The sequence below is a fragment of the Dipteris shenzhenensis genome, chromosome 7, assembly GCF_047967505.1.
Source record: "Dipteris shenzhenensis isolate YYH24624 ecotype China chromosome 7, Dip_SZ_1.0, whole genome shotgun sequence".
In the NCBI taxonomy this organism is placed as follows: Eukaryota; Viridiplantae; Streptophyta; class Polypodiopsida; order Gleicheniales; family Dipteridaceae; genus Dipteris; species Dipteris shenzhenensis.
The window spans coordinates 20,454,251-20,526,339 of NC_141602.1; the positions used below are offsets into that span (position 1 = coordinate 20,454,251).

General features: G+C 43.2%; 2 protein-coding genes across 3 annotated transcripts in view; both read right to left on the reverse strand.

The window, feature by feature from the left end:
* Positions 1-3,439: 3,439 nt before the first annotated feature.
* On the reverse strand, positions 3,440-45,554 carry LOC147900073 (ABSCISIC ACID-INSENSITIVE 5-like protein 2). 2 transcript variants are annotated; one of them, XM_087377450.1, is made up of 4 exons: positions 44,265-45,550; positions 44,054-44,125; positions 9,498-9,527; positions 3,440-4,322 (listed from the first exon to the last, which is right to left on the reverse strand). In XM_087377450.1, the coding sequence occupies exons 1-4, from the start codon at positions 45,189-45,191 to the stop codon at positions 4,239-4,241; spliced, it is 1,113 nt and encodes a 370-aa protein (XP_087233576.1). In that variant the 5' UTR covers positions 45,192-45,550; the 3' UTR covers positions 3,440-4,238. The 2 variants fall into 2 exon arrangements, with proteins under 2 accessions (XP_087233576.1, XP_087233577.1); XM_087377451.1 differs by lacking the exon at positions 9,498-9,527 and having other exon boundaries at positions 44,265-45,554.
* Positions 45,555-70,550: 24,996 nt separating this feature from the next.
* Positions 70,551-72,089, reverse strand: part of LOC147900074 (uncharacterized) — an 8,965-nt gene continuing 7,426 nt past the window's right edge. The window contains exons 7-8 of the mRNA XM_087377129.1: positions 71,198-71,528; positions 70,551-71,074 (exon numbers count right to left, since the gene is read on the reverse strand). Of these exons, the coding sequence (XP_087233255.1) occupies positions 70,922-71,074; positions 71,198-71,528 (484 nt within the window). The 3' untranslated portion in view covers positions 70,551-70,921. The remainder of the gene's footprint in view (positions 71,075-71,197; positions 71,529-72,089) is intronic.

Here is a 72,089-nt window from a genome sequence, read left to right on the forward strand (position 1 = left end):
AAGGATGGACAAGTTGGAGAAGGAATTGGAAGAATTGGAAATTAGAGCAAAACAACAAGATATTCAGACTCAACACCAACTCCTTATAAAAAAGGAGATCAGATGCCAAGAACATATTAGATTAAGGGAGGCTAAAGTCTATTTCAGGGACTAGTAGGCTAGAGGGATTGATAGGCCTACAGGGGAAAATTTTAAGCTGATAAGGAAAAAACAATCTCCAGAAGAAATCCCCCTTCTCCAGAAGGAAGAATCTTCTTATGTTAATTCTTCTAAAGAGAAGATGGAGATTATCCTTCAACATTGTCAAAGAATGCTTGGCACCACTGACATCATAGCTGAGAAAGTTGTGGAAGCATGTCTCAGGTGTCGGCAAAAGCAAGACAAAAAGTGGTTTCAAATCTAGACAAACTTCAACTTGACATTGATCTCTCTCTTTAGGAGCTCAAGAAGTTGTCTTTGCTATTGAAGATGGTAAAACCTCGGAAGAAGATGGCTTACTCATAGAGTTTAATAAGCTTTTTTGGGATATTGTTGGTGCATGCCTATTGAAGCTTTGGCAGGAGAGTATGGTATTGGGAATGCTTCTAGATCATTTAAATGGGCCGGTTACCAAACCTATTCCCGATTGGAGGATAATTCTGAACTCAAAAATTGGAGACCCCTGACAATGCTTAACTTGGTAGTTACAAAAATTTTGCCAAGGCTTTGGCCTTAAGACTAAGGAATCAAATGGATAAATGGATCCTACAAGAGCAAAAGGCTTTTATTAAGGGTAGTCGATAATAAACCTACAAGAGGGGTGTACACATGCAGAGGAGACAAAACAAGACATATGCTTCATTAAAATAGACTTTGACAAGGCTTATGACAGACTAAGTTTAGACTTTATAATTCAATCCCTACAAGATCTGGGACTAGGGGAGAAATTTTTACTTCTTTTGTAGCATTGCTACTTTCAAATGCCTCTGCCAATACTTGTGTAAATGGAAACATGACTCAACCTTTTTATTGAAAAGATCAATTAGACAAGGCTACCCCTTGGCCCCTTTACTGCTTGCAATTGCTACAGATGCTCTAGGATGGCTGAACCAGAACCAAGTTGATAATGATGCCCTCAAAGGGAGTGAGTTGCCTTCAAGAAAACACTTGGTAAATCAGCAATTTGCGGATGACACAAACCTTACTATCAGAAACACTTCCCAAAACATTAAGATCGCTATGCTCTGCCTAGATATCTTATGTATCTAGCTTCAAGCTCTAAAATAAACCATGCAAAAACTGGATATGTAGCCTTGTCGAGAAAAGACCAAGAACAGCTAAGGCAATTTGGATGCGGAACTCTGATGCGAAATAGTTCCGCATGGACAAATGTTTAGACTACTGGGAATATCCATGGGCTTCAATGTTAGCATGAAAAAAAGATGGAATTGGTTTCGTAATAGATTGAAAGGTAAACTGGATAGATGGAGAGGTTTTCAGGCCAACTTAGCTGAAAGAAGGGTTGTACTTAATCAATGCATTTATCCTATTTCTGTTTTCTACTTTTCTTGCTGGTGTCCCTCTAAAACAAGGCTAAAAATTTTTATTAGGATTCGCATGTCCTTTTTATGGGGTGGCAATGACACCAAAAGGAGAATCTCAAAGGTCAGGTGGTCCCTTTGTACAAGGCCAAAAGAGGAAGGAGGGTTGGGGGTGGTCAACATTCAACAAGCAGCCTTTAAACTTGTAGCCACTTGGATTATAAAAACTCTTATTCAGCCCAACATGGACTGGGCCAACTTATTGCTAAGAAACTTCAAATATGAGAGCTATCAAATGGAAGGATTACTATCAACAGTCTGTAACCCTTACCTTGCCAGTCCAAGGGCAACCAGTTGTGAAAATCTCTGTGGCATGCCTTTGAACAGATGAAAGTCCAAATTATTTTTTCTAGGAAAGGCTCTTTTATACGACTAGATTCCATTTGGGTATCTGTGCTCTTCAAAAATCACTCCTTGAATGGCATAGACCTACTGAGAGCTTAGCAATTATGTAAGAAAGGAATTCAAAATTGGGAGCAATTGTGGGTCAAAAAAGATTTCAGATGAAAATCCTAACTCAAGATAAGGATTATCAAATCAGGATCAGGCCTTGGTCAAAACCAGAATACAGCTATGGAACAATGACATAACATGGAAAGGAGGAAGTGTCCTAATATATACTAGGGAGTTCAGCTGGGTGGGCCACACCCATCTTTGTCCAATTCCAACACCATCAGATGGTATAGAAGAAAGTCATAACCTTAAATGGCAAATGGAAGCTTTTTGGCAACAGCTGTAAATATAAAAGTAGGTTCTTGTTGATTTGGGACAAGAGAATACTTCAAAAAATATCCACCTTATTATGGCTTATCATGCACAAGTATATGTGCACTAACAGTAGAAGTGAAAGAATAGGCAAAGGCAATGGCACATGCAAGAGATGCCCTGATTACAAAGAAGATGTCTCTAGAACCTACAATCCCAAATCATCCCGACCCTCTTTCCGGTTAAAGAGGAACCCCTTGCGGACTTAGCCTACTAATAATCTTTCTGTTCATCAGAATTTCCTAATTATCTACATAGTTATGCTGGTTACTCCGAGACTTCAAATCTTCTCTTTGGAGAGAGTTTTGTATGACGAACATTATTGTACAAATCTTATGATTATAATATAAAATCACACTTTTTCTACCCAAAGAAAACAAACAATAATTACTTGGGGGTGATTATATGGGACAAGAATTCCAATAGGTAGCTTTATTTATTGGCTAACATTATCAAGTGATGTGTACAATATCACCTGGTGCAATAAACACATGCAAATTCACCTCTACCTAAGATTCATTTTCAACTATGATTGTCTCCATAGATCATCGACAAGAATGGAGATTGAACAAGCTTTAATAAACCCTCATTCTATCCTTTTGAGACAATTCCTCATGCCAAAACATTGTCTTCAAAGAATAGCCAAGAGAGGAAGAAAACAAATTATTGCATTCAGCCTCGTGCTCCCAAACTCTAATGCCACCTTACTACATTTCATTTAATCTCAATGGGAAGTCGTGTATTAAGAACCTATCATTACTATAAATGTGAACTAAGTCACATGTAATTACATTTGAAGGATAGCAATTTTGAGTACTATCGATTTACTATCCTTCATCGTCAATACCCAGAAGCAACAAGGCAGACATGCTCTCCTGTTTGCGAGAAATTCACAACCATCAATAACCATAGTGTGCATCCTCTAATCTTTGGGAACCTTTGTGAAGCTCTGCCAAACTCTAGTCTAGCTTTCTATGGAGATTACAGAACTTAAAACATCCAGCTTCATTCTAGCTTAAGCTTCAAGCTGAAGCCAAAAATCAATAAAACCTGAATGCAAACGATCAAGAATTATATTTGAAACAAAACCTCATAATAATGCCTGGAGTTTGAAACGGTGCTTTGTAACAATGCCTGGCACAACAGATTTCACCCACACACAACAGACCACTTAATGTCTTCCTCAATTCAGAATTGGACATGAAGAGGTATACCCTCCAAAACATAGCCCCTGATGTTCAGAAATACTTGAACATGAGACCTGAAATCCTTTGGAATTTGTTTAAATTCCAGCTAGCTTTTAAATCCTTTGGAAATTGTTTAAATTCCAGCTTTTTAAGTGTGCACCAATTCTAGACAGTAATGAAGATAATACACATAATAATACATGTTCACGACTCTGCATCCCTTAAGGTAAACCATGGTTGGGAGCAAGCTCACATAGAGATGTAGTATGTACATATAGCAATGCAGCTTTTAGTTCGCTGCTATTGCTTGCTCACACAACTTTGCTGCTTGCTACTGAATCTAAATCCCATTGCAGCTACAACATAATCTCAAAAAGACATTTATATGTCACATTTTGATGGAGTAATCTATGACACTTACGAGGCATGTAGCATCACCTATCTTCTGCAATACATGGAGCAGTAACTGTGATCAATAGGAGGAAGAGAATCTTCAATGCCAATAAATGGAGTTGTAAGTGTGATAAATAGGAGGAAGAGAATCAATCTAACTTTGGAGCTACCACATAAACAATGCACACCCTTCACATCTCTATTCTAGGACGATGCTTAAATTGGCATGCCTAGCCTTGAAGATTGACCATTGCATAGTTCTTAAATTTCAATCAGAACTAGTACATTCCTACGTACAATATTGTAATGCCCTTCACCAGAAAGTGGTCATGGTTCTGCGAAGGACACGAACTGGCCTATTTGGCTGGCTTGTTACAGGCATAAGGGTCTCCATAAGCTGCAAGTTCAAACATGAATAAAAGTTAATAAATCTGGCGTTCCAAGTTGGAGCATAAATTAGTCCCAAATGTGCCTCAAAAGAGAATCAATCAGATTTCTGTGTACTAAAAAAAGGTGAATTTCATTCATGTGGCCTGCCCGAGATGGTGCGCACGAATTGAAGCTAGGCGAGAGAAGAAGAGGAGGAGAGAGAGAGAAAGGGGGAGAAAAAGAACGGGTGCAAATAGCAAGAAATAGAGAGTGGAACTTTAGCCTAATCATAACCAGGAGAGGCGTGGAATATCTGAATTTTTAAGAAGTCCCTAAAAACTAATTTCTTTTCTCCAAGCAGGGCCATGGTTCCTTAGGCTTCCATGTAACACATGGCAGGCCAAAAAATCAGTGTTACATCTAGATTGGTCCATCATTGCTCGTGTTTCAGATGGATATTTTTTAAAAAAAGTCACCATTTGAGAAATATAAGCATTAAGGTGGAATATAGGAAACAAGTAAAGGAACAATTAGACTAGCTCTTACACGCATGCTTCATTTATGCCATTGACAAAAGTCATTGGCTATGTCCTGTTGTGATAGTTCTAAAAAGAACAGTAAGCTCCATGTCTGTGTAGACTACATGAAGCTTACTACACAGCAGCGCAGATTGCCTTTCTGAACTGCCCCTCACAAGAAAGCAAGGAGTCTCTCTCAAGTTAACGGGTGCATCATTGTTCAAGGAAGATGTGGTCGACCGAGAGCATGCAGCATTTTTCAGTATCTATCCACTACCACATTCCCGAGGAAATTCCCCATGACAATGCAGAAAGCTGTCACTTATAGGTCTAAGTATTCTCTCATCGCTAGGGGTAGATTGCGTCCTTGAAGATATGTGGCGGCACATGAGCAACCCCTAGTCCCTGAGGAGGCTTACCAAGGACTGGCTTGAGCAAATTTCTGAGCCAACTTAACAGCTCATAAGGTTGTGCAAGCAGGGCCACGGTGAGAAACCTTATTCCAAGACTTATGCCACAACCCCTCCCAAGCAACCACATGCCCCTACAGCCAAGCAGGGCCCCTACAGCCAAGCAGGCCATGGTAGGCCTTTCAAAGATGGAGAATTCAATTTCATGTAACCGTTCATCCAAGCTACCTAGCTGGCATCGTACAGATACTTTCTTGTAACAACCATAATAGGATGAGGCTAAGGCCGTACAAGCTAACTTGTCTCATAGCACAGCCCAGTTTATTTCGAGCACATCGTATGCCGATTTGGTTGCCGACTTGAGTTTGTCAATGACCAAGGCAATCACTAGCTGAATCGAGTGTTCTCAGTCTTGACACGGAAGTCCATGGCGATCACAAGAGGCCACCACATTCTACCAGAGGAGCAAACGTTAGGTCAAGTCAACCAAAAGAATACCTGTTGGACAGACTTCAACCACAAGCGTCACGCCACGTTATGGGAAGGTCGAGATCATCTGGGTCAATCCAAGGCAATTCGCCACCAACTTGATCAAATGCAGCTTGATGAGGTCCGAGCTTGAGAGGCCAAGTATTCTAACACAGACGAAAGGCGTTGCATGACTGTCACATAATCCCACATTCAGAGAAGTCTCCAGTCACGGGACACAGCACCCTCTGAAGACCTTCCTCCAAGCACCTCGACTTACACCTACCATTGATAAGAATAAGGCCCCGACGCAATCAATAAAGAAGACATGCCCAACAAGCAAGCAGACCTAGCCCGCTAAAGAGCATACCATGAACAAGTCATTGTTTGGAGACAAGGCTCTCCAGCAAGAGCTCGAGAATCCTGACAATCAAGAAGAGCAATGCATAGAGCTCCCCACGATCTTCACACCCTTTTTAAAGTGAACACTCTCTCTCTCTCTCTCTCTATATATATATATATATATATATGCAGGCGTACACACACACATGAATTCAGGAACACACCCAAACTCATCCTTTGAAAACACAACACACTGTGATTTCAATTTCATGACAATCACTCACAAGGAAACTCCATCGTGCATAGCATGCAACTAGGACATTCCTACTGACATCATTAGCGCCCAGCCATGGGTGTAGACCATAGTATAAACATATGCTCTCACACATACATATTCAGAGACTAAAATATGCATTTAAACAAAGATCTTTGTTTTAAGTTTCTATCAGAACTTTGGAGGTGAAGGGCAGAACTAGATGATGTCTAATTCCAAAATGTAAAGGTCTAAACATTATATTTATGTCACTCCCACTTAATGCGAATGTCTTTCCTCTATGGAGCTTGTCTGGGTTTCCCAAAAAGCTCTCAAGAAGGTCTAAACATTATATTTATGTCACTCCCGCTTAATGTGAATGTCCTTCCTCCAGCTTCTTTGCTTCAGTCTCTGCAGCATGCTCATTCCTTTGGAGACCTTCCTCAAGCCCAGTCGGAAGTTTTTAATTATTGTTTTTAGTTGTGAGTAGTAGTTGTCCCACTCTTGGACAGCTATGAATCTAAATGCTGTCTTAATGCAAAATTTGTTCTACCAAAAAAAAAAAAAGAATGTTCTTCCTCTGTGGAGCTTGTCTGGGTTTCTCAAAAAGCCCTCTGTGGGCTAGTGCATGCCTTCCATCATATCTGCCCTCTTCTAAATCCAGAGCTATTCCTACAATCTACGCAATCTCTTGCAACCATTGTGGCTTCTGATACAGCTTATATGGCTATGTCTAGTTGTCCATGTGGCTGCCTACAAGTTGCCCACAGTGCAGCTACTCTAGCACTTTCATGTGCCCATGGCACCACTTTCACTCATGAATCTGCACAGCTGTCAAGCCTTGATGCTCTTTTGATGTGGGGACTCACAAATGGGGTGAAGGTGTGGGTGCGGGTGTGGGGGTGTGTGTGTGCGCGTGTGCACGTGTGTGTGTGTGTGTTCAATACCCCATGCGTGAGTCCCTATGTGACTAGAAAACCCAGCTACAAAGAGAAAACCGGAATGGGTGGGGCTAGAAGCGGACATGCACACCCAAGACAACTACCCATGAAAAATATAGATATATAATGTGATATCATTGTGACAGTCCTCAATATGTTGTCTGAGGGACCAGAACCACTCGGCGGTTGAGACAAGAGGGTCTCAACAGACAGTGGCTTCCACGGAGGCCAGCATCGCTAAGACATAAAACCCATGATGGAGCAGCTGCTGATCGTCGACCTACATGGTCCTTTGTGGCCGCCTTGAAGTAACTTTCTGTCGGACAATTGTCACTATCACTTCAGTCAGCTGAGTCCCTGAGCCAACAAACATAGAGGGAATATCTCCAAGCCTTATGTGTGGGTCATAACCCGTATGTGTATTGCCCGTGTTTCTCTATAGGACTCCTTATTACAGAGCATCCAGGCCATTGTTCTATGATTACCCTCCCACACAGAGAACGTCTGATTAGAAAGGTATTGTAAATCTGGCCTTTGTTCTAACTCTATCTCAAATAAATCATTAACCTCCCTACACATTGGAGACCAAGAATCACTCTTTGCTGGGGTAACCCCCGTCTCCTCTCCACTCCCCGTGCATATCGAAACAATGAATGCACCATTCACTCGTACTGAAACGCACTCTTAAGTGCAGCAACATCACTCCTTACACCCCTCACTCTAGCATAGTTCATGAGTCTGCACAGGGGGTTTCTAGAACACCCAGCTGAACTAAGGAGTCTACACTTGGAAATGATATCTCCCCCACTAACAAGATCCAAACGAATATCCTCCCCCCCCAGTCAATCTAATCTCCTCCACCCTCAATATCATGTACATCTATAGTATCCTCTGTGTTCCTAGGAATATCCCCACCCAAATCCCCCTCTCCCTCCCCAGTGTTAGTCTTAACACGCTCGCAGGTTTGTTGTGTCACCCTCTTCGGGTCTGGGTCTCAGCTGCATCGTCTCCCTGAGGACTGCTGGTCCATGCCATCTGACTGAAAAAATCAGTAATCACCTTTTGGCTAGACTCCGACTGGGCCTCACAGTCCCATCTACTCTCTATGTCGTACAGCCTCGTGAAGGGCAATCGCTCCTGTCTCTGATCTCGTCTCTCTGTCAAACAAGTGTGACTATCACGCCAGTCCGCTGGGTCCCTGAGCCAAGCGAACATAGAGGGAAGATCTCCAGGCCTCATGCCTCAGGCGACGCGCTCGCAAGCATGTCGTGTCACCATCTCTGGGCCTCAGCTGTGTCGTCTCTGACGACTTCTGGTCCATGCCATCTGACTGAAAAAAATCAGTAATCACCTTTTGGCTAGACTCTGACTGGGCCTCACGATCCCATTTATGTCTCTAGAGCAGCTGGTCTCTGCGCCGTACGGCATCATCGCTCCCATCTCTGAGCCAGATAGGCTCCAGTCTTGAGTATCCCCAGCACCCAGCAGTGGTGGACGAGGGCTTCCTCCCTCCTCAGGCTAGCAGCAAGCAGCCTATAGCTTCTTCATTGAGAATCAATCCCAGCATCCTCCTTCAACGTCATCACGGAGGTTGAGTAGATAGTCTTCACCATCTTCATTGAGGATTAGGTCCAGTGATATCAAGCCCTAAAGGCTCAGATGAATTCTTTGTGCACTTAGAGATTTGCAAAGGCCATAAGCATTAAAGTAGAATCGTACTTATGTCTTCTGCTGTGAACAGTGGTTTATGTGTATGTATTCAACGTAGTAGATCTGATGCATGCACATAGAGTTTCCCTAGCTGGTATGCCAGTTAGTCTTCACAGTTCCGCTTTCAATCAGTTAAGAGAAGATCTTGTCTGTTACACACAACAGACTCCCCCCTAAAGGAACTAATCATATGAAAAGAAAAGAACAGGTGGAAACATGGAAAAGGATTAATTGTATTTGTTCCCAGCAAGAACTTCATCAAAAAGTCTGATAGGACGCAGTATTCTTGCAAGCTTTTTCACAGTGCTGTCCACAAAAGCCTGAAAATCAACAAGGATTTGTTACGCTAGCAAAGGCCAGGATCCAGAATACAAGCTTGAATAGTGCTGAGCATTTGACTGTTTCTCTGATTTGCATCCTTTCCACTTCATATCTCGCCTCTTTAAACATAAGAAATCTCTCAAATACTAAAAGAGCAAGAACAAAAGAGAAGACCATAAAAGTACATGGTCTCCCCACCCCTGCCTCATGGGAAAAAAAAACCAAGTTTGTTATCCTTACCCATATTCTCCTTTTCTCTGTTGCTTCAATCTGCAACATTACATTCAGTTGCCATTAGTGCTCCGATGTTAAAAACACATTTTCAAGACTGATCATCAATTCAACTTAAAATAGATGAAAGTGGAAATAATGCATTTACAAGTACATTTGAAATCCTGGTGTAAATCATCAATAATTGACCACAAGTTCTTTATACTTGTCCCCAATTTAAAATATATTCAAAAACTTCCTTTCTTACTATTGGCTTTTAAAAAGGGAATGACAAAAAATGCTCTATGTATGTTCAAGGCAAGGCAAATGAAGGTAGCAGGAATATAACATCAAGATAGCTGCCCCATAAGTGGGTCAGCTCTATGACAGTCCCTCTAGGACTGTTCTTCTTTAAGGAGTGGAGCCAATCAATCCCAGGTTTTCTGCCCACATGGAAGCCTCATCTGCTGCCCACATGGCATGCTATGATAGCGCCAACATGACAGCCTTGATGCTGCCCATGTGACTTCTCTTGTCTTCTCACATGGCATGTGCTCTTCTGCCCATGTGGCAGTCCTCTCTTTTGCTGACCTATGCAAGTGTCACTCCCCCATCTCCTCCCCATGTGGGAGCTCACAGGTGGGCAGTTGACCCATTATCCCAACTCTTGGAGCAAAATCCTATTTTCCTCAGCTCACATCTGGTTTTCTTCATACCGTGTATCATGTTTTCACAATTAGTGACATGGAGACAACACACAATGTGCCGCGGTTCTTGATAATGCTTTGCTTCAAGAGGCTTTCAAAGGAATATCATCCCACTTTGTCTTCCATCGGAGCTTGTTTCGGTACTGTGCTGCAGTCCCCACCTACAGCAGTGTCGATCCTTGCAAAGCATGAGGTTTCACGGCTCAGGGTGATCACGGAGTTCCTGGAGTCCCACCCAAGGAGATCCTTCTTGAGACCTTGGAGGGGGGTGAGTTTAGACAGACATTTGAGGTCTTAGGCCTCCTAGGCAATGCATGTGAAGAACCAAACTTGCAAATGGGTTCAATGTATGCATAATTTCTACGCTGATTGGGCCCTCCAATTGGGGAAGAGTGCCCTCGTGAGAGTGCTTTTTTTTGTTGTTGGACCTATATGCAAGATGAAAGAAGGTGAGAGAGAGATTGCGGATGCATGCAAGAATCATTGGCCAATGCTACATAGTTTAGTGTTACCATTTAAACCGCTTGATCAATCTAAATACAAACATATACCCCACCATCAAATTGGCGCCTAATATGATAATGTTCTAATGACTATTAACGAACTAAATAATCATTTCTCTTGTCATGACACTCCCTCCTGCTTGTATGAGCTAAAGTCCTCTTCTGGATTATCTCTTGTCTCTTTCTCTTACGTACGCTTTCTCTTTTTACTTTTGCATTTGCATCGCCTCTTTATAATGTGCGAGTATATGTGGAGAATCTGTAAAGAACTCTTCTTCCCATTGTGTATCGCTCGCTGGCTGGTTTTTTAACTTGAGCAAATATATATATCTCTTATTTCCATGGGTACTCTTCTCTTGATGGTACACAATGGTACACAATTTGTTCTGGAGTAAGAACTTCAATCCTATCTTCAAGTACAGGTTCCTCTTGATGCTGAATATCCAAAAATGTAGAAGTATCGCCATGGTATCTCTTCAAATTGCTCACACGAAAGATATTCTTCATGTGTCAGTGGGCTGGTAATCTCAAATTTTATACTTCCCTCACTGACTTGATTCTTGCTTTATCAATCTTCAATAAGACCCGATCATCCTCATCATAATAAACTTCTTTTCTCTTCTTATTGACTGCCTTGGACTGTTGAACCTAGGCCTTCCGTATTGTTCTTTTACCTGCTCAATAACCTATGACATATCCTCAGCAAACTGGCCAGCAGTAAAAATTCACTCCCCCAAATGTGTTATTGAAGCAGGTAAAGATTGGCCATACATGATTTCTTGGTGGAAGTATGAACAATGTTACATAAAGCAACTCTAGTATGGGTAATAATTATGGCCATCTTCTAGGTTCGTAATGAACGTAAGCTGAAAGTAAGGTGATTATAGTTTTGATAGGCATTTTCACTCGGACCATCTCCTTAAGCATGGAAGGCTGTAGTTGAATCTTTTTGCAATAGATCCTCAATTTGTTTTTCTACCTCCTTTATTTATATCCTATCCATCCTAAAAAGGGCTCTACATGGAGGAGAAGCTCCTAGCTCCAAGTCTATGGCATAAGCATCTTCTCTCTCCATAGGCATTTCGAATGAGTGGTCTCTAGCACGTCGATCCTCATAAGCTCTAAGGAACTCATGTCGTTACAGATCTTCTTTTGAAATATGATATCTCTTGCATCTCTGTATGTACACAAGATTACAATCTACCCCTCTTTTAATTAATCTTTTACTTGAGTAGGAGTAATCAATGGTATCATATATACATCTCGATCCCCTACGATCCGTATGTTTTCATAATTATATACAAAATAGCATAGGATAAGTATGAGGATGAATAGCAAAATTGAAATAATATCGCCGTTGTTTACCTAAGATCATGTCAACATCCTGCAAAGAAGCTACCAAGAAATCTCTTCAATCTCTATATTTTGTATATGGAAAGAGATATTCCATATTGTGGATGTTTTTTCCATTACGTTCTCTGAAAGCTCTTGAGAGTGACATGTTTTTAATAGGTTCTGGTGTAAGATGGAGTAATTTAACCAACCTATCACTTACTAAGCCATAATTACATCCATCATCTAGGAGTACCACTATTTCTCTGTCTGTTAACAAATCCATATACTTTAAAAAGGTCATGAGGCCCAAAGGTATTGGCTGAATGGACAGCATTTACTATTGGCTCAATAGTCACAGTAGATTTTTGGGATGAGGACGTTGAAGCCTCACCCTCCTGCTTGGATACCTTGGCTCTCCCTTTGATTGAATTTGTCTTGGAAATTTTAGCCAAGAGAGTAGGACACTTATGCCATACATGCCCTGGCTTATGTTTCTTACATTCAAAACATTTGCCCTCCTTGATCAGCCTCTTTTTTTCTTCATCAATCACGGAAGGGAATGGCACCCACCCGAGACGTGATTGGCTCTTCACATTCCTTACAAGAGCTTTTCCATTTCCCTTATTATTCTTGAACTGATTTGGTTTTCTAAAGGTTGGGGTCTGTTGTTCATCCAAGAGCAGAAAATTATGAAAAAACCCTTCCCTGATGCCAGCTAGAAATTATGCAGTTCAATTCCCAATTTACAAATTCTGAATCAGGCCTCCCTGTGTGCGCCCAAAATCCTTGCGACAGCCGTCGCCCCTTCCTATTCTTGTTGCCGTTGCTTTTCAGACCTTCTTGGACCGTCCGTGCATACACAACCGCTTCCTATACAACGCTCCTGCCACGTCGTTTGTCCATACGACCGCACCATCTATCCGCGCACTACTTCTATAGCACCTACCACGTTGTCACCTATCGTCTTCTTCCGGTGCAGCCCGTAGTGGAGGTTCGCCTCTCTTGCCCGATAGATCTTCCCTTCTCTTTCTCTTCTCGTCCCTGCAATGGATTGTCACCACTCTGATACTAAATGTGAAGAAGTAGAGTTGCAAGAATCCAATTGGGTGCAATGAATGTAGAATTTTGACAGTACTTGGGCCCTCCAATGGGAGAAGAGCGCCCTGACCTATATGCAAGGTGATATCGAGAAAGATACATGAGATCACAACAATAAAGCGGGATACCCTTTCCTTAATGTCCCTTCACATCACTCAAGGTCCATCTTACCATTCAATGCACTCTAATGCACCCTTCCCTTTCCTATTGTCCCCGGGACTTAGACAAATAATCATTGCCCAATGTTAAGTTTAGCGGTTCCATTTACAGTGCTTGATCGATCATAAATACAAACATATAGCACTATTAAATAGGCGCCTAATATAATAATGTTCTATGACTATTAATTAACTAAATAGTCATTTCTCATGTCATGACAATGCCTCAGGTACAAACACATGGGACATCGGGCGAGGGCCTGCCCTCACAATGCAAGTCATGCCTCCACCCACCTGCAACCTTGCCCAAGTCAACAACAGGAGGGTCGAGAGGATAGACATCCCGTCCAAACGAACAGTAGCACAAGTTGCAACTCCCTTGGGTTAAGCCATCCAAGGGGTTTTGGATTAGTGTGGACCAAAGGAAGCTAGGTCTGAGAGTACAAAGGATCAAAGACACCATGTGAGCCGCCAATAGCAAGAGAGCACAAGGCCCCTACCAACACCCCAACCTGGGAGAGACGGCCTCCTTAGGATGCCCCTCAACGCCTAAAGGCAAGGTCTCTTTCAATATTTGGACAAACACTCTCCCTCCAATGCCTCAAGGTACCCAATAGGCTAAAGACACTACCCTGGAGCTAAAGACACTACCCCGGAGCTAAAGACACTACCCTGGAGCAGGTAAAAGAGATGTGTCCCCTCCCAGTCTGCCTGTTACCATCATAGATCCCAACCCTCCTCCAGTGCCTATAGACCCTCTTTCCACCACCCTTGACCACGTCCTCCCTTGCCTCAGCACTCTGGCGAGAGCACAACTTTCTTGTCACAACCCCAACTTGCCCCTTGACTTGCTCATGGCACGGCTCCCATAGTGTTGACACAAGCGACTCCCCCATTTTTCTTGCACACCTTCGGGCCGAAGCCTTGCCCCAAGGCAGCCCCTCCCATGAGACTTTTGGCAGTTGGAGCCCAAGAACTATCTTGATATCCCAGATGACTAACCCATTGCATTGGAAATGTCGGTCTTGATCCTGTAACACTGTAGAGGGGAGTCTATTGGAGCAGTTGGGAGCCCTTCCCATCCTTTCTGGGAACCCCCTTCTCTTTGACTGTATGATGTGGCATCAGTATTCCACATGATGGAGAAGTGATTGGGACACTAGGGGAAGGAGCTCCACAGTCATGCTACCACTTTTCAGCTTGCTTTCTCAAGAGATTGACGAGGCTTTGATCTAGCATCGCAGTGATTTGTTTGGGGTCTGAGGAGCAACTCAGACATGTCACATGTTGGCTGTTAAACTAGTGCACCAACAGGCTAAGAGTGGAGACCTCTTTCCTAATGCAGTGGGCCTTGAAGGTGGGCATTGAGCCAATCATGCCTTTGGCGGGCCATCCCACGGACACAGACTGCTCTCCATCCAAAACCCCCACCGAAGTCATAGTAATCCACAATTGTCACATAGGCTTCCACAAAAGGCCGTGTTTGCCACCATCTCCCCATCCAAGCAGGCTAAGAGTGGAGACCTCTTTCCTAACGCAATAGGCCCTGAAGGGGGCCATTGAGCCAATCATGCCTTTGGCGCGCCATCCCACGGACACTGACTGCAAAACGCCTACCGAAGTCATAGTAATCCACAATTGTCACAGAGGCTTCCATGAAAAGGCCCACCATTTACCCTCCCCATGAGTTCGACCATGGTTGAGTTGGAATGTGCAAGGTCTACATGATCGAGCTCATTAGCAGCCACAGCAAATTGATTCTTCATCAAGGGTTGCAACGTGCGTAGGTGGGACAGTCAGTTGACATTCTCAGATGTTTTACATCTTTGGGCATTAGGTAATGGCACGGTCTCCTCCTAAGGAGAGGTCCACAAATTTGATTTTTAGTAGTGGGCAGAAGTGGGGAGTTTTGCATTTCAGTAGCCCAGACTCTGGCCCCATACGTGTTTTGATAAGGGAGAGCTCATCGAAAGACGAGTGGTATGGATTGCTTAAGGATCGAGTATCTTGATCAAGATCATGAATGTGTATGCACCTGCTTGTCGGTCACAAAGAGCTCCTTTCTAGAGTTGCTCCTAGATGTGGGCTCATGGATTGTTGGAGTAGACTTCAACAATCTAGAGTTTGAGCATAAGTAGGGAGGAGCCTCCTTCTTGTTGATGCTGTCATCAGATGGCAAGGCTTGGGAGCAATTCATCTTTCTAGTTTGTGGCCGTGATCCTTGGCGAGAGGCAGAGTTCCCTATACTCCCGAGTAGCTGCACTACTTCTTTGGTTAGTGATAGCATGAGGTCAGTGATAGCATGATGGACTACTTGAGAGACTAATAAAATTTTATGGGGGGATTGGGCAATGCATAGGGGCAAATCACGAGCATTTGGCAAGGATGATGATGTAAAGATTATTTCTCGATTGCTTGGAGCAGTCATTGTGGACTCCCTCAAAAGGGGGGTGTGGATTCCAAATGCATTGCTACAGGAGGAGGAAGTCCAATAGGCCATAGCAAAGATTTGGCAATAGACGAATGTTCTCTCACGAGACAATTGGTCCAGTTGGGTAGCAGATGCAATGCACAATAGTGTTGAGCTATAGTCGCAGGCACTTCAAAGACAACATTCTCTTCCGGCCGGGACGAGAGCATTAAGAGAGACTTGACCTCCGTAGAGAGACTTAAGGAGCAGCTATCACCAAGCTGTAAATACTCCAAAATCAAAGTTCCAGTTGACCATTTATTGATCATAATTAATGACCACTTTATTTATTTATTTATGTTCAAAAAGTTATATTTATTTGGTCAAAGTATTGACTTCGGTCAAAGATACTTAACCTCGATTAAGTAAGCCTAATCCCGGTTAGGAAGACTTGGTTTCGACCAAGATGGTTAACCAAAGAACCAAAGCGCTGACTTTGGTCAGAGAATGTTGACTTCGGTCAACAAGACTTGGCTTACACCAAGAGGGTTAACTTCGGTTAACCAAGATATGCCAACCTCGGTTTGAGAGGCTTGGCCATAATTAAGGCGCTTTGACTGATGGTTAAGCCCCTTAGTTACGACCAAGAGGGTTGACCTCAATCGACCAAAGAATTTGTTCTATGTTATGTGCACATGTTTGCTTGGTGGAGATGCCCACAATGACTAGGATTAGTCCACAGATTCTTATTTGCATGCAAAGCGCTAACCATTAACGGGTGCCATGGTTGTGTACTTTAGTTAATTATTGCAGGTACCAAGCGGGGTTGAAAACCCTATGAAGCTCAACGCGTAGCCAGAAGGTATCCATGTGACCAAGGGCTATGAAGACCCTAGAGCTTTGCCCTTTGTGGCATGTAACTAGATTTTAGTTAGTTGAATTGACAAGTGGCATGTTGCCAAATGAATGAGTCTTGAGCTCTTTGTAGTCTTGACTTTTGTAACAAGAGCTCTACGCTGAAATCATGTACTCTCAGTTTTCTCAAGTAATAAAGACCTTGGGGGTGGCCCTACTTTTGTCTTGGACCCTAGTGTGTTTAGAGAGAGAGAGAGAATGAGAGAGAGTGTTGCTACAGATGAGAGTTGAGATTAACGCAGCTGAAGAACTTGGTCGAGGTTTTACATTGGTATCGGAGGTTTTACATTGGTATCAGAGCTGAATTTTCATCGCTCAAGAGCAGGTGTAAATAATTTGTGGTAACGCTGACCCTTGATCCTCACAAGATTGTCTACTGGCGCGGAGTAGCTGTGTATGAACTTGCAAGACAAGGTTCAAGGAGTCATTTCGGCGTGCATTTGGAGCAGTTCTCCACGTAGACTAGGCTTGGATTGGCGACTCGAAAAGGTAGCGCTTGCTTTCTGAGGGGTACCTGTGAAGAAGTATTAATGTTCCACAGGTGTTCAGACCCGGTGACGCCTTCACGGGAAAAGTTTCCACGATACATGAATTCCTAGGAGAAGGCAGACCACACAGAACTATTACGCCTGACGCGGGGCACAGAGCAAAAATCCTTGCAGTCATCAAAGGAGGCGATGCTGTTGGGAGCTCCAACTAGAAGGTTAGGGATGTCGTTGATGGTGTTGTAGAACAACAAAGCTATCGTCGTCGTTAGCCGCACGCGGAGCAGATCGTTGTGCAGGACGCTAGGAGCTAACGTGGCGCTGACGTGGCGCTGGCACGTGTAGGAGGCTGATGTGGCAGCCCATGCAGACAGGTGGCTGACGTGGTGATGAGATGACGTGGCAGATCTGCTGATTGACAAGTGGCACACCCATGTGGCAGTGCTGACGTGGCGACCAGACTGCACATGCTGACATGGCAGACAGCAGCTGTGGACAGATTTTGCCGATGTGGCAGACCAGGGATTAATCTAACCTAATCTTGGTTAGTGACTTAGTTTGTTTAACCAGATCAGTCTGGTTAGTGTAACCAGACTGTAACAAGTTCAGTTACTTTGTGGTTAGAGGTTCATTCACAGTCTGTTCATCAAACCAGACCAGAGCTCGGTTGGTCAGGTTGGTGTAACCAGACAGTTACCCATCCAGTTACTGAAAAAAAAAAAAAATAAGACAGTTGTACAGACAGTTTTGGCCACCAGTCTCCACCTAGCTGTCAGTTATTTTCCTGTCAGCAGAAAATCAGTAAAAATCAGAGATTGCAGAAACAAAGGGAAATGCATGCCTTTGAACATACAAAAAGGGGAAAATAGATGCATTCTTAGTGCTTTTTGCAGCAGCCAGAAAAGGGGTTTGTACTTTTGGTTTATGCTTTGAGTTGACGGTCTATTACTGGCACAAGTTGTGAATGCAATACACCTCTTGTTGAGGTATTTTCTCATTGAAAGCAAAGGCTGAGTGCATCAGCTACATACACACTGTGTCAGAGATGAGCAATGACGGCTTCACAGCAGCATGCCATACCCTCCCATGAGGAGAGTGCTAGAAATGATCGAGCTATGCAAGATCAGAGTCAAAAGACTCAGGCAAGTTACAGACATTTCTTGGCAAAACAATGGATCCTTTCTGGCTTCCATGAGCAATCCTCATGCAGAGGAAGAGCAATTGAGAGTTTCTGTTGGGGCACCACAGAGGGTGACAGCCAAAAAGAGATCCCTGGACGCAGTTCCTGTTCTTCCTATAGATGTATGTTTCCAGGAAGAGCAAGAAACCTCGAAAACAAGACAGCAAAAAGAGGAAAGCAGGTAGTCAATCAGGGAGTTCACCTTCCAAGAAGGCGGCTAAGCATCATCACAGTTCTTCAAGTTCCTCTTCTTCTTCTAGCTCTACCTTTTCATCCTCATCATTGTCGTCTTCTTTTGGATCATCAAAGTCAAAGCATAAGAAGAAGAAGAAGAAATCTGGCAAGAGAGCAAAGACCAAGGAGTTTAAAGGTGGAAAATATGTTAGGTTTGCAACTTTTAATGGCCAGTATGGCCAGACAGAAAAAGCCATGCAGTTCATCAAACAGTTTGATGCAGCTTTTGGTACGGAGAGATTTTCAGTGTCTTCGAAGCTGCACATGGTTAGTTTACACCTAACAGCTACGGCTAGTGCATGGTGGAGCGTGCAAACTACAGCTGGCACTGCTCCAAGAAAGTGGAAGGGCTTCAAGAAAGCCTTCTACAAGCAGTTTATGCCCAAGCAGTTCAAAGACTATGTTCTTATTGCCTGGGACAGCTTGCATATGGATGCAGGAGATACAGTGGAGACCTACAACCAGAAATTTTGGGAAGCATTTTCGCAAATCACTCCCTTCAAAAAGGTCTCGAAGAAGACCCAAGTAAGAAAATACAGATCTGGTCTGACGCCAAAGATACAGGCTGTGGTTAGTACCCAGCAACTTAAGGGCATACAAGATATCATGTACGCAGCCACTGTGGCAAGTTTAATGAATATCCAAGATCCCACCACAATGCCTTCTCTTTATGCCGGGACAGACAAGAAAAAGCCAGCCACACCTCAAGTTGAGAAAAAGGAGTTTCCCAAGGCCTCGAAGAGGGAATTTCAGCCTCAAAATCCGAAGGGAAACCAAGTGCCAAAAGCCTTCAAGGGCAAACCCCAGTTTTCCCCTGAGCAGATAGCCAGGTTTCGCAAAGAGGGGAAATGTTTTAGGTGTGGGAAGGAAGGGCATGTGGCTGCCCAGTGTGCCCTATGCCAGTCACTCCCTTGATATGGAAACTCCGTCTTCATGTACTAAGTCATGTTGACCAGGAAGACTTCTTCATTTTCCCACTGAAACATCACGGCGTTTTTGGGCATGCCTTTGTTTCATCACAAGGCAATGAAGTTAACTCTTCCTAAGAGAGTGCTTGAATTTGTACATAGGGGTAAAACACCGTGTGGTTGACAGAAATAGAGGGGAGACTATCCCGATTGTATCTAATCTTTCGTGCTGAAATGAGTGAAGCAGATAAAAATAAATTTCAGTTTCTTGTAAACTTTAAAGATTGTTTTTCTAACACTTTGCCAGGGGAGTTATCCCCTGAGAGACCTGAAGATCATGGCATAGAACTCATTCCTGGTAGTGAGCCACCTAATAGGCCCCCATACAAAGTTAGTGCAACTCAGCGGGAAGAAATTGTGGCCCAAGCCTAGGACTTGGTGTCTAAGGGGCTGATTCAGCCCAGTTCCTCTTCATTTTGCTCCCCTATACTGCTTGTACATAAGAAAGATGGTTCATTTCGTATGTGCGTTGACTACCGCGCATTGAACAGAATGACCATCAAGAACGGGTTCCCAATTCTACGCATCGATCATGTGCTGGACCAATTAAATGGGGCTTCAAGTTTCAGCAAGATAGATTTAAAGAGTGGTTATCACCAAGTGAGGATATAGCCACAGGATGTGCATAAGACAGCGTTTCACACTACTTTTGGGTTCTATGAGTATCTGGTGATGCCTTTAGGATTGACTAATGCCCTGGCTACTTTCAATAGAATAATGGATCGCATTTTCTGACCCTATAGACAGTTCGCAGGAACCTTCTTCGATGACATTATTGTCTTCTCTAAGTCCGAAGAAGAGCACAAGAAACATCTTGCTACAGTTTTCCAAGAGCTGCGAAATCATCAGCTCTATGGCATCGGATGCCAAGTGAATGGATGAAGACATGTTGTCCGATCATCCACAGCTTTTGGATATTAACAAGGAAGATTTTCAGTTGAGGTCAACTGAATAGAAGCCGAGGGGATGTCACCAAGCTGTAAATACTTCAAAGTCAAAGTTTTAGTTGACCATTTATTGATCATAATTAATGAGCTCTTCATTTATTTAATTATGTTCAAAAAGTTATATTTATTTGGTCAAAGTATTGACTTCGGTCAAAGATACTTAACCTCGGTTAAGTAAGCCTAACCCCGATTAGGAAGACTTGGTTCTCGACCAAGATGGTTAACCAAAGAACCAAAGCGCTAACTTCAGTCCGAGAGTGTTGCCTTCGGTCAACAAGACTTGGCTTACGCCAAGAGAGTTAACTTCGGTTAACCAAGATGTGCCAACCTTGGTTGGAGAGGCTTGGTCATAATTAAGGCGCTTTGACTGATGGTCAAGCCCCTTAATTACGACCAAGAGGGTTGACCTCGGTCGACCAAAGAATTTTTTCTATGTTATGTGCACATGTTTGCTTGGTGGGGATGCCCACAGTGACTAAGATTAGTCCACAGATTCTTATTTGCATGCAAAGCGCTAACCATTAACGGGTGCCATGGTTATGCGATTTAGTTAATTATTACAGGTACCAAGCGGGGTTGAAAACCCAAGTGCTATGAAGCTCAACGCACAGCCAGAAGGTGTCCATGTGACCAAGGGCTACGAAGACCCTAGAGCTTTGCCCTTTGTGGCATGTAACTAGATTTTAGTTAGTTGAATTGACAAGTGGCATGTTGCCAAATGAATGAGCCTTGAGCTCTTTGTAAATTCATTTATGTCTTGATTTTTGTAACAACAGCTCTACGCTGAAATCATGTACTCTGAGTTATCTCAAGTAATAAAGACCTTTGGGGGGGTTCAGCCCGACTGTTGTCCTGGGCCCTTGTGTGTTATGCAGAGAGAGAGAGAGAGAGAGTGTGTGTGTGTGGTGCTAGAGATGAAAGTTGAGATCAACGCAGCTAAAGAATTTGGTCAGAGGTTTTACAGCAGCTCTCAATGGCTTGGAGATAAACACAAGAGTGCACAGCTTAAGGGGACAGGATGACCAGCCAATTTTTCCAGCCTGCGCTCAGCTAGAACCCATCTTCAGCAGCTACATAATGAGGGCATCCAAATTCACTCGAACCCCTAGCAGACTCTTGAGATGACCATCTCCTCCTATTGACAGTTGTTTCAGTCAAAGGAATAGTCCCCTCATGTTTTTGCAGCCTGGTAGTTTGGGCGCACACTCCCCAATGCTAATGATAGGTGGATGCCCCATTCATAGATGAGGAGCTCTTTAAGGCCCTCAGGGCCCTCCCACCGCAGTAGGCGAGCAGGTGCTTTTCGGAGTGCATTCATCAATGGGCCTTCCAAGAGATCTTCGACTCAAGATTGCTCGACCACTCGCTCAATCGGGGCTGGATTTTTTTTATCCTAAAAGCAGGAGACCGTTTATATATTCCCCCGTGGCACCCGATCAACATTTTGGACACTGCCTACAAGATCTTAGCTAAGTCTTGAGTTTGCAGTTGCATCCCCACCTCGCTGATATTATTCATGATACTCAAACAGGTTTTGTCTAGGAACACATCATCCTCGACAACATCTTCACATTTTGGCAGGTAGTGGATTGGAACACGGAGGAGTCTCAGCCTATCGCAGTACTCTCATGACATAGTGAAGTGGGCTTTTTGGAAGGACACCATGTGGAGGATGGGTTTCTTGAATAGGTGGATTCGAGGGGTCTCTACCTTTTATACGGGGAGTGCCAATCAGATGCTCATTGGGGGTCATACAGGGAGGCCTTTTCTCTTTGCCCCTCAACACCAGGGCTGCCCGTTTGCTCTATTCCTTTTCCTCTTTGTGACAGAGGCTTATGGCTATTTCAACACTCTCATAGTGGGCCTCACAGGGATGCACCTCTCGATTCAAAGGACTGTGAGTTTACAGATCATACAGCCCTTTTTGTGGAGGGCATTGAGGAGAGTCTAGAGGAAGTTGAAGGTGCCTTGGAGGTGTACTATCAGGCATCTGAGGCCAAGCTTAACTAGACCAACTTATTCAGCTTCCTCACAGCAACTGAGGAGATTCAATTTATCTTAGACTGAAGGGGGCTTTCTTGGCTTCTGCTAGATCCTGTGTCATGTGCACGGATTGGTATCTGACATGTACTGGTGTACACAAGACTAGCTCAGGTTGTTAGAAAGGACCCAACAGAGGGTACACACAGCGGAAGACTTATAGTAATGCCCAGGAGCTCACACAGTGTGGTGTGGGGTGTGGAATCACAAACTTCTTTACTTAATGTGCATCACATAGATGTGCAGACTCATCAATAGACAATGAACCAGCCAGATAGAGAAACCACCAAAATATATTTTCGTCCAAAACTATGGACACAATACAAAAGATATAGATCCGAAGTCCCACCAATGGTGTGGTCCTCTGATCTTACCTTGTACAAGGTCCTTCTCCTATCAGCCAGTTATCTCTAGACTCGAGCCCGCGTGCTCCACCTCGAGCTTATGTGGACTCTCCGTCCTTTGACCTCAGCTCCTTGCTGCCCTAGAAGACAGCCAACGTCTCAGCCTCACACTTGAGCTAATTCTGCAGCAACACTTGTACTCCTTCAGCTTCTGGATGTAGGCCCCAAGGGTGGCACTCTGCTGCTCCTTTCTGCTCTGCTGGAAGCTGCACTGCTGAATGAATTATGCCCCTCAAAAGGGCTCTTTATATAGGCATCTAGGGCCCCTTTCAGTAGCCGACTGGCCTGCCCTAACATGGCCGACCAGTCTGCCATAGAACCGACCCCACAGGCCCCTATTTATTGGGCTGTGGGCACTTCTCTAGGGCTGTGTGCTCCCTGCCTTTAAGTGGGGGCCCAGCCCCCCTTGCTTTGTGTGCCAGCCCCCTCCCACTCCCCTCTATGCATGGAGCTGTGGGCTGGCCTATGTGGCTGATCAGTTTCCTGGCCCTATATAAGGGCAGGGTGCTGCCCACTGCAGCCCCTCCCTTCCCTGCAACACTTGTGCTGCTGCCAGGCCCTCTTGCAGGCCCTTTAACCTGCTCATAGCCTTCCTCATCCTAGGCGCTTCTGCTGCTCCAGATCTGCCCTCTTGCAGGCCCGCTCCATCACTTGGATGCCCCGCCATCTGCACTGTAATTCACGCCATCTGTTGCAGCCTTCTTCTCTTGTGAGGTGCTGCCCATGTGGCAGCACCCTCTCTCTCTCTTTTTCTCTTGGGCACATCCTGCCCTAGGTCTCCCTCCCCCAATGCTTGGTCTAATCAAATTGCCGATGCCAACAGTAGTCCAGACTCCAGCGTCCAAGCTCAGACATCAGCCAAGGTGGCGTGAAAGGGAACAATCATGGCACCAGATTGTAGAGATTATACTAGACTTAAGAGTAATCAATCGTGGTGCTAATTGTGCAACTAGTACATGTGCAAAATGGATGCGAGTTAAATGGATGCGAGTTGCACAAAGGTGGAGGAGGAACATCTTGTTGAACTGCTGACAGCTGTATTGAGAATGATGAACAAAGAGAGTGTAAGGGTATAAAATCCTAAAACCTTGGGGTGTAACCCTAACTGGAGTTAAGATCCTTACAAAAAGGTTAACTCCACCACTAACTGTGGTAAATGGGGAAAAACCTCAATGAGGGAAAAAGTTGTCCCTAATGTTATTACTAACGTAACATTTCCAACACCTCCTTGCAGTGACAATGTCCTGATGTACAGGGTGTTATCTCAATCACCAAATGGAAATTAAAGCTTTGAGGAAAACTGCAAACTGTTCTTGCGTTAGTGCCTTGGTGAACAGATTTGCCACATTCTGATGTGTCAGGAAAAAGATCAGGCTGACCCCTCCTCCATGTAACCACTCTTTGACATAATGATAGTGAATTTCAATGAAACATAGGATTCCGTGCTGCTGCAAAAGTACGCTGACTGCTAGTGAGAATTGTTAGATTCTCACTGTGCCCACCTGTGAGCCCCCGATTTGAGGGGACAAGGGGCAGTGAGAGGTAGGAGGGCTGGGAGAGAGACTCAGGCCAGAAACAGAGGGAGGACAGCATGGCAGAAATAGGCGACCAGCACACGGGCTGGTCGCTGGCTGCAACAGCAGGTATATAGGGGCTTTAGGCCTCACGTGGAGGCTCCTGCAGCAGCGCAGACTGGCTGCACAGGGCACCCTTATATAGGGGCCTGTGGCAGGCCAAGTCGGCCCAACCAGGGCCACCCTGGGCGGTTTAATGGGGCCCATGTGGTCGGCCACCAGACAGGGTACCGACCCTGCTGGTCGGTCATCTGAAGGGGCCTGGGCAGTGCCTATAAAAGGCCCACTTCTCCATTCAGCCCAGCATCCAGTGCGAAACTGAAAGCCCCTCTTCAAGGCTGTGTTCTGCACTCAGATCTGGAGCAGTTTCTGAGAGAGAGTTCATCATTGTTTTCCAGCACCCTGCTGAGTTTTGTATTGCTCCCTTGGAGCCATTTTCTGCCCACCATCCGGTGGATGAATATACTCTCTCTCTCTCCGTCTATATTTCTGAGTGAGTGTTTGTTGCATCTGTGATCATCTATCTGAGTTGAGTGTGTGAGAGTTGGAGAGATCTTGGGTGGAGGATTGAGTGATTCTCTCTTCTTTTCTAACAAATTGGAGTGGGAGAATTGAATTATGCATGTAGATCTGCAAGCTATTGTGGCAACGAAACACATTCAACTACGGTTGTGAAAGCTGCCCTGTACTGAGCTTCACAAGAGGAGGTAGCAACTGTTGACTCTATCTTAGTCAACCTTGAAATGCATGATGTCCCCAAAAAGGAGCCCATTTCGGTGGTTGATCACAAGTGTCATAATCTCCAGCCCAATCTGAGTCATCGCAAGCATGCAACTGCTCAAGAAATATCAATCCAAATGACCATGTGCCCTGCAAGTAGCGGGAAACATGCTTAACAGCCTGCCAATACAGTGTCCTTGGGCTGTGAATAAACATACTCGACTGCTCAATTGCAAATTGAATATCTGACCTAGTATTGCATAAGCACATGAGGCATCCAACAGCTTGACTGTAGATAGTGACATCGAACAGTTCATTGCCATCATGCATCGATAACCTGAGCCTGGCTCCATGGGAATAGAAACCCAACAGCTAAACTTATTCTTACTATTATTTTAATCCTTTTCTTTTTGTTTAATAATTTAATTTTACTTTTATTTTTAATTCTCTCTCTCTCTCTCTCAATTTTAAAATTTTTAATAAAAAAATTATTTCCTTAAAAAGTGTGCTTTTGCGTTTTGTTTTAGTTGCTCTCCTTGGTTTATTTCATTGTATGACCACTTTATTTTATTTATTTATTTTATTTATTAATTTAATTTAATTTTTTAAATTATTGGTAACTTTCATTTTCTCTTTCTCTTTCTTTGGTGCTTCTAGGTTGATTAAGCTCTTATAGTGGCCTTGGGGCCCTGGCTAACCCTAATTGTAATCGCCAGTTTGGGGGTATATTGGCTTAGCGATACATGCTATGATGAATTTGCCTTTTGGAAACCAACAGGGCGATCTCTTGGGATGTCATCTCGCTCTTGTGACATTCCCTTGTAGTAGTAAGGGAGGATTACCTTGGGACGAGTAACAACTGTGCAAGCAAGCCCCCCCCTAAATACTAGTCTCGCTCCTGCTAGAATTAGGAGATATAGCAAGGGAGAAACTGCCTTGGGATGGGCAGGGAGAGTGCAAGCAAGTTCCCCAATGTTGGATCGTTTGACCTCACCGAACAACATTGGAAATACTAGTGATGGTCTTATCTCTTTGGTAGGTGATTTAGTTGGGTCTAGCTCGGTAAATCAAATAAGAGTGAGAGTGAGAGTGAGAGAGAGAGAGAGAGCGATTTTCCAGTTTTTTGGAAGATTTTGTTTCTTGACTTGCTTGTTTATTTTTGCTTATGCTTAGTCACCTGCTTCCTTTCTTCTTTATTTCTTGTTTTCTTTCTCTTTTGTTTATTTGACAAATTTTAGTAAGCACTGGGTTTGCCCAAGAGACTCCGCGGGTCTTTAGAAACCTAGTATAGCTGCTTATGCTTGGGCACTGATGACGACATAAGTGTTGCTTTGCTTGCTAAGTATGTCTTCCTTTTGTTTTTCATAAAAGTTTTTGTTTACCTCTTTTTTCTTCTCTTTCATATTCTCTTTTATTTTCTGTGTAGATTTTTGATCATTAGAAGTTAGAACAACAAAAAATCTAAATTTGTATGATTGGACTCATTCTAGTCTTACAGAGGTATATTTTTCTATCACGTTAGCGGACATGCAAATTCTTTGAATTTTCGTCCAAGTGGTGATCAGTTGTTCAACTACATCGTTTTATCTTACGCGGGTGTAGAAGCCCCAACAGCTAAACTTATTCTCATTTATTCTTATTATTATTTTAATCCTTTTCTTTTTGTTTAATAATTTAATTTTACTTTTATTTTTAATTCTCTCTCTCTCTCTCTCTCTCTCTCTCTCTCTCTCTCTCTCTCTCGTGGGTCTTGGTGGTTGAGGCTCTGGTTCATGTCGTGGTGTGTGTGTGTTCGATCCTTGTGATCGCTTCGGATAAGCCTGTTAAGGCTTCTTGGCATTGTTGCTACGAAGAAAAAAACCTCTCTCTCTCTCTCTCTCTCTCTCTCTCTATTTCAATTTTTTTAATAAAAAATTTAATTCCTTAAAAAGTGTGCTTTTGCATTTTGTCGTAGTTGCTCTCCTTGGTTTATTTCATTGTACAACCGCTTTATTTTATTTATTTATTTAATTTTATTTTTTAAATTATTGGTAACTTTCCTTTTCTCTTTCTCTTTCTTTGGTGCTTCTAGGTTGATTAAGCTCTTATAGTGGCCTTGGGGCCCTGGCTAACCCTAACTGTAATCGCTTAGTTTGGGGGTATATTGGCTTAGCGATACATGCTATGATAAATTTGCCTTTTGGAAACCAACAGGGCGATCTCCTGAGATGTCATCTGGCTCCTGTGACATTCCCTTGTAGTAGTAAGGGAGGAGTTACCTTGGGATGAGTAACGACTGTGCAAGCAAGCCCCCCCCTAAATACTAGTCTCGCTCCTGCTAGAATTAGGGGATATAGCAAGGGAGAAACTGCCTTGGGATGGGCAGGGAGAGTGCAAGCAAGTTCCCCAATGTTGGATCGTTTGACCTCACCGAACAACATTGGAAATACTAGTGATGGTCTTGTCTCTTTGGTAGGTGATTTAGTTGGGTCTAGCTCGGTAAATCAAAACAAATAAGAGTGAGAGTAAGTGAGAGAGAGAGAGAGAGAGAGAGCGATTTTCCAGTTTTTTGGAAGATTTTGTTTCTTGACTTGCTTGTTTATTTTTGCTTAGTCACCTGCTTCCTTTCTTCTTTATTTCTTGTTTTCTCTCTCTTTTGTTTATTTGACAAATTTTAGTAAGCACTGGGTTTGCCCAAGAGACTCCGCAGGTCTTTAGAAACCTAGTATAGCTGCTTATGCTTGGGCACTGATGATGACATCAGTGTTGCTTTGCTTGCTAAGTATGTCTTCCTTTTGTTTTTCATAAAAGTTTTTGTTTACCTCATTTTTCTTCTCTTTCATATTCTCTTTTATTTTCTATGTAGATTTTTGATCATTAGAACAACAAAAAATCTAAATTTGTATGATTGGACTCATTCTAGTATTACAAAGGTATATGAGTTTGCAGTCGTGAAACCTGAACCGCTCTAAGAGTCTATGTATGTTCTTTGACTGCGTGATAACAATTCCCCAATCATTTTTGCATAGACTAAATCCCTAAGTAGTAACGCCAAAGCCCCAAATCTTACTTTACAAACATCAATTGAATTTCAGTTTTGAAATCTGCAATTCTCTTTGCATTGCTGCCCGTGAGCAGCATATCATCCACATACAAAATAATGATGCTTTCATTAACATGCATATCTTGCTTCTGACCAGGCATCACAAAGCCTATCGGCTGCTTGATATACACCTCTTCCATGAGGTCCCCATCCAGAAAGGCTATTTTTATGTCCACTGATGAACTTGCCAACTAATATGTGCAGCCATTGCAATCACACACTTGATGGTAGTCATCCTTGAAGTGGAGGCAAAAGTTTCTTCATAATCTATGCCATGCTTTTGAGCATAGCCTTTGGCAACCAGCTGTGCTTTGTACCTGTCAATGGTACCATCAGTTATGCGTTTCAATTTCTATACCCACTTTGTGCCAATTGCTTTACCAACAGGCAAATCCTCCAAATCACAGGTGTTTCTGAATAGAATCTATTTCAGCCTGCATGGCCTGCATCCAATGGTCGATCCTCAAAAGAATCAGGTTCATACACATTGGAAAGATTGTTAATCCAAGCCGAATCTGAAAAGTTGCCTTCATCTTCAGAGTAGAAAGCTTGCTTTCTTGGAGAGTAGGAAGCAGTCAGCATGGGACTGTTCTTGCTTCTTGCAAGGCTGGAACCTTCCGGTGCAACATCGACATCTTGCTGAGTAACAAGATCAGCATAGTTCCCATTGCCCCTTGTTCCCATATACTGTGCAAGGTGTAGACGATATCCTGCTAGATGGCAACAAAGGTGACTGCCGGGGGTACGTGTTGGCCTCCCATCACTAAACTGCAATGGGCAACCTAGATGTTCCAAGTAGTAATGCTGGATACTGTCAACCAAACACTGTCCTCGAAGCGGCTGGCGGTGTTAGAAATGACCCAATAGAGGGTATGCACGGCAGAAGATTGATAGAATTGCCCAAGAGCTCACACAGTGTGGTGTGGGGTGTCACAAACTTCTTAAACTTATGTGCTTAGAATAGATGTGTAGACTCATCAATAGACAATGAACCAACCAAATAGAGAAACCACCAAAATAATATATTTCCGCCCAAAGCTATGGACACAATACAAAAGAGAGAGATCCAGAGTCCCACCAATGGTGTGGTCCTGTGATCTTACCACAAGGTCCTTCTCCTATCTGCCGGCTATCTCTAGACTCGAGCCGGCGCACAAGGCCCCCTTGAACCAACCGACCAGCCAGCCCTAAATGGGCAAACTGGCTGGTCAACCGACCTGGTAGGGCCCTCCTTGCTGGTCCATCTGTACCCGCCTGGCCACGTGGCACTGCGCCACTGGCCCAGGCCATATGCGCCCTATTGCGGGCCTTCCTGCAGGCTCCAGCCTGCCCTGTTTGCAGCACCATGGTTGCGCCTCTGTACAGCCTGCTTTCAGGGTCTTATGCAGGCCCTGACCCTGCCCATAGCCCTTGCCTTGCTGCCGTACTGCAGATGTACCTGCTCGCTTCTGTCCGCCTCTGTCTGGAGCTCCAAACAACCCCGAACCAGCCCAAAACTGCAGCGACTCCAGCCATGTGTTCACCTCGTACAGGATTACTCCACCAGCGGCTCCACTCTTGGCCAAGTAAGTTCATGAATATGCTGCCCACATGGCAGCCTGTTTGCTGCCCATGTGGCAGGCCCTCTATTTCTGTTTTCTTTGCTATGAGGTGTTGCCCTAGGTCTCCCTCCCCCATGCTCTCCTCATATGGTGGCTTACAGATGGGGAGGTGACCTTTCCAATAGGCGGTGCACCTCAATGCAGAAGACCCTTAGTCTAGAGACCTTGTAGGCTGTTGACACAGTCTCCGTCAAAAAGGCATGACCCCCTTGTGTCAGCCAGGCAGCCATGCCCTAGGTGAAGTCTCGTCTACATCCTCTGTGATTCAGAGGGCCCCCTATCAAATCGTCTAGGTGAATTTTGGACTTTAGAACAACAAAATCTGAATTTGTACGATTCGATATATTCTAGTCTTATAAAGGTATATGCTGCGGGGCAGCTCCACAAGTAGTGTAAAATCGTCTCAAGGTTTCTATTTGTGCATTGGTGGCACCTCCCCTTCATTTGCATCTGCTTTAACGATGGGCCAATGGGCAATCCTTGTTGGCCTACTATTCAGAAGAAATATGTAATGTTCTGTGTGTGGAGTCCATAATCGCAACCAGAATTAGAAATGACTTCTTGAGGCATCTGCTACTCTACCCAATGCCTCGAAGGGGTCGGCCAATGGCCGCATCAAGTCAAAGATGATGATCGATACGTGTAGTGTAGGAGAAAAAGGACACCTTCGTAATCCTTTATGGGTGCCCTACTCTAGAAGGCCATAACCACTCATCCGGATCCCATTGTACCTTTCGAAGTGGGCAGCTCTCCCACATCCAAATCCGCCATTGTGACTGGTCTTTCCCAATGGTGTTTTGTAGCGGGTCAATGGAGCAACCCTTACCAAGACAACCCACTATCCCGATTTGCTATCACTCAAGCAAATCCAAGGCCCCACCAACTTTGGGTCACCCTTTGTCTTTGGCTGATAAAAACCCGCTGGCCCAACTTTGTAGCGGCAAGTGCTGAGGGATCGGTGCATGAAAAGGATCCTCGACCTGGGAACAAGACTTGCTCCCATCGGCTTTCTCAGAACTGAACCTCTGGGCCCCTTATATAGACTCGAGACTAATGCGCCAAAAATTGTGTACACCAGTACACGTCAGATACCAATCCGTGCACATGACATACTTCCCCTCCTCTAAGAACTCACTCTTGAGTTCGCTAAAAAACCCGGGAATGTCCTCTGGAGGTTCGGTAATGTCTCCCATGATTCATCCTCCTCAACACGATCCTTCCACTTGATCTTGTATTCTGTGATAGTTCTATTACAAATCTGTCTTTCACGGAATTCAAGAATACTCTCAGGCTTGTGTGGAATAAAAGTCAAATTTGTAACTTCTACTATTTCTTGAGGAGAAACAAGTTGATCATCTGCACCCAGTAACTCTTTTAGTCTACTGACATGAAACATTGGATGGACTTTAACATCAGGAGGCAATTCTAGTTTATATGCAAGTGGTCCAATTCTTTTAATAATCTTGAACGGACCACAGTGTTTGGGGGATAATTTCGCAACCAAACTAGTACTTAGGCTCTTGGATTCCTTGGGAATATGTAAATATACCATCGTCCTTCAAAGTACTCTCTAGGTGAACGATGTCTATTAGCATAAAATCTGTCTCGATCTTGAGCACTTCTAATAGACTCCTTGGCAAACTGCAACATTTCTTGCATGTCTTGCAAGAATGTCCATGCAGCATCATTTTGAATTCCCTTGAACCCAACCATAACTGGTGACTTGGGTTGAAACCCGTACATAAGCATAAAAGGAATGTAACTAGTTTTGAATGCTTTGCACTGTTATAAGCAAATTCTATCATGGGTAGATAATCTTCCCATGTGGCATGAAGACTGTCTCTTAGAAACATATGCCCAAAGCATATCTTCAACCAATTGGTTGAACTTCTCTGTATTGCCATAAGATTGTGCATGATCTGAGGAACTCATACTTAGAGTAGTTTCCAACTTCTCAAAAACAAGTGTCCAGAAGTTACTTGTAAACTTAGAGTCCCTGTCACTGATCATGTCGGAAGGCAAACCATATAGCTTAAACAAGTGGTCCACAAAGTCGTGAGCCAACTGAACAGCTGATATGGTCGATCTAGTAGGTAAGAATCTAGCCATTTTTGTCAGACGGTCAACTATGACCCAAATGGAGTCATGACCTTGTTAGAAGGTCACTGCCCCACTTGTGAGCCCCCGATTTGAGGGGACAAGGGGGTAGGAGGCCATATGGGGTAGGGGAGATGAAAAGGGCAGAAGACCTACCTGTCAGGCAACCCGCGTAGCAGCATGAAGATGGCACGCTATCCTAGGCGCTCCTAGTCCTGCGCACGGGCAGAGTTGGCAGCTGCAACAGCAGCCCATAAGAAGGGCTTATGGGCCCTTATATAGGGCTGACCTAAGCCGGCCTGACCAGCCAGCAAAGGCCGACCAATCAGGTCGGTTGGTGGGCTGGCAGGTCGGTGCCTTGGGCAGGGAGCCGACTCCCTGGTCGGCCAAAATGAGGGGGCCTAGCCCCTCCTATAAAAACCCCCCCCTTTCCCCCTCATTCCTCATCACTTGCATTTACAGCCTTGCACATAGGCAAGCGCACAGGGAGAGGAAGAGACTCAGCATCATTGACAGTGCTTAGGCTGTTTGTACACGCTCTCTCTTGAGCTTTTTTTGCCCACGATTGTGGAGGAATATATCTGAGTTTTGTCCTATCTCTCTTTCAGTTTTCTGAGTGTTGTATGAGCTAGAGAGGAAGTGAGGTGTGAGTGATTCTATCTTCTATTTCCAACATGGTATTAGAGCTAGGTTCATAGCTCTAGATCGGAGTACCTCTGCTAGAAGGCGACTCCAATCGACACTCAGGTTTAGGTGCGTGATCAAGTTCTCCGCTGTATATTCAGTTTACTGTTCTTTATTACAGCAAGGATGGAGGACAAAGATTCTACTGTTGCCTCTTCAGACCCTTCTCTTCCTTCCTCCTCCTCCAGATTCCTCTCATTTACAATCCCGAACTTCGGAGAGTCAGGGAAGCTAGACGGGTCGAACTTCCCGATCTGGAAAATGAAGATCCGGAGCCATCTTGTGGCCCGACGGGAGTGGAGGCAAAACCGGAAGACTTGTTGGACAACAAGGGGAAGATTCTCATTCTAGTGGATGGTGAAGAACTTGAGAATTGGGAAGAGAGAGATGCCCACTACCTAGCATTAATCATTGCGACCACGGCGGACTCTGTTCTTCCTCACATCCATGTAGCCGAGACGTCTGTAGAGGTGTGGGCTATCCTGAAGGATTTATATGAAACGGACAATACATCTCGGATTCTGATGCTTCAACACCAATTGTACAACTTGGACATGAATGAGGGTGACAATGTTCATGACCATCTGACAAAAGTCAAAATGGTGAGGGACCAGCTCGCGGCAGTTGGTGAGAAGGTAGAGTCAAGTCAACTGGCACTGTTGACCTTACACAAACTACCTAGAAGCTTTAAGAGTTTCGTGACTATGGTCACTGCAGGACAGAGGACCAAGCCTCTCACCTTCGAGGAGCTTGGGCCTTTATTATTGTAGGAAGAGGCTCGGGAAAAGCTGTTTACGCAATCGGATGAGAAAGCTCTGGGAGCGAGGGACAAGCTCGGCAAGGGTAAGTTCAAAGACTCCAAAAACAAAAACAAGACCGAGGATGCAGAGAAAAAGAGGCAGATGAAGTGCTTCTATTGTGAGAAGCTTGGTCATTCCGCTAAAGAGTGCCACAAGAAGAAGGCGGACCTCAAGAAGGAGGAGTCCAAGTCCTAGGAGGAGCCAAAGACCGAATCAGCAAATGTCACAACCGGCGCTCTCTTCATCATCACTCAGTACTACTCTGCTTATGCAGTCAGTGAGGGAGAGGAATGTTGGTATGTGGACAGTGGAGCTTCAAAGCACATGTCCAACAAGAAGGAATGGTTCAAAACCATGGAAGGTACGCACCCCGATTCCAAGGTCACTGTTGGGGATAATTGGTCATGCCCTGTGAAGGGTGTTAGTAGTATTCCGTTGATTACAACTGCAAGAAACGAGGAGTTGATTTTTGGTGTACTATATGTACCGAATTTGTGCAAGAACCTCTGGTGGTGCACGGGGACCATGGAAGATCCAGATTATGGCACGAGCGGTTCAGTCACGTCAACTATGGCACTCTCTCCGAGATGCTGAAGACAAAGATGGAGGATGGACTTCCACCGATTGCAGGCAATGATCATGTCTACAGGGCTTGCGTGAAAGGCAAGCAACACATGGACAAGTTTCCACAAGAGGCCTCATCACGGGTCAAGAAGCCGCTCGAGTTGGTTCACGCCGACATCTATGGCCCAATGTCGACAAATTCATTCGCAGGTTCGCGGTATTCTCTCTTACTTGTTGATGATTTCAATTGCATGACATGGGTATTCTGCCTGGCCAAGAAATCTCAGGCTTTCAAGAAATTCAAAGTCTGGAAGGCCCAGGTAGAGAAGGAAAGTGGGGAGGTAATCAAAGCCTTCCGCACCGACAGAGGGGGAGAGTTCACTTCTACCGAGTTCAATGGGTTCTGCAAGAAGCAAGGGATTAAGAGACATCTCACGATAGCTCGCACATCTCAGCACAATGGAGTTGCTGAGAGGAAACACAGGACCGTCATAGAGACAGGTTTGACCATGTTTCGAGCAAGGAATCTCTCGAAAGCCTATTGGGGTGAAGCCGTGAACATTGCCGTTCACATCCTCAATAGAACCAAGACCAAGGCTGTTGATGGCAAGACTCCATACGAAGCTTATTATGGTAAGAAGCCCATCATTTCTCATATGAGGGTTTTTGGTTCTAAAGCATTTGTGCATGTACACAAAGATGAGTGAACAAAGCTGGATCCCCATAGCCGGAGCTGTATCTTTGTGGGATATAGCGAAGAGTCCAAGGCCTACTGCCTATTCGACCCGGACAAGAAGAAGATCCTTATAAGCAGGGATGTGATCTTTGAAGAGACCGAGCCATAGCTTGCCGAGGAGGTTCCAGAACTTCTAGCATTACCCCCACCCAAAGTCACCATTCGCGAGGTGGAGCCGACTGAAGATCCCGAGGAGGAGGAGGAGGAGGAGGAGGAGGAGGAGCATGCCATTCCAGAGCCAGCTCCCAAGTCAACTTCATCCAAAGTACCTCCATCTGAGAAAAAGCTACCTCAATGGTATTTGAAGACATTAGCAGACTCACGGGTCACGGACATACCCGAGAGCAGTTCAAGAGCACGGCGGTCTCAAAGAAACATGAAGACTCCCTCTGTGAACTTTGCTTTGGTAGCTCAACTTGTTGAGCCCCGTTCCTTCCAGGAAGCGAAGGATATACCAGAATGGCAGGAAGCCATGAAGGCTAAGATGGAAGCCATTTTCAAAAATGACACTTGGGATTTAGTGCCCAAACCAACCAGGCGGAAGGCCATCGGGACTAAATGGGTGTACAAGCTTAAGTTCAAGTCAGATGGGAGCTTGGACAAGTACGAAGAAAGATTGGTGGTGAAAGGCTATGCACAGTTAGAAGGATTTGACTTCGACGAGACCTTTGCCCCCACAGCTAGGATGGTGACTATTCAGACAGTCATTGCCTTGGTTGCTCATCACAGTTGGCCTATCTTTCAGATGGATGTCAAGTCTGCATTTTTGAATGGTAACCCGGAGGAGGAGGTATATTTGGCACAGCCACCAGGATTTCAGATTCCAGGATCCCCATCAAAAGTCTGCAAGCTGAAGAAGGGCTTATACGGGCTGAAACAGGCCCCCAGAGCTTGATACCAACAGATAGATGTTTTCTTTCAGAAGATCGGGCTTCAGCGGAGTCCATTAGAGGCAAATCTCTATCTCGACACAGAGGGGGATTTGCAGCTGGTATTGATTCTATATGTGGATGACCTCATCATTATTGGGGATCGTACAAAGAAGATTGCTCAGGTCAAGAGACTTCTTATGGAGGAGTTCGAGATGACTGACTTAGGCATACTTTACTACTTCCTTGGGATTGAGGTGAAACAGAGAAAGAGCAATATCTTTATTTCACAGGAGAAGTATTCCAGGGAACTGCTCAAACGCTTTGAGATGGAAGATTGCAAAGCTGCAGTGACTCCCATGGAAACTGGTTTGAAGCTGAGTGTGCATGATCCATCTCAGCCAGTTCATTCATCACTATATCGACGCTTGGTGGGGAGTTTGCTTTACCTCACTAATACTCGACCAGACATTTCCTTTGCAGTTGGATTGCTTTGTCAGTTCTCCGCCACACCCAAGAAGGCTCATTGGGACGCAGGTATGAGGGTGCTAAGGTACTTGAAGGGTACCTGCACCTACGGCATCACTCATACTAGAGGCATTGAGTTGGGAGGTTTCTGTGATAGTGATTGGGCAAGTGACATTGATACCCGGAGATTGACCTCGATATATTGTTTCTTACTCTCATCAGGAGCCGTGTTATGGCTGAGTAAGAAACAACCTACTGTCCCCCTTTCATCTACAAAGACGGAGAACAGGGCTGCCTGTACAGCGGCATGTGAAGCATTACGGCTCAGGTGGATCTTGGAGGCCCAAGAAGATGCGATTGCAGTTATGTGCGACAACCAGAGTTGCATAGCGATCACCAACAACCCCGTGTTTCACACACGGACGAAGCATATCGAGGTTCACTACCACTTTGTTCGAGAACTCATCGACGAAGAAGTCATAGAGTTGATATATTAACCAACCAACATCTCAGATGTCTTCACGAAGGCGCTTCCCAGGGAGCAGTTGGAGCACCTCATTCGACGCATGGGGATCGGCCCAGAGTTGTGACATTGAGAGGGGGTGTTAGAAGGTCACTGCCCCACCTGTGAGCTCCTGATTTGAGGGAACAAGGGGGCAGGAGACCATAGGGGGTAGGGGAGATGAAAAGGGTAGAAGACCTACTTGTCAGGCAACCCGCGCAGCAGCATGAAGATGGCACGCTATCCTAGGCGCTCCTAGACCTGCGCACGGGCAGAGTTGGCAGCTGCAACAGCAGCCCATAAGCAGGGCTTATGGGCCCTTATATAGGGATGACCTAAGCCGACCTGACCAGCCAGCAAAGGTGGGCTGGCAGGTCGGTGACTTGGGCAGGGAGCCGACTCCCTGGTCGGCCAAAATGAGGGGACCTAGCCCCTCCTATAAAAAGCCCCCCCTTCCCCCCTCATTCCTCATCACCTGCACTTACAGCCTTTCACACAGGCAAGCGCATAGGGAGAGGAAGAGACTCAGCATCATTGATAGCATTCGGGCTGTTTGTACACGCTCTCTCTTGAGCTTTTGTTGCCCATGATTGTGGAGAAATATATCTGAGTTTTGTCCTATCTCTCTTTCACTTTTTTGAGTGTTGTATGAGCTAGAGAGGAAGTGAGGTGTGAGTGATTCTATCCTCTATTTCCAACAGACCCTTGTGCGTTCTAGGCAAACCGGTAATAAAATCCATGGAAATACTTTTCCATTTATTACTCGGGATTTGTAATGGCTGTAATAAACCCGCGCTTCTAAGGCGTTCTGCCTTAGTAACCTGACAAACCTGGCAACCTACCATAGTTTTCAATAAATGCATGCATCTTAGGCTAATAAAAGGTATGTTTCACAAGAGAGAGTCCAATGTATACGTGGATGTCCAGCACTAGGAGCATCATGACACTCCTAGAGAATCTTGGATCAAAGATCTGAAACATCTGGCACACATATCTTTCCATTCCAAAACAGCAAGCCGTTCCTAATCATCCAGTGACCTCCCGCCGCCTGTACCATAGGTGGCACAAATTACAATCCCTGAGTCCTGGTCAACCATGGAGCTCCTATCTTGGACTTTCTGCCAATAAGAATTGAAATGACTATCAGTTGCGCAAAGCCCCCCCTCAAGGAGTGAAATAGGTCTGAGGATATTTTCGTAAATGACATAGCATTTACAAACTTGACTTGACTTAAGGCATCCGCCATACTATTTATCGAACCCTTTCGATAATGTATTTCAAAATCAAAATCTTGCATTAACTCTGCCCATCTAGCCTTTCTACCCCTCAATTCAGACCCATCACACACATACTTGATTGACTGATGATCTGTCAATACAAGAAACTTCGAACCATACAAGTAGTGTCTCCAAACCTTTAGAGCATATGCAACTGCATATAGTTCTTTTTCTAGTGTGGGCCAATGATATTGGGTGTCGTCTAGCATTTTACTCTCAAAAGCTATAGGTCTGCCCTCTTGGAATAAAGCTGCCCCAATCGCAAAATCACTCGCATCAGCCTCTAAAACATAAGGCCGGGTAGGATCGGGTAATGCAAGAACAGGAGCTTCCTTGATAGTTAGCTTCAAAGTTTCAAAAGCCTTGTTCAATGCATCATTCCAAGAGATCGACTGGGTAGACCTACGTTTACGACCTTTCAATATGTTGGTCAAGGGTGCCATGATGGTCGGATAATCACGCACAGAATTTCGTAGAAAAATCGTGAATCCTAGGAAAGAATGAAGTTGTTTCACTATCTGAGGGATGGGCCATTCCAAAACCTTCTGAATACGATCTAGATCAATGCTAATACCTTCAGAAGAAATCTTGTGTCCTAAGTAAATGATCTCCTTCATTAAGAAGTCACATTACTCATCTTGGCATACAGCTTATGTTGTCTTAGAATAACTAAGACAATCTAGAGGTGTCCAATGTGATCCTCTAGCGTTCATCTATATACCAAGATGTCATCTAAGAACACGACAACGAATTTGCCCAAAAAATCTCGGAACAAATCGTTCATCATTTGCTAGAAGGTAGCATGAACATTGGTCAGATCAAAAGTAATACGAGGAACTTGTAGTGGCCATACCTAGTTCCGAAAGCGGTTCTATCTATGTGTTTAGCATAGATACGGATTTGGTGATAACTCGTACGCAAATCAATCTTAGTGAAGTACTTAGCTTCAGCCAAACGGTCTATCAAATCATCGGAACGAGGAAGAGGGTAGTGATTCTTAATTGTCACTTTATTCAATCGTTTATAATCTACACACATTCTCCACGAACCATCTTTCTTCTTTCTTTAGAGGACACGTGCACCCCATGATGATTTACTTGGGCGAATAAAGCCCATATTCAGTTAATCTTGTAGTTGTGTAGCTAACTCATCCTCCTCAAGCTGGCTCATCCTATAAGGTGGAATACTAATAGGTTGAGCCCTAGGTACTAAATCTATGCGATGATCTATTGCCCGTTCTTGAGGTAAACCTTCCGGTAGTTGAGTAGGGAATACATCCATGAAATCATCTAACAACGTTCTCAATTCACGGTGTTTAAACACGCTTAAATCATTTTCGTTATTAACAGAAACAACAAATGAAGAAAGCGGAATCAAAACACACTGAGACACATCATAATGAGAAGTGTTTATTATATTACGAAGCTGCATCGTAGATACAATAGGTCCCTGAGAAGAGGGAATATTATCACATTGAATACAAAATTTGGTGTCCTCGTCCAAAAAAGAGAGTGTATGCTCTTTTCATCCAATCCAAATATCGTGGGTTTTAAACCACTCTATTTCGATTAACAAGTCCACATGTTCCAAGTGCATGACATAGCACGTAAGAGCAACTGTGTAGTCTTGAATCCGGGTAGAAAAGGCATCGACCTTGCGATCCCAAAATTGCTTCCCAGTTGGAAGCTGCACCTCGTAGGTGTGATCGCTAGGTGTCGTGGACAGCCCCATCCTCTGCACAAGTTTGTAGTTTACAAAATTGTGAGAGCTACTCGAGTCAAAGAGAATGTGAACTCTTTGGTCCCTTACTTCTCCATAAACTCGAAAAAGGTCATGGGGGTCAAATAACAAATTATTAAAAGTGCAATTACAAAAAAGTGGGCAGGTAATGACATTTACAGAAATACATGTCATCGAGGCTTGCTCAGCTCCCTTAGCTTTGGTATCTTGTCCTGCATGGAGCTTTGGTATTGGCGCTTGCATCTGGTTCTTGCGCTTAGGACAATCATTCCGAGTGTGGGCCCGCCGCTCCTCGCATATAAAGCACCATCCTTCTTTCTTTAACTTCAAGGTGCATAGGAAACATGCACGACTATGCTTCGTGTGAGTCGAGTTCTTCTTGGAGGCGTTGTCAATTGACTTCGACTCCGCGGTACTAGTTGCTGACTGGAAGAACTTCCTCTTGTTTTTCCCACTCGTGTCAGTAGCAGCTGTTCCCTTTGCGTTGGCCACGGTATCATCATAGATGCGCGCATAGTTCATGGCCTCTTGTAAAGTAGTACACTTGTTATTCTTGCTCTGTAGCTTGTACGAATCGGGCAAACCATCCACAAAAAAAATTAACAAGGTGACAGGATCCATCTTTGAGGCCCTGGTCATCCTTTGCGTGGTAATTCATATCTTGATCACCCATAGCGAGCCCGGGGTCTACTAAATCAGCCATAACTGAAATTGGATTTGATAAAGAGAGTAGACTAGAGAAGAGAAACAACAGGTGGGCTCGGAGCTAGGAGACTGGAACGGAGTGCAAGCTGGTCACGAGGATAGGAGATGACGAAAGAAAAGGAAGGTTGGTCGAGGAAAAGATAGGTTGGTACGAAGTTGACGATCAGCCACGACCCTGCTACTCCCGCTCTTGGCTGTGCCGTACGGTCGTCTGCAACAGGCCGTAACACATGACAAGCTCCCGAACAAGATAGCATTGAGAGGCTTCATGCATGCGCATTCCACGGGCTTGGGGTAAGAGGCGAACTGTCTGAGCTATAAGGTGGGTAAGCAGGCTTTTAGAAAGCCCTGCTTTTCAAAAGCCCACCCTCCAATTTTGGAGGGGATGGTACTTTTCTTAGCCTCCAGGCCCTCAGCCCGCGATCTGGATCTTGCCTGCTGTGCACCTCTCTGTGCTCCCCTTCTACATGCCATCGTGTTTCCTACGCAGCCAGCCGTACACAGGATCTCTTGGGTCTGCCGAACTCTATGCTTGCCTAACAGCTCCCTCCGCACCCTCTCCACCTGGACCTGACTGCTCCCTCCCAACTACACCTCTCTCTCTCTCTCTCTCTCATAGTCCTTCACATCTAGCAACGAATTCATTCTACTCCCTTTCTCTCCTTCCTTCTTTCCCAATCCAGGCAACCACAACCCTTAAACAATCATAGTTGCCAGCCGAAACGGAAACGGAAACGGAAGAAACGGAGTTTCCGGCCCCCACCAAAACGAAAACGGAAGAAACGGCAAAATGATACAATTTATGTATAAAATTTTATTTTTTATACATAATATAATTATCAATAGAGTGCAAATCATACATAATACAATTCAACATGTATCATGACTAACAAGTTTGGCATTACAAGAATCGGAAATTTAGAAGTTTGAAGTGCTTTAAGCTTAGCACACAAGTTGAAACTTGAAACTTGAAACTTGAAAGCATCCAATGTCCAGACTCCATAGATGATCATGATTCATGATCCACAAATTTCATGATCATGACTCATGAGTCATGCAAGACTCAAAATAAAAGCACCCATGGATGATATAAAAAAAAGCAGTTGCCACCTGGCACGAAGGTCCAAAGTATACTCAGTAGTAAGTACTGTATCTACTATCATAAAAAAAGAAATAACATAGTCTAGGAATCAAGATGCATCATGCTGCAGCCTGGAGGATCAAAGGTAGAAGTGAAGGAGGATGGAGAGGTTACAGGTAAGATTAAAAAGAGGATGGAGAGAAGAAGGATGGAGGGATGGAGAGCAGGCTGCCAAGCTGCAGCTTGCAGGATGGAGAAGATGGAGAGAAGGATAAAGAGGATGGAGAGAGAAGGATGGAGGTCCAAGGAAAACGGGATGGAGAGTCCAAGAGCAAAGGATGGAGGGATGGAGAGAGCTTAGAGAAGGTGGAGAGAGCAGCAAGGATGCACAGAAGGAGTGCAATGGGTGGGAGGCGGCGAAATCGCGATTTTGGGGGTCTAGGTCAAAAACAGGTTTTACGAAATGGCGTTTCTGTTTCTGTTTCCTGCCAAGAAACAGCCATTTCTGGCAACTATGTAAACAATGAACAAACAAGCACTTGCAGAGCATGAACATGAATTTCAAATTTGAGGCATACTTGGAGAAAATCACATCCAAATTTACTCGTAACAGAGATTCCTACCTCAGGGGACACGTCCCAGCACTCTTGAAACCTCTGATCTGCAAGCAAACACAAGAACACACCAAACATGAGGAATCTGAGCAGGCTGCTCACCACCCAACCATGACATCTACAAGCTTCGATCCCGAATCAGGAAATGTCCCCTCCGAGCCACGAGCTGAGCTACTGGCATGAACTCCCAACCAGATCCTAACCAGGTTGGTGTCCCATACCACCAGGTGGCGCCAAGAGGCATGGGATCTGTTGTTGGGACTTGGGCTACGCTAAGATGCAGGCGCGCGTCCGCGACTCAATCCAGTATCAGACCTAGCACTTGGGGAACGAGACTTGCCCCCATTGGCTCTCCGAGAATTGAACCTCTGGGCCCCTTATATAGACTCGGGCCCAATGCGCCAAAAATAGCGTAGAACCCTAACTGGTTCGTACAATTCGTACCCTTGCCACTCAACCCGAGAATCAAGCGTGCCTAGCCCTAAGCCTCCCTAGGCTACCTGAGTTGGAAAGGTCACCTCCCCATCTGTAAGCCCCCATATGAGGAGAGCGTGGGGATAGAGGGATGCCAGCTTGGGAAGACTTTATACCAATTTGTCCTCCTTTTTTTTAGATCCCTTCCACTAGGCCATGTGATTGTCACACAGGACTCCAGCACTTTAGAAATTGAACTTTTCCATAGGACAAAGAACGATTTCTAAAGCACCCTCCACATCAGTGATGGTGCATTCAAGGATGAGTATCAAAGGAGTAAATTCACAGGAGATGAAAGCCGTTGAGTTGAGATACTGACAGATTTTCCTCATATTTTCCAATCTTATCCCGGATGCTTTGCAAAGAGGACGCCCACTAGCCTCTCAGTACTTTCAGGACAACTTACAAGACACTTTTCACACTGAAGCCCAGTAAGCTCGATGAATGGCTCCTCTCAACTCAGACTCTCGAGTCTCATGATATCTCATCATATCTTCAAAATATTTTCCCAGATGCTTTGCAAACGGCCTCCCAATACTTTCAGGACAGCTTACAAATTGCTTTTCACACTGAAGCCCAGTAGACTCCCTGAATGGCTCCTGTCAACTCAAGACTCTCATCATGTCTGCTTTGCAAACGGGACTTCCACAAGCCTCTCACCACTTTTAAGGACGACTTACAAAATGCTTGCCAGTAGGCTCCCTGCCTGGCTCCTCTTTTGATGGATTTTTTTCACATCAAACCATGATGGGTAACCATGATAGGTCGTACTCTTGAGTCAAGGGTTGGACCAAACAACCTCAAGCCACAAGGTTCAACATCATAGAAATGCATTCTAGAACGATGCAAATATGGAGGAAGAAGCCCAATGGTTATAATAATAACAACATGGGCAGTAGCGCATAATGTTTAACATGCCCATATTTCTATGCTCCGTGAACCAACCAACCGCTCCAGCACTCCTTTGAGTTTATGCTGTTTGGTAGAGCTTGCGATATTGATTAGCTCTGCACGCTTATAACTTAATGGCTTGACACGTGTGTTGACTCAACAGAGTGCTGTAGCCCTCCAATTCTTGTATGCCTAAGCGGTTGCCTCCCTTCCCTTGTCATATAGCTCTCGTGTTCCATGTCCGAACGAAGTCGTGTGCCTTTGTGCTTGTACTTTGCCTCTGCCATTTATCACTTTTATGCATGTCTACTTTGAAGCATGCCTCTTTACATCCCATGCATCAAACTTTAAATTGTCTACTCCAGAGTGCGATGCATGGGATATCCCGTCCACCTTCATTAGGATGGCAATCTTTGGTCAACAATAGCATTCGATCAGCTCGTGTAAACAATAGTCTTGGAAAGCCCCCACCACCATGCAAGATTTGAATTTAAAAGGTTATTTAGCATTTAGCACCTGGCCTCCATCATGTGAATGTAGATTGGTTAAACGCTACATTTGCCAATTGAAGAAGACCCTCGCTCTCGTTACAGGATAAGCATAAAATGGCAAAATAAGGCCCAATGACGGAACCATCATACTGCAAAGCGTTTTATGGCTCAACCATCTGATGATGGAACGATCTAGACGCAAAAAGCTTTTGCACGGTGTTAGGGCTTTAACCTGCTGTTCCAGCAGTTTAGCGTTTTCCTCCTTGAGCTGCGTGACTTCATCTTCGAGCTCCACAGTGTAAGCCTTAAGAAAAAGAACATCCAAGTGTCAGGCAAGTACTGAAACGAGGAGAGCCTCAAAAAAGTAACACTGCATTCCAATCACACTCAAGTTCTGATTGTTGTTATCTGAAAAACGGGTAAAGAAACTCGGGCTGGCTTGCCTGCTTTCTTGCTCTGGACCGGGCAGCAGATTCCCTGTTCTTTATCATTCGTTTTTGCCGTTGGAAGACTGACCTTTCCTCATAAACTTCAAGTGGTCGCTTTTTGCTTCGAGTGGGTGTGTCAGGAGTGATCATTGCTGGCGAAAGTGACAGAGAGCTGGGCGCTAAACCCGTGGTTGCATCGAAAGATACATCCATAACATTGCCAGTTGTGGCTGATGGCAAACCAACAGTGGGAGGGGGAACCAACCTGCTCGCAAGAGCTGTGGCTGCTGCCTGAGCTTGGTGTTGCTGCTGCTGTTGGTGTTGTTGGAGCAGTTGCTGCTGTTGTAACAGTAGAGCAGTGGAAGAGTGATAGTTCATCCAATCTACTTGCTGCTGCTGAGCTGCTTGGAGGGCATTGATCGTTTGCCTTCCAGCGCCAACGCCTGTGTTGATGGCGCTGTTGGCAGATGGTCCGGCTTCGCTCTCGTCCCTCCCAACCCCTGCTTTTGCTAGAAAATCTTCCAATGTTATCTCTCCCAACGTCGTCTGCCTTGGTTGGACTTCGTCCACAGCATTTCGATCAGAGGATCGATCAATTTCCCTCCATACTTCCTCCACTGTTTTTCCAGTTAAGTTTGGGGGTAGCGACAGGCTCCCTTGCCGAGGCAAGCTAGCACTTCCCGTGGAAGAAACATTGCAATCTCCGACGCCAGACATTGCAGCGGCCATCGCCTGGCTTTCTTCCACAGTCCATATGTTCTTAAGAAACTCCTCCATGTTCATACTGCCAACGGGTTTGCCTGGCTCATTGACAGCGTTCTGGAGCTCTTCGAGCGTGAGGGTGTAAATTGAGGTTTGACGGCTGAGGGAAGAGGAGGTGAGAGGGGTACGAGGGGTGCTCCCGGTGGAGGAAAGCATGGTGCGGGAGTCCATGGGAGGCATTGGGAGAAGGGAAGAACAAATTGATCAGCTGGAATGCAGGCTAGAGCTGTTGAGAAGAAGCTCACGAAGCGCGCATTCAATTTTCTGAAGGCTGTGGAGAGGTTTGGTTCGTCGCCATAGCCAAGCTTGATCTGATGAAATGCGCGAGGTTGATGAAATTCTTCATCGATGGAGCTGCGTGAAGCTCAAGATGAGATGCGGTGTGATTGCTGCTGGATCGATGGAGCTGGTGTGCTGAAGAGGGAGCAATGTTGTGCTGGGGAAGCTCTCGTGAAGCTGAGGGATCGCCATAGCCAATCGCCATCGCCATAGCCAATCGCCATCGCCACCGTCTTAGGCCGGTGCTCATCTGTGAACTTTGAAGAGATTCTCACACGTCTCTTGTATTGCGCACGTGACATTCAGCATCGTGTTAGTTCCACTTGGGAATGGCCCCCCCCAGGCACTTTCCCGCTCGGAATCCCACGAATAATAGTCTCCATGGCCATTAGTCTCATCCCGGACACTTTCTCGCTCACAATCCCCACCTCCCCCTTATTTCCCCCCTCCCTCGCATGGAGGGCCACCGTCGACAACAGCAGGCCGGATTCTGTCAGATGATGCGTCATGGATTTGTACAACCATGGTCGAGTTCAATAGTTGTAGTTGTAGGTCCAGTTAGGGGACGGCTCCAAGCCGACCGCCACGGACCTTTACACGTAGACGAGTGACTCTTGCTGTTGCATGTCTTGAGTTCGATCCCAAATTCAATGTCTAATGACCTCGTGTAAGGGCCCGGCCTCACATTAAAACAATTCTTCTTCTTCTTCTTCTTCTTCTTCTTCTTCTTCGTCTTCTTCTTCTCTTCTACCTTAAGGAAGGAGGAAAAATCCCTTTGCACCCGGCGGCCTTAGAGCCTCTTCCCGCGTCTTGCACATCAAATTGCAACCCTATTTCTGGCTGTGCTAGTTGTTTTCTCGTTTATGCACAGGGCTTTGCAAGCAAATTTCATGCAAGAGTTCAGCAACTCAAAACAACATGTCATATTGCAAACGCTGGTTTTTGTTGGGCCCCTCCTTCGATCAGAAAACCAACTTTTTATCAAATGCAATCATTATGCAAATAACCTCACACGTAAACGTCTTAATTAGGAACCAAATTCAAAAAAATTACAAACCGAACCTATTGGGCGAACAGGCTTTTAGAATCCGCTTGGCAACCACCAGGTGTTCATCAAAGTTTGCATTAGGAAGCCAGATCCGAGCACCCGACTACCAACCAAGTTTGGCCTTTTAATAACCCTTAATGATCATGTTCCCATCGCTAAGGGACACTCAGAATGAATTCCATTTGTGCTGGGAGGGTGAGATTCCTACTGGCAATGCCACCCAGCGTCCTTCCCTAATCTAGAAAGGCACCCAATTGCCAACCAAGTTTTGGCCTTCTAGTATCCTTTAGTAGAGAGAGCTGTTAGGATCATGTCTAATCTTTCCCAGCTGCCATTTCTCAACTGGATTTCACTCCCAATCATGGAGGGCAAGTCAGAAGGGAGAATGGGCTCTTGCCTTTATTGCTGATGTGAGTTAGGTATGTTATAAGGGCAATTCAAATTCCTATGTAGAATTACAACCAACATCCTTGACATGTTGACCAATGCTACATGGTCAAAACAACAAAGAGCAAGTACACTCCTAATGCAAGCACAAGTCTAATGTCAACCCAAACTATTGAAGTTGACCACAAAATTCAATGCCAACCTCCTACAATCCCAATAGCCCACAAAATTCAATACCGACCTCCTACAACCTCCTTCAATTCAATACCAACCTCATACAACTCCAATAGCCTACAACTGCTCTGATTCATGCATGAATGAAACCATCCTCTATCAAGCAAAGAAAATGTTATGAGTATCCTATCTATAGAACGCAGCATATGGTCATGAGATATTGTGCTAAGCTCAACCTCAAACACAACAAACGTTTGTTTTCCCTACTTGTGTGTGTGTGTGTGTGTGTGTGTGTGTGTGTGTGTGTGTGTGTGTGAGAGAGAGAGAGAGAGGCGCTTGGAGATCATGCATTTAGATATTATCATCCCAAGTTGTTAGAAAAGCCGTATGGGACAAGATAGTTGTTGGCATTATTAACTACTATAGTCTTGAGGGTGAACTTTTGTATGTTGGAAAATTGGTTAGGAAAGAATATAAAACCTTTCTTTATTTCTGAGGTGCTGTGTGGGATTTAGATAAGAATCCATGTTCTACGCAAACAACCTGGGGCACCAACTCAATATGTAATATGTTACTACCCTCATCCAAAATCTAGGGTGTGGGGGGACAAGGTATGCATGGATTTCCTTTAAAATTTTCAAATATGCAAGGGAAACATATGAAAATTTCATGCTTTTGCAAGCATCTAGAGTCAAAGTGAGTTAGATTGATGAAGTAGACTCGAAGTACTCCTTGAATTTTTGTTTGCAAGATAATGGGTCAACAAAGAGGAGACGTGTTTAGGATTTTGGCACTAAAGGACAAGTCGGATGGAACCAAGTACTCCTTATGGAGTTTTATGGTCAAAAATCAATTGGTTGTTTGCAAAGAATTTATGGGGATATGTCACTAGGGACAAGTGATGTGGAACTCACATGATGCTCTAGCCCTTTATGTCAGTCAAGAGATCCATCATTCCTCACATTCGTTCATGGAGCGTTCACGTAGGACTTCGTAAAATGCATGGGAGATTCTTGAGACTTTTCTCAAGAAGAAACTAAAGAATTTGGAGACGCATAAAGGTGACAGCATAGTGTGATCATCTTACAAAGATCCACTATTTTCACGTGCAGCTCCTAAATATTGATGAAATCATTCTTAGATTTTCACACTTCTCTTACTTTGACTTTGAGAGGTAATAAATAGCTCATATAGTATGGAGCTTGTTGTTGCAGTAGGTAAAAACAAGGAAGAATAAACCTCCCTCAATGCATAGCAATAATGAGGAATTTTTTGCCCTTTACTAGGGCAATGGTAGAAATAAAGGTGCTTTTCAATCAGAATGCCTTAGGATAGTAGTCATGTGAAAGCTACTTTTTCTATTGCTACTTCATACAAAGCTAAAGACTTAGCAAACTTTGTGTCACATAGGTGGGCTTTCTTTATTTGTAATTATGATGCACATGTCTCTGAATATGAATGAAAACCAAGTAACATGGTGCTGATAGTGTAGCTTTAAAACACATCAAGATTTTTTCACATCAATGAGGGTTTCTCTAGCCAGTAAATGAGTCACTTGTGCTAGTATTTCGATCTATCTAGCTAAAGGTGTGGGTGAAATAACTCTAACTACTACTAGTGGTACATATTTATACATTTAAGATGTGTTATTTGTGTCAAAATATAAAGAAAAATAGGTTATCTATTTCCTCTTTTTCATATCAAGGTTTTGATGCTGTACAGTTTGAGAATGACATGCACAATGAGGGATATAGAGAATTACATGACAATCACTTCTAAAACATTGTGTCAAGTCTTGTATGATTTGGTTTGAGCAGATGGGACAGGATGCATTTATGGTTGCTATAGCATCTACATCTACCATGTGTGAGGCAGAGTTATGGCATGCTAGTTTGGGGTGTTGAGATATGGTGCCATGAGCACATAGATTAAAGGCTAAGGTATGGTATAGGAAAGAATTAAAGTAGCCACCCTAGGATGTGGACTACATGATGTGGAGATGTGGATTGAGGATATCCACAAGGAGAGAGGTGGATGAGAGGATCCCACATGTGTTGACTATTCAAAGGGCACTCTCTATATAAGAGACCTATCATGTATTGTTGAGTACAAGAGAAGAAATGCACATTCACTCAAGATTCTGTTTATGAGTCCAAGCTAATCTATCTTGGAACCTAATTGACTTGAGGTACATGTCATGAGCACTTTCTTCATCATGTCTCCACATAGGTTTCATCCACCTTAGAGCGCTCCATCGATCCTGAGGCACACATATTTTGTCATGGTATCAGAGCATAGGTTTAGCTCTTCTAGTTTAGCTCATTAGTAGTTCACTAGGATTGCTCCCATTCCTAGATTAGTTTTAGAATGTAGGATTAGTTTTAGATCTCGAGAGTTCTTCATTTAGAGAGTTGAGTTCATTGTGAGCTTGAGTGTTTCTTGCTGAGAGAGATTTTCCGTCCCCATTGTTCTTGAGAGAGTTCACTTCCATAGAGAATTTTTGTTCATTGTAAGAGATTTCCATCCATTTCCGTTTCATTTCATTGAGAGTGAGAGTTGTTCTTCTCTTCCAAAGAGAGAGATTTAGATAGATCTGTTTTATATTTATGTGAGAGAGAGCTTTGAGATTTGTGAGAAAGAAAGATCCGAGAGAGAAAGAGAGAAAGACATCGTGTCTTCTAGAGACTCCCCGCTCTAAGCTTCAATAAGCTCCCTGCAACGAGTCTAACGACTCCAACGACCTATCGAGCAACTACGTCTCCTACACAGCAGATCTACTACACTATGGCTCCATCAAGCTAAAGCTCCTTCCAGCACTAGGCATCTCTAAGGCAACAATGAGTCTGCCAGCAATGCTCGAGATACCAGCAACGCTCCCTACGTCCAACAACCTCAAAGCAATCTCCCACATCAACTGGCTCCTCCAAGTCTCCTACAAGCCTTCCGAAGGATCATCAGGCAGCAAGCGGTTGCTCTCTTGTGCATCACGTAGCCTCTCCAGCCTCGACTCGAATGCCTAGCTCTCCACAGCCAGCATCAGCAGCAAGTGGCTTCTCCCGTAGAGGAAAGCTCTGACAAAACTAGAGCCTTCAGCCACGAAGCTCCCCGGCAGCGATGGGCTTCGACGGGGAGCGGGCTGCTCTACCTAAAGCTACACAGCCAAAGCCTCTACAACAAGCCTCCTTCTCCAGGCGGCTCACGAACCACAATGCTCCATAGTAGTACTCCAACGCTACCTTGCCAACGACTCTGCCAAACGATGCCAACGAGTGCATCGCCTCCAATAGCGATGCTCAAACGACGCTCCAAGCCGACACGACCGAGCATGACACTTATGAACGCCATTCTTCATCTCCTCACCACCGCCATAGCTTATGAAGACCTTAGAAAAAAGGCCACATGGTAGGATAGGGCTTCACCCTGGTTAGTTCAGTTAACCTTGGTTAGCCAAGGTGTGGTCACTGGTAGATAGGGTTGGATCATGGTTGTGTCAGGCAACCTTGGGTTTGGTCATTGGTCAAGCAACCCATACTAAACTATGGTTAAGTGTAGGTTCAGGATTGGTTAACTGCCACATCACCAAGTGCCACCTAAGCACAGAGTCCCTTGCTAAGCACAGTATGGAATTCAGCATGTGAATCCCTATGCCACATCATCAAAGGCCCTCTTCTTCACAAAAACTTCGACAAGGCGTAACTTGCAATCCAAGAGGAATTTGCACACGCTCCAAAAAGGAAAAATGATCGTCTTTTTGAGCTCTACATGCTTGTTAAGTTAGAATTATTATTAGCAATTAGAGACTGCCAATATTGAAAGAAATCAATCGGTAGACCTTTGCAACAACTGGAAAAGCAATGCATGAATGCAAAAAGCATGCCAAAAGCACAAGTGCATGAGATGATCATAGCAAAAAAAACATGGCATCCACACATAAAGCATCAAGGCACATGGAAGCATCATGCATGAAGCTACACAAGGAAGAAGATTGCAGATTGCAAAACCAACAGGTCAACTACATAGCATCGTCATCAAGCCATGAGCCAAAAGGTGACATCAATGGAATGTATTGAGAAACAAAAAAAAACCTTGCCAACCTTGCCTATATGTTTGTAAATCAAACCTGACCACCTGAGAGTAGCCATGAATGCACCCAGGGGAGGTATTGACATGTAATAACCACACTTGATCACCTTAAGTAGCAATGCATGCACTAAGGGGAGGTGATGGATTTGTAACTCACATCTGACCACCTTGCAGTAGCCAAAGGATCATGGTACCAAGGGGAGGTGTTGAGATATGGTGCCATGAGCACATAGATTAGAGAATTAAAGTAGCCACCCTAGGATGTGGACTACATGATGTGGAGATGTGGATTGAGGGTATCCACAAGGAGAGATGTGGATGAGAGGATCCCACATGTGTTGACTATTCAAAGGGCACTCTCTATATAAGAGACCTATCATGTATTGTTGAGTACAAGAGAAGAAATGCACATTCACTCAAGATTCTATTTATGAGTCCAAGCTAATCTATCTTGGAACCTAATTGACTTGAGGTACATGTCATGAGCACTTTCTTCATCATGTCTCCACATAGGTTTCATCCACCTTAGAGTGCTCCATCGATCCTAAGGCACACATATTTTGTCATGGGGCATGTGATTTATGGGCAACCCAATACTACTGTAGAAACGTGGTATGGTATTGAATATGTGTTGAGAGATGCCATCAAAGCATGTGTGTGACAAGTGCATCTTGGGTAAAATGCAAAAAAGTGTTGTTCCAAAGGATGATTCAATTAAAGCTCTCAAGAAATTGTAGCTCATTTAAAGTGATGTGTGTGGTCCCATGAGGACTTCCTCTTTACGAAAGTATCTATATTTTCTAATCTTTATGGATGATTTCTCCATATTTCCTTGGGTTTACCCATTGAAAGAAAAGTTTGAAGTATTTAAGTATTTTTAGCATTATGTTGCAATGGCTAAAAATGAATCGGGTTGCAAGGTACAAATCCTATGTATAGATAGAGGGGGGAAATATATGTCAAATGCATTTGAAGCATACTTGGTGGAAATGGGGATAAAGCATCAGTGTACTATGACCTACACACTACAGATGAATGGTGTTGCTGAAAGTAAGAATAGGATCTTGATGGAGATGGCAAAATGAATGGTAAATATAAAACATCTACCTCACAAGTTTGGGCTTGAGGCTATCACTATGTGTAGCAGAGGTTCTAAATAGGTAGCCTACAAAGGCTTTGAGGACCATCACGACCTGGTATGATGGAAAGCCTAAGGTTGAATCTCTTAGAATTTTTGGTAGCCTGCTGGCCTGTGCTCATCGTTTATAGATGAGAGGCAAGTTAGATGACAAGCTATCAAATGCATATTTGTGGTTATAGTAGTGGTAGTAAGGTATATCATCTTTTTGATTCATGCATGCAAATAACATTTGACACAAGAAATGTTTTGCCAAACTTTCATGTCATCCACTTATTGAATTCAATAGAAAACTAGCAAGTACCTCTCATAGTATTAAGGTCCACTTCCATTGGGCACAACAATCCATAAAGACTAGCCACTTGTAATGTCTAATGAACATTGATTCATTAAATTAGACTACAGAAAGAAAGAGTGGCCATGGGGAACCTAGAACTATTCCATTGGTTGGTCTATGCTTATGCAAGAGAGTAATCTCTCAGCTCCTCTACCCAATAGGACAAGACTAGTGCAAGAGATGTTAGAGATCATGTAGATGCGTCTTGTATGAGCACTCTTTATGACTTACATAAGCTAGCTTCATTTGAATAATATCAAGGAAACTGACATCTACATGTAAGAGAGCATGTAAATGTGTCCTGTATGAGCACACTTTATGAATTACATGAGCTAGCTTCATTTGAAGAATCTCAAGAAGATTGACATTGGTAGGAAGCCATACAACAAGAAATGAATGCAATTCAAACAATAACACATGGAATATATTGGATCTACCATATGGCAATTTAAAAAAATAACACATGGAAAATAGTGGATTGACCACATGGAAAAAGTCCCATTTGCACTGAGTGGATACTTTGGGTCAAGAGAAAGTTTGATGGTAGCTTAAAAGATACAATGACAAATTGTTTGCTAAAGGCTATACTCAATAGAAGGCCATATATTTTGAAGAGACTTTTGCTCCTAATTCTAGATTTTCCACTATCAGATGTGTGGTTGCACTAACTACCCATCACGGTTGGATATAAAAATAGCCTTCTAAAATGGGGATTACAAGAATAAGCTTTTGTGAATCAACCCATTGGTGTTGTCATGTCTGGTAAGGAAACTAAAGTGTGAGTGGTAAACTTTAAAAATAGTAGTTGAGAGCACCCTCTATCTTAAAGAGGATCATGGTGTTCTACTTGTTCTCATTCTATATGTGGACAGCATGATGTTGCTGCTTGGGAATAATTAGGATGCCATCTTAGCTTGCAAAGTTAATTTACAACAAGCATGCTGCTGCTACCTCAGAATAATTAGGATGCCATCTTAGCTTTCAAAGTTAATTAACAACAAGCATTTAAGATTTTATAGTGTTCATTTGGTTTAAGTACAATATAGACACTCCTGCAATAACTTCGGTTTCAAGATTTTCAAGCCCATTTTTTTCTACTCCAATGGAACCTAGGTTGAAGTTGAGTGTTTATGATGTAGGAGATCACTATGATGTGGGTATGTATAGTAAGAAAATTGGCTATATTATATATTTATGCACACTAGATAAAATAATTAATTTGCTATTTCCTAGGCCATCAAGTTTATGCACAATCCCAATACTAAGATTTGGCAAGGAGTGAAGCATATCTTCCATTACCTACAAGGTCTTTGATTTTTTATCTAAGGAGGGGAAACTTATAGTTATATGCTTTCACTTGATTCATACTGGGTAGATGATATGATATCCGATAGTCCACTAGTGAAAATTGCATATCTTTGTTAAGAGACAATCCACTATTGCCACCACTAAATGTGAGGCTAAGAACAAGGCAGCTTTCCCACGTCCCTATGATGATTGATAGATTGTGTACGGCTGAGGAGGTTACTTAGAGATCTTCATGAGTGTCACTCGACTACCATTCTCACTGACAATCAAAGTGCTATTGTTGTGGCACTGAATCCAATTTTATTGCTCTACACAAAAAAATGTTGGTGATCTATTCACCAAGCCATATCTAGAGAAGTTTAAAGCTTTCCACAAAGATTTGGGCTTTTTTTCTTTTGGTGATTGATCCATTTCTCTGTACATGTCAGACTACCACTATAAGGGGGATTCAATAGACTATAAGTAGTGTGGTGTGAACACACCCTTGGGGTACTTTTGCCCTCTAGTTACGAGGTTTTACCAAGGGTTGGTTCCTATGTTGAGGATATAATCCTAATTTTGGTTGTTCTTCAATATATATAACTATTGCATTCTCAATGCAACTCCACAGTCTCATATTTTCCTCTCATCCCCATAAACCCAAGAAATTTCACCCTCTTGTGAATCATGTGGCCTTCTTATAACACCAAGTGTCTCTGATGAGGTAGGTGATAGTGAAAGTGAGAGAGGGAGAGAGAGAGGAGTGCACACAATATAGCTACCGGTACACTAAGTGTATTAACATGAAGATATATATGTGAACCCCTTAGGGTTAGGGTTTGCCCCTATGCCCTATGTGGAGAGTGCAATTTACACTATCTTTAACACTCCCTCTTAAATTGCACTGGGTAAGTAGAGGGTATATGTACAAGACCTTTTGTGGATTTCGTTTGGTGCATATGATAGCATCCAAAACCAAAAAGAAAATTGAAAACAGATCAAAGTAGTATGTGCATATGTGAGCACATTGACTATGTAGCAGAAGCATGTGAAATGAGTACAAGTTATGATCCTATATATATAATGGATTTCCCCCTCTTAAGTTGTGGGTCATCCTTCGCCTTTGGGAATAAAACCCAAAAGACAGGCCAAAAGGAAGAGGAAGGAAATATGCAAAAAATGAAGTCCACCTGGATCAAAGATTGGTCGATCGAAAAATGACTACGTGAACAACGGTATGTATGGCTGCGTGCTGAACACGTCAAGGCTAAACATGTCATAAGTCGCCATGGATTGTGTAGCTACTCTATAGAAGAGGCATCCAAATGTGAGGCTAGTCGATGTAGCTATGGCGATGTGATCCGGTAGGTTGTGACATATGAGGCCATCACCAACCCAAAAGAACTGACAGCAATATTGAAGGTATGCTGCAGTACAGCTATAATCTCTGTCGAATGATGCGGGGTCAAAGAAGACCGCATAGTCGATGTGGATAGCATGATCTAGTGGCTGAAAATCTAGGCCCAAAGGTAGAGGTATGAAACATTGCTCTGCTGAAGAAGAGGCCCGTAAATCTGACAAGGTATGGCAACCTGTCAAACCTGTATGCTAAACTATCATGAGCTAGAGGTCATCTGATGTCCATCGGCATGGGATGCAGCATCTGTCATAGGCTCGTTGAGAAGAAGTTGATAGTATAAAGGCCTAGAAGCCTGAAATACAACTAAAAGTGCACAAGATTTCCTTGAGGCATATGAGGTGCCGAATGCTAATGTAGGGACCGATCTGAAGTCGTGGATCCAACCACTGATCTGCATCAAGTATGGACTGTATACAATAGCCATAAGTGCATGCTCAAACAATGAGTCTCCCCAGGTTGCACTATGGCTGAACCTGATAATGTCTATTGCAATGGGGCAGGACTGCACTGATGCATAGGTATCCTCATGCTGAGGAAGGATCTGCTAGTCGAAAGAGGTGGTGGTGATAATTGGATTCAAGGATGCAATGTGGCATGAGTGAGCTGATGCTGGAATGTCCTGAAGACTGATCTGCTGATCTGAACTAAAGGTGGAAACTGTGTCCATGATATGCTCCATGTTAGAGGTGAAAGCATGAGTGATGGATGCTAGAATGGAATCACCTTAGGAACAAAAAGCGTTATGGCATAAATCTTTGCATGCGGCTAGAGATGTGTGAGTGCCTTGTACTAAGGACTTACCTGCTGAATAACTGCATGATTACTTGTGAACTCTGCTAAGTATCTACATCTATGGCAAGAGATGGAGTGGGCATGAGAGTGATGGCTGTGCATCACAAGAATCAGTCTGAGCTAATGTCAATGGGACTGCCTCATATTGAGGACTTACTATCGAATGTGCCTCGTGCGGAGGGCTTACCAAGGAATGTGCATGATTAGAAACTGCGGGCTAATCCATGCTAACATCTAAAACATCTGCATTTGATCTATCAAGGCCAATGAGGCTCGAGTCTACATTGTAGACTGGTACATACCCGTGGCAATGAATGGTCAAAGAAGGTTCTCTTTCCACTCACAGATCTTGTCCGGTGTCATGACTCGTGTATCATCAACGGTGTGATGTGGATAAGTACACATTGGAGATGGTCTGGTGCTCTGTGCAAGAGGCTTCCCCGTGTATCAGCGAGAGTGTCTACCCATGAGAACACTGTATGAGAGCTACCACTAGGGGGCTTACATGAAACGGTCAAAACCAAGTCATGTGAGAATGCCTGTGTGCGAAGGATCAACCTTGTAACATAAAGATGACAATCATGTGTTAGGAGTAGCCAACAGGTTGTACAAGGCTGATAAATGTGTACGGGAACCAATGCTAAAAATAGTCAACAAATATGGATGTACATGGGTGGCATGTGTGCATGCAAATGTGCAACAATCTTGAATCTGACGAAGATCACTACCAAGTGTCACACTGAGGTGCTGAAGTGCCAAATGCCAAGGGTACTGAACTAATGTCAGATGTGTGAATGTGAATATCGATGATAGAACTGCATGGAATGACATGATGCTGGTGGGAACTAATTGGGTAATGCGGCAATGGCTAACTTGGCTTGATGGAGTTGGATCTCCTCTATGGTAGTGCTAGTCTATAGCTAGACTACGCATCAATGCACAAAATAAAGTAAAAGAATTTTATCTTGATTCATTTTAAGTGCTAGGTACGCTGCAATGGATCAGGAGGTGGTTTCGATGATGAGGATTTGATGAAGCTGACTTGTCGAAATGTCAAATGTGAAATCTGAGGTAACAGGTGCATAGAGTGCAAGCTGGAGAGCAATTTTGCTTGCTAGAGCACTGCAAAATTCCCTTTGGATAAAAAGATGCGGCCCTCGGAAGGATAGGCCATGCTTTGATCCCAAGAAGGCCCAAAAATGATGATGTGGCGTGTGGTGAGGTGGTAGTGGGTAGTCACATGCAGAAGGAGGACTGTGCCTATGAAGAGGTAGGGGTGCTTGGCTGGCACTACTGACTGGGTAGTTGAGGTGGCAGCTGACTATGCTACAGTGATGACATGGCTGCCAAGGTCGACTTGACAGCCCCTACCTCATGGTTAACAAAACTTGACCATGGTTAAAACTTAACTGACCATTGACTAAATCGTGGCTAACCATGGTTAGCTTAACTGAACCTGACCAAGTCCCTAACTAACTTAACCAACGCTATCTCTTCAGGGTTGGCTTAAGTGATGCCACGTGTCATCTCCTAAGGTTTGAAACCTTGGAGGAGATGGAGATGGTGGCACGCTGCTGTTGCTGGATGTTGGATCGCACAGGGCTGGTCAGTGAAGGAGTTGAGTTGTTCATTGTGAGTGGGGTGAGCTACATTAGTGGAGCTTGAGGGAGCCAGGACTATGTAAACCTCCTGGGCTACTGGTTCGTTGGTGTTGCATGGAGGTGGCATTGCTTCGTTATCGTTGGAGATGGTGCGTGGTTGAAGATGGCGTAGGGAGTCGCGAGCCATCCATGAGCCTCTAATAAAGGGTCGTTGGAGAAGGACGCTTTTTTGGAGGTCGCTAGACATCTGTGGAGGTGTCGCTTCTTTGCCTCCACATAGCGTTGTTGAGGTTATTTGGAGTGGAGGAGCTCAGATTTTGGAGAAGCCAAAGTCGATGGAGTGCTCTGGAGGTGCTAGAGAAGAGCCACTTTTGGATGGCGTGGAGCTTTGAGGGCTCATTGTTGCAGAGTTGGAGGTTCCATTGATGGACTTTGCTCAAGATCTGCTTGTATGAGAGTCGAGCCATTGAAGGGCACCTTCCTTGCTGCAATGCCATTTTGGAATGCCCCCATGTTATTGTGGTGCTCTGGAGGTTATTGGTGTTGGTGGACTAGAGTTGTGAGCCAAGGGACTTGTAGGAGCTATTGGTCATGGCTAGCTGTCCATGAGGTCATCTGTCATGCAAGAGTTGAATGGAGACATAGACTGAGCTATTACGAATGAGCTAATCGCTAGTGAGGAACTGGAGCTATGTTGTTGCTGGAGATAGGTTATAGGAGGAGGCACTGCTATTGGCACTGGTTAGAGTAGAAGGTGTTTGGCTTGACGTTGAGGCCATTGCTTAGACATTTGTTGGAGATGCTTTGGCAGTCGTGTCACCTCACCCATGGAGTAGTGGGTGTTGTGTAGTCGATAGCTCGCTTGAAGTCTAAGGCGCTATTTTGTTAAAGAGGTGCCGTGACTTGCTCTAGTGCTTCTTAGGTGTCGTGTGTCTGACACTTGGAGCAGTCAAAGTAGCAAGTCACACTATTGGCTGTCCATATTGCTTGCATAGGTTCTCTTGCTTGTAGCCGTGTCGGTTTTTGCTTGTAGGTGTCTCTCTCTAGAGAACCTATCTCTTTTTAGAAAACATTGCAGACTCCTACAATCTCTCAAGCTCTCATAAAATGCTCTCAAGAATGAATAGCAAGAAGGAGGAACACAAAAATGATAATAAATCTCTCCATAGCTCAGAATGGTAAGCTTTTTGAACTAGATCGAAGAGGAGAAAGAGCTCTAAATGAAGAGCTATAGCAGAGGTGAAGATGCCTCACAGCAAGGGCTTAACGTCTTAACAAAAGCAAGGGCTTGACTCTCTCTCTCTCTAATGATGGAAAACTCTCTCAAAGAAGTATGCCTCACGAAAGGAGGGCTAGAGAGAGGAGTGCACACGATATAGCTACCTCTACACTAAGTGTATTGACAATGAACCTGAAGATATACATGTGAACCCCTTAGGGTTAGGGTTAGGGTTTTCCCCTATGCCCTATGTGGATAGTGCAAATAACACTCTCTTGAACAGTAGGATCCATATTCTAAGAATACTAGCCTCTAAGCTATGTATTATTTTGAAGTAAACTCTTATGATGGAAGGAACCAAATTATGACTCATCACTTGTTGATGGAGTACAAAAGGGTACGATCATCACATGGAATACAAAAGGATTCCCAAGCAAAGTATTTTTGAGCTTTTGCATGTTATATTCCATGCCTAGTGTCTCTCTCTTAGGGGTGTTATAATTGCATTCAAGAGGTGCAAGGATCTTATTTAGGGGTGCTATAATTGCATTCAGGGAGTGCTATAGTTGCATGTAGAAGGTGCAAGCATCTTATGAGTGTAGTCCTAGGCTTTCTAGTTGGCCCAATATTTCTCCAATGACATTCCCTAAAGTTCAAAAGTGTAAACATGAACTTGAAAAATAGATATTACATATTTGTTGTCTTAGGGTGCTGATCTCACCACTCAATCTGTTGGCTCTCAAAATGCCCAAGCTTGCTCCTCGTCTAGCTTAAGCAATTGCCTTTGCAAGGTAATCTAGAGAGGGCTCAAAGACTTTGACAATATATTTCATAATCGGCTTATGGAAGCTAATGAATGATATAAAGTACCTTATGTAGTGATCAGTTCAAGCATCATTCCTATGGTCTTGAGCTTAGGCCACATACACATCATTAATAAACCATAGATACCCTTGTAGTACTTTTCCCTCTAGTTAAGAGGTTTTTACCCTTGGTTTTAGTCAAAGGTTTACTTTCTATCTAAAGGATATAATCCTCATTTTGGTTGTTCTTCAATATATACAGCTCTTGAATTCTTAATACAACTCCACATTTTGGTTGTCCTCTCACCCATAAACCCAACAAAATTTGCCCTTTTATGAATCATTGGTGATCTTCTTCAAACATGATGGAAGGATCCAAATTATGAGTTGCCACTAGACAATTGTATTGTTGATTGATATTGGGACGCCAAAAGTTGATATCTTTTATTTGGCATTAGTGTTGCTTTTCTCTATGTTTGATAAGAGTGAGTATCAACAAGTGATAGCCTAGTGGCTCTCACTTATTTCCATTTTCTAAGATATTGTATGGGATTGAGAGGATGAGTGGAATGGATCATTGTAAATACCATGTGTATGAATGATATATACCTTGGTATGGGGTGAGAGTTATTTGTGTATACGATATTATGGGAATTTTAGAAAGTAGGAAGAGTGAGTCATATAAAGAGTGGGTCTCATGTCCATGTGTTCCAAAAATATAAGAGAGATCACATGCCAAGCATGTGGAAGGCATGTGGGGAGTGTGGAAGAGTGTGGAGTCAAGAGGAATCTTTCTAGAATTCCTATCTAGAATAAGACATTTGGAAAAGAGAGGGTCCCTATGGGCTCCATGTGGGGAGAGTCTTAACTTTCTCAATATTTTAAGCATCTTGAGCATCTTTTGATGGGACACATGTCAAGAGTAGCCAAAAAGGACATGGATGGTGACATATGGGCTTATGTGATTGATGGTGGGGAAAGGAATCTATAGGCATAAATGGGTGAAGGAGGGTGGCAAAATCTCTATAAAAGGAGCCCTCCTCTCCCTTGTTCAACATCTCTTCCACCATTGAGCCTCATGCTGCTATAGCTCTAGTCTCTTCAATCTTCTTCCATGATCCCTCTCTCTCCCTCTTATGTATATATCCTCTTATGTAGATTCTTGAGTCCATATCTCTCTAGTTCACTCTCTTTCTATGAGTAGTCTTGGAGCTCCTACTCCCTCTTGGATGTATGAAACCTCTTCTTCTCCCTTGTATTTGTAGTATTTTGGGTTGCGTTTGAGTGGATTCTCAATCTATTGGTAATGAAGTTCACTTTAGGTTCTCTCTCCTTATTGTGTCTCCCCTTTTTCCATTGCTCTCTCTTCCAAAGTTTTCAAAAGTGCTGTCTATTCGGCTGCCCATTGCACGTACATGGTTTATCCATGTCCTGAGCCATGACGAGAGCTCTTACTTCCCTTGTAAACAACCTCTATGGGACTTGTATCATTAATGAAGCGTGAGCCTCGAGGGAGTATTCTCCCACATCAGTAGATGGAGTACTAGTTGTTTTTTATGACTGTTTGACCCCCTATCAGTATTTTGCTCATAACTTCCTACTCGATGCTCAAATTTTGATGAAACTTATAAAATAATAAAGCTTTCTTCAAGATGCATTACTATATGTTTTTAGTTTTTATATTAGATGTGAAATCCAAAAGTTATGAGTACATGTGACTATTTATTTTTCAGATAGTTTTTACACCCCTTCTAGTGAAATTTTGATAACTTTTCAATCGCTTCCCTATTTCTTACGAAACTTATATCAAAGCAAAGGCCCATTTCAAGGAGCATCTCTATATGTGTTTGAATCTTTGATATCATGTCTTTGCTAGAAGTTATAGGCCTCTATATATGATGATAGCTTACAGAGTGTTTTGAGCTACTTGTAGAGGTATCTATGAAGGAGGTGCAATGTTTCCCTGGAACCTACCCATCCGACCCAATCAACCCCTTAAAACTCCTCAATATATATCAATTCATGTCATATTGAGGCGCAAGATATTGAAGGGGGTGCAATGTTTCCCTGGAACCTACCCATCCGATGCAATCAGCCCCTTAAAACTCCTCAATATATATCAATTCATGTCATATTGAGGTGCAAGATCTTCTTTCAACAATGTATCACTCTTCTCTTTGGTGCAGACTGGCTTGGGGAGATTATGGCCTTTGCTGATCTTTCCTTCTCCCAATGCTAGAGTATGACATCACTTAGGATGTTACCGTCTTCATTCTCATCCAAGGGAGGAAAGTGTGGTGTGGTCTCTTGGCATGAAAGCTTCTTTTAAATTTTCCTTTGCCAATGACAAGATCTCTAGTGAAGAGGTGCATGGAGTTTTATTACCCCCAACTTTGTATCACATCTTTTAGTGGAGACACCGGGCACGTTTGGCATTGGATTCATCCCACCTTACTAAATGGTCTTGGGTGTAGTGGATTGCATGTTATACCTAGTATAGGAATGTGTTTTCTGATGTGATAAAGAGGATGCCTGGAAGAACTCCGTTAGAAGAGATTGTAGCCCGTTTAAGAGAACTAGAAGATTGTGAAGGTGATGCTCAAGCTATTCGCACGGTCATCATGATTATATCCTTTATGTTTGCACTCTTGAATATGTTGGTGAAGCACATTGCCGTCAAGCACAATGATAAATTAGGATTTGATTCATGCATTGGCAGCTTGGTGTAGAGAAGAGTTGAGTCTTTGGGTGGTTTTTGACCATAACAGTGGAGTGGCGATTTTCAATGCTTTCAACTTCTTCTGCTATGCAAATGATGAAGAGTACAATATCTCAAATCTGTTATGTGTGCTTCCAATTGTGAGAAGGGTGATTCTTGAATGCATGTATACACAATGTTTTCATGGTGCTGGTTGGTCACTTATTTTGGAAGATTTGGTTGAGGATCATACTGTGGAGGGTTTTCAACAAGTGGTTATGCATAATACATTGGTCTTGGTATACTAACGCTCTGTGGGACCGTGTTTGAATCTTGCTTGGGATATTGTTTGGATCTTGGTGCTTTCTTTTGGTGTTTCATCATGGTGAAGATTCTAGTGTTTTGAGGGACCCAAGTGGAAGACCCAAAGTCTTATCTTCGGGATTTTGTTCAAGGATGCCGGCTTTTTGGATGGTCCATGAGGGATCGAGTGGAGATTTTGCCCAATTTTCATGAAGGTGTAGCCTTGACTCGGCATGAAGCCTTGCCGGGCTCTACCAAGGAGGATTGGGACCAAGTTGTGGCTACAATGAAGTAGATATTTGGGACAGTGGAGTCACCAAATGTTTTGATGTTGTAGTTGGACCAATTCAAGGAGAGGGTGAGATGGTGTCTGCATTGGCAATCCACAAAGACATTGGGTCATGATGTTCTAGGGAAAGATCCATCTTGGAGGCCATCCTTGAAAGACCTCTTGAGAGAGTACACATTTATTCCCTTCATGCTATTTTAGAATAATTGAAAAGTTGGCGCACATGTACATCATTTGATGCATATAACTTGAAGCTTCAAGAAAAGAGTGAGAGGATGATATCAAGAATTGAAAATGTTCTTTTAGATATGGAACTACACTCTAGCCAAGTAAAGATTACAAAAGATGAGAAAAGAACTAGAGAAACAAAAACACTCCATGTAAGCCAAGCTTTAGTGATGTCAAGGCTCTAAAAATTTCTACATAGAAAAATGAATGACAAGCTCAAGCATACTAATGAAAAAGATGTATGGCAAAAGTTTCACAATGCTTGTTATGAGTGACGATGAAGCGAAAAAAGGCTCAAGCTTGGTGAGATCTTGATAGCTTGGTAACTCTACTACAAAAGAAAAGGTTTAAGGAAGGTGATGTGGAGAGTTTCATCAATGTTGTGAATGACTTTTGCATCAACATGTAGATCACAGGGGAAAGAATCATTTCACATGTACATGGTAACTCTAATTTGAATATTGAGATGTCCATATTGAATGCTTACCTGCTTTGCTAATTATTTTTATTGTTTAGCAACACATTTCATATGCTCGTGCACCATACATGGCATGCATTATGGAAGAATTGCAGTGTGGTCCACTCAAGGATGGGATAATCTCATTAGCTAGCATGCTGTGCATTTAACAGAATGACCCAGCATAGGGGTGGTAGAACTAAGATGAGACTAATGGTTCATTTGGTTCAATGATGGTACATGCATATCAAAAATTGTGCAATTGCAACACTAGCATTCAAAGAGTCCTTATATGAAGTGCGATATGTCAATGCTAAACGTAGAAGAAGAATATACAATCCTATCAATTGTAAGACAAAATCATACAAGGTGGCATGCAACCCTTCAAGTGAGAAGCGTGCAAATGGGTAAAGTCAGATTAAATTGATGGTGTGTACTCTTTGAGCGTGGTTGCCCATGCATAAGAGAGGCTACAAATTTAGTTCAAATGAGATTATGCATGTTAATTATAAGTTTTTAGTTCTGAGTTTTCAATTTTAAGTTTTTTGTACTTTAAAAAAAAATTAATTAGGTTTTTTGGGCCCTCATCAGTTTTGTTAACTTCACTTGGCTTTGAAGACCACAACCTATAGATTTTGTTCTCTATTGCGTTAATAGTGTACCTCTTATGTGGGAAACGATTGTTGTACACCATGGCAAGCTCCCTCTTGTGAACAACGAAGGGAATCCCAAAAGCAATGAACGTAGTTGCTACTCGTGTTGTTCAGTCCATACAGTGTAAGAGTGTTTCTTCTCAAGTTTAAACATTGGAACTATAATAGGTGGTTTGTAAGTTCATTTATTAAAATAACTTGGCAATGCTTGCCACATTGTAGATAATGTATTTCCATCATATTTCAAGATCTTGAAAGACATTTGGAATGCTCTTTTAAAAAAATAGAGTAATGCTTTCGAATTTATAGCACCACCTGATCTCTCAAGGCAATGGTAGAACCATGTCAAAATTCATTGATAGCTTGTACCAAGGTGATGTAGCTTGATTGGATGAATTTAAAATGTTGGAGTAGGGCAATTCAAAAAGCGCTTCATGTGTCACATCGGTCGCAAAACTTCTGTATCCAACAAATTATATTCATATTTGATGGGTATTCTCGAAGTAGTTCCTTATTTTTTTTATTGGTCATATCCATCGAAGCATCTAGTTGACCATCCAATTTTTTGCAAATTTTAAAGTAGTATTAATGATATAATCCCTTTAAAATAGAAAACAAGGTCAAAGTAGGATCTTGACGTCAAATTTGACATTTTATTCAAAGGCAGATGATGATTATTTTTGTTAAGGCAAGCTGATTTTATTGGAAAGTAGGATAAATGCAACAATTTTGCGATGCTAGCAAGCACATCATGCAAATTACTCGTATGCTATCTCGAACCTAGCACTATTAATGGGTGAAGTTGCCACTCGGCTTTCGATTGAGCAACATAGAGCGAGTGCACAATACACTAGCACTCTAAACATCAATGAATGGAGAATCCAGCTATAGAAGGTTGTCTACATGATTGCCTCTAATATGAACTCTAATATGAACTGAAATGTCTAAACCCAATCGAAGAAGAATGTGTGCTCTCAGGCAGGGGATGCAACCAATGCTTTGTTCTCGTTCACAAGTGTAGCAATAGGATGGGAAGGGTTGCGGTTGACTTGAATCCATCCGCAAGATGCACACTAGTAGTTGATCAATTAAGCATTTAGGTTGGTGAAATGCAATATGCCAGAAACCTGTTGCAAAAAGAACACACACTTGTTAGACCAACTCAATGTATTCACAATATTTTGGGATTCCATGAGAGGTTAAAGTTTTTGTCCATAGTTTTCTCACTAGCTGCATAGAAGTTGGCTAGAAGGAGGTTTTCACCTAGCTTTTTATCCCAAGTCTGAGACTTGGCTAACTAAAGCTTGTTGTAGGTCGTCTCTCTTCTATTCTTCGGGTATATCGGCCAAGATGGTGAAGTCAAAAGTAGCACGACGATTCTTACCACACATGTATGAAATGTTTTTGAGTTTGTACATCACAATCCCCTCATCATGATATTCCTATGTCTGTTGTGATAAGAGATTCCTACACTCTTTCACAAAGTATAGCTGTCAGCAAAGGGTAAGTAGTAAGAAGCAGTTGAAGCATAGCCAGCAAAGTATAGTTGCCAGCAAAGAGTAAGTAGTAAGAAGTGGTTCGGTTGAAGCAAAGGAAAAGGCATAACCTCTTAAGAACCAAACTCATAGTTGCACGATCCTCATTAAGAGGACGGTCAACAATGGTCAGGCATTCACAATCGACTTTAATGATCATAAAAGCAATGGTACCAAAACAAGATTGTACCATTGTTTGATCAGTGTTGAAGCCCAAGGAACATAACAGCTGATTGAAGTCTCCTGAAGGAAGCTGATGTTGCCATCAAAAGGCTCCCCTCTAATTATGGAGGTAGTGGCATCTACATGAAGTGAGTACTTGTAAGTTTCACCCTCACTAGGAGCCTTCTTCACAACCATGGCACCCTCAACACAATAGAATGAATCTAGGAGCAATATATCTCTGATTGAGGAACGAATCATGCGGCATAACTAAAGTGACAGTGTCACAATTGTATTGGTATATCATGTCTGCTCTAATGCATGTTGGACCTACCTCTCTTGCTTTGTACGTACCATATTTCACAAGCACGCTGCCTTCAAATGCAAAACGATGTCAAATATACTCACATAAATCCCCTATGAGAAGAACTAGCAAGGAATTACTACCACTATTGATAGGGATCAAAGCTCTCAGATTCGAATCTAGGCTTTGCAAAGGAGGCTCCTTGTAGTAAAGGTCTACTGTGCCACTGAGAGAAGTCACTTCAACACCAAGGTCTTTCTTGATATGAGAGTTCCTTCTCGCTATAATGTCAGATATATTTATGTTAGAGACATCTTCTTTGTGATTGTTGGAGAAATGGACACAAATTCATCTATTGCGGTTCCTTCTTTTTGTCATTTGTTATCTTTATCCAAGTCTAATCAATTATTGAATTCGTTGTGGCTTTACTATAGTGTATTTCATTGGAAACACATGCTCTAACTATAACATGTATAGCCCATAAATTGTAACATAATATTGTATGCTCGCATAAAGGCATATCTTTCATTGGGGAAATCCACTGAGATAACAATGAAATAGTGTCACAATGTGCATGGAGAATGGAGTGAAAATAGATTCTATTTGAACACTCCCTTTTAAAGATTTTGTCTTTGCTTATAATAAATGTTAACATTAGCATAGTGACACATCCATGATCAACAATGAACGTATGCCACGATGTTTCTTATGTAGTGAGATTGTGGGGTCAGAACACAAGCTATATGTGCAACAATACACAACCTAGAGTTTGAGTAAAAGTACCCTACAAACCATTGAAACATTTCAAACAGTCAACCTTTTGGGCCCATACCTTATCGAAAATTCAAATGGAATAAATTAGCTGGAACGCTTTCTTCAAAGATTTCACACCATTGCGCTTCTGGATTGCTGGATTCTTCAAGAGCAACCCAATGCTTGGTGGTCTGCCACAACCTATCACAAGTAAAGGGGTGTGGGGTGGTCCACCTTTGGCTCGTGCATCTTCTTTCTATGCAACTGAATTGAATGGTGAGGTAACATTCCATGCTGCTACTGCAGAAACTGTGACAAGCACAAGTAGATTTGAGAACTGCGGATTACATGGTAGATCAGCCCGTATACAATGTCCTCTCACCGAAGCCCTTGAATGCAATAAACTTGCATGAAACAAATTTCTAGTGAGATGATCGCCAAGTGATTAACAAGCCTATAGGAAGCGCATGAATGGAAACCACATCCGTGTTGGAGAAATCCGAACTTCTTGCTAAATCAACATGCGTGCCTTGAACTCCAAAAGGATCTATTGCATCAAATAAACCTGCAACACAATCCGATTTCAAGCCAGAGAGTTGCCAACAAATCTTGCGCTTAACAGAGCAATGCCAATAAGCGCTAATGTATGGCAAGTCGATCTGTAGTGCCTAAAGACTCCTTTAAATCATGTCGACATTTGATTAGGGGAGTTTTGGGGTCTTAAAAGGGCCTCCAACCTAATTTCAAGGGCCTTGAGGTGTACCAATGAGAGTGCTCCTTTGTGTGGGGCAATGGTACATTGAGGTGTACAAAAAGACATGTTGAGCATTTATGGATGGGGAGACCTCTCACCCATGGTTTAGACCTTGATCTTCACTCCTAGCCATTGATTTTCAACTTCAACTTCGTTTCTGTCATCCCCATCTCATCTACAATCCAAGGGATACATTCAAATTTGGGGTAGAACACTTCCAGCCATTTGCTCAAGGTGTAGATCCAAGGGATACCATCAAAGGATAAAGGGATTAAATCTAAACCTTGAAAAAGGAAAGGATCTAATGGATGAGATCAAAATAGAAGACAGCTCATTTTTAGCCATCCATCAAGAAATAGATCCAAGGGTGGAGATGCAAGAAAAAGGCGCTAGAATCCGAGCCCTTGATTTCATCAAGATCCAGTGGAGGAGATGGATGTAAAAGGCCTTGAAATCCGAGCTGCCCAATATGCGCTTCAATCTCAACCCTTGATCTCATCTCCATCAATTGCTTTCATCTCCACCCTCCAAAATGTGCCTAGATTTCAGCCCTTGATTTGATCTCTTCATCTCCACCTTTAATGTGTCCAAGATCCAATGGTCCATAAACATATGGCAACTTCTCCCTCTTTATTACACCCTCCTTTTGTCAACTCTTGCCAGTTTGGAGCCCACCAAAGGTGCCTCCCACCATTTTGAGCATCCTAGGCCTTTGATCGATCCACCATCCACCTCGGGGATCCAAAGGCCAACGTTCATCAATTTCAAAGTAAATGTACCCATGTCAGTTGAGTAAATGCTAGGGGACCCTTAGCCCATGGATTACCATAATGGGTTCACTTGGTCTTAACTTAATCCATTCCTTATGAGGCCCTTTTGAGACCCCAATCCTCCCCTAATGAGGTAAGAATAGCAAATCGCACAACATTAGGTCCTTTACAACAGACCGAAATCCACACTACAGCAACCACGTTGCTTGAGGTAGTGACAAGGTCACTCCAAAACCTATTACTCAAGAGAGCATAAAGCGCACGAAAATGCGTATAGCACACCGTCGTCTAAGTACACTGATATCAAACATACTGCAAAGCTATAAGATTTCTACTCCTTCGACTTGACGCTAGCACAAAGTTGTAACAATTTCTGCATGTACCATTTGGCATAGGACTCGGGTTAACAAATCTCTGTGAACCTTCTTAGCACTAGCAGAAGGCAAACACAAAAATGAAACCATTCCTGGAATTCCATATTCCATGGAAGACACAATTGTATTCACCACTGTAGCCGTAAGGGTCCCCACACACGTCGGTTGAATCTACTCCATCTTTTGAAAAAGCAAGCTCCTCCTTATCTGTAGTAACCCCCCTTGTGTCATGTTGGTTGAATCTACTCCATCTTTTTGCAAGCTCCTCCTTTCCTATAGTAACTCCCCTTGTCTCGCTTCTTTGGTTCAATTCCTCCTCCATATACCCCAAATTTCCTCCTCATAATTTCTGCAATATCACCCACTGTATCAATTGTATGCACTACAATCTATCCACGTTTCACAAACATGAATCTACCATATAGTAAAGAGTTTCCCTCGTCATTTCCTCCACCATATCCGCCGAATTTCTTCTCCAAGTCTACTGCATGTATGGAGTTACAAAGAAAAGCACGAATCCAAGTATGAAGTGAAGTAAAAAGGAACTGAAAATGTTGAAAGATGAACAAACCTCTCCGGAATGTCATATTATCAATCTCCATGGATTCCGCAGAGAACTCACGTTTTGGGGTTACTTCTGCAGAGAGCTCACGCTTTGGGGAAATATGCAAGAACTCACGATTTGGGGTTACATCCATCATTGGTAAGATGATCCATGAAGACAAAAGGAACACAGAGATTGCAAAATGTAGGAGATGATGCAAAACAATCGTAAAGGACTCATTATCGGAAATATACTTGAATAGCCACACACTTCTAACCCCATTTGACCTCAACCATTAAAAATGCTTGAAAAAGTGCCTAGAAGTAGCCTTGGAAATGAAGCCAAACAGCTCTAACATGCTGAAGTCTCCTCAAAACTTGGGCTTTCAATTTGACAGAAAACAAGGTTCAATTTGATGCCAAAATCCTTGAGTCCATCTTTGAGGTCTTTATTTTTTCAATTTTTGTTGAAGGAGTATTCTTTGGATTCAAATGTCATAATGTGAATAGACCTTAAGACTTAGGTAACTAAACCCACTAATGTCGGTTTGGTTGGTCTCCATCCGCAATCCCCTTTTTGCCCTTTTAGCAATCTCTAGTGTAAGCACAAGTGATTAAAAAATAGGGAGAGCATGAAGATGATTAAAAAATACAGGAGAATGAAGGGCAAGACACCCTGAAGGAGTTCCCTCTAATGGCTCTATTAGAAATATGTAACCAACATAGCCGCATGATATTCTGTTTATGCTATCAAGTGTGAGTGCAAAGATGGTGAGTTCAAATCCATCTTAAAAAAGATTAATATGTACCGCATCTCCCCAAGCTAGATAAAAAATTAAGGCTATTAACTAAAGTCTTCCTCCAATCAAACTAATGCAAATTTCTAAACAAAAGATAAATGGCTCTTACCCATACCGTAAAAAGATTATCCTAAAGTGAGAAAAGTTAACTATGTAAAAGGCTAGGTCAATTCACTATTGTAGGCCGAGACTAATCAATTATAAATGCATTGCCTTGCAGTCTGCCAAACGAAAATAAAATCAACAAAAGTCTGCTTTACAGAAGATCTACAAAGTTCAGACTCCGAAGGTTGCTATCTTCTGATCATATTGTGGCCTTTTTACTTATAGCACTAGCAGAGTCGCACCTTATGTATTTGACCGAATTCCTGGAGTAAAGTTTATTTTATTTTTTTTCAAATGAGCCTGGAGTCATGTTATAAACTTTTGACTCCTTAGCAACTCCTGATTGCTTGCACAAACGAAATGAGATTCAAGTCTGCTCAACAAAAGGTCCACAATCTTGAACCGCCCAGTATGGAGAGAAGACAATAGAAGCAGGCACTTATTTGACAAGGCAATGCTCAACTTCACAGCTTTGGACCCAAAAATGGGGAATAGAAAGAACAAGGATGCCTCACCCACACAGAAACAAGGGCTACAACATGCTGGAGTTAAGGTATCTTCTTGTAAAATCCAAGGTGGTTTTTCCTAAAATTTGGATGACACATTCATAATTCTTAGCGTCTGTACAAGCCAGAATTTTGTAATGCTCTACTATAATCGGCAAGAACAGGGGATTTCTTGACAAGATCCCAGACACGAGCAGCATTTCGCAGCCAGTCCCGCTCCGTTATAGGCTTTGCATAAACCCGTCGTGGCATGGACAAGATCTGCAATACCAGAAGATATCCATAGAATTTAAGCAGCTGAGCAAATGATGCATAGTTTTCATTGTATTCATTTATAGACATAAATTTTTTAAGCAGCATATTATTCTACAAAAAACTGATAACCTGGTCACGAAGTTGTCTCAACATGCATGTATAGCTCTCATGCTGCATCCTTGCTGAATCATCTGATGCCCTTAAGGGCAATACAAAGTAGTTTACACCTGAGTCATCATCATTATCATCAGAATTTTCATCTTCCATCTCTTTTTGTAGTTTCTCCACTTCACTGTCTGGAGTACTTGTGGCACCATTCTGAAGAGAAGCTTTGAAAGGAAACTGTGGTGGGATATATTCAACTGCTCCATTTCTTCTGAAAGCAGGCGAGGGGAAGTACAGCGAGAGTGCTTTCTTCAGGCACTTTATATTATACCAGGAGCATTCATGTTCATGTAGCCTACGAGAAACCAGTAAAGAACATCTCAAGGAGTAGAACAGGAGTTGGAAAATAAATTCCTTCTCGGAAGAACAAGGGTTATAAAAGACTAGAATATATCCAATCTTACAAATTAAATTTTCATCCCAAGCACAAGCTGCTATCTGGGTTTTGAAAAGATGGATACCGAAGGACAAATGACCTCCAAAATAAAACAAACCTAAGAACTAAAGGATTTTGATTCTACATTCAAGGATCCTAAACACACCCAAAGCCAAAATTCCAAAGATATACCAACTATAACATAGGACAGTGCGAAGTTTCTTGATTACTTTTCTTGTCTTATACACCCTTTCTGAGAACTAATAGGATTGACAAGAGAATAGAATTGGGAAGCAATCACTACATATATGCACTCATAAGACTAAAATATATCTATCTTAGAAATTAAGATTTTTTTATAGAACAAGCAAAAGAACAAAGGAAAAAAGGGAGTTTGAAAGCTACTTTAGACAAAATTACGAGTAGATGAGATAAATAAAAACTTATAATGACTTAGTAAGCAAAGCTATGCTTATTTTC

Excerpts from the sequence above, each read along its gene's own strand:
- LOC147900073 (XM_087377450.1), bottom strand. The coding sequence starts at position 45,191 with ATGCCTCCCATGGACTCCCGCACCATGCTTTCCTCCACCGGGAGCACC. Across the intron at positions 44,126-44,264 it reads GGTCCAGAGCAAGAAAGCAG|GCTTACACTGTGGAGCTCGA; the intron begins GCAAGCCAGCCC and ends CTTTTTCTTAAG. Across the intron at positions 9,528-44,053 it reads CTAAACTGCTGGAACAGCAG|ATTGAAGCAACAGAGAAAAG; the intron begins GTTAAAGCCCTA and ends GTAATGTTGCAG.